The sequence below is a fragment of the Nuphar pumila genome, chromosome 16, assembly GCF_984573655.1.
Source record: "Nuphar pumila chromosome 16, dmNupPumi1.hap1.1, whole genome shotgun sequence".
Taxonomy (NCBI): Eukaryota; Viridiplantae; Streptophyta; class Magnoliopsida; order Nymphaeales; family Nymphaeaceae; genus Nuphar; species Nuphar pumila.
Genome location: NC_143264.1, coordinates 74640562 through 74693094, shown reverse-complemented (window position 1 = coordinate 74693094; position 52533 = coordinate 74640562). Strand labels below are relative to the sequence as shown.

Here is a 52533-nt window from a genome sequence, read left to right as displayed (position 1 = left end):
CAATTGTTTTGGGATGAAGGCGTAGTTGTTGTTGTTGTAAGAAAAAAAAGCCCTCACCGACCCAAATTGGCTGGCCTGGGGTAGGTAAAATTAGGGATGTTTGTGGACCGGGGCGGGAGACAAGGTCACCACCCTCGCCCCCATCTCAAAATTCGGACCTTCATCCTCGCCTTCATCCTGCACGAGTTTGGATTTTAACCTCCTTCCCTGGTTTTATAAATGGGACTAAGGCGAGGCAGGGCCTGTTTTCCCTCGGTCCATTGCCATTTTTTAAAGGATTGGGAATGGGTTGGGACATGGCGGAAGAAAGAGTATGTCCATCTCCGCCTCCATTCTGCATGGGTTTTGATTTTAACCTTCATCCCCACCTCCATTCCCGGTTCAAATGGGGGCGAGGTGGGGCAGGGCCCCGTTTTTCCCCTATCCACTGCCATCCTTAGGTAAAACCATTTAAGATCTTTCCTATACACCCGAAAGTGCACCGGGCTTTGATTAGCTAATCTAGGAGTTCTAAGAGTTGACAAAGTGAAAAGTATAGACCACCATATTGGTTTCTTTAGCATGTTTTTAAGATAATCATGATAATAATTATGTATTTTTTGTTGTAACCGGTAGGGGGTCTTTCCAACCCGAGCTTGCCAACTCACACACAAAAAAAAGGAGTGTGCTTCAACCCGTGAATAGGGATGACAGTTCTTCACCTCCGCCCCGTCTCAAAATTTTGCCCTCCATCTCGGGTTCATTCTTGTCCTGTCCAAATAACTCTATTATTTTAAGAGGAATAAGAGGAAAATAATAAAAAAAGAAAGGTTTAGGATTAAAATATATATATATAGAGAGAAAGATATATTTTATAATATAAAAATATATTAATAATTTTATTAACAGGTATCAGAGATGAGACATGTAAGTACAGCCCTGCCTTCTTCTCCGTACAAGTTTTTATTTTTACCTTCATCCCCAGTACATTCCCAGTTTTATGTTCTCGGTTTTAGGAGCAAATAAGGTAATTTGCCAAATCACTTTGAAAAAATGATTTGACATCATCAACGCTCATTGTGGTGATTTACTTATAATGATGACATCATCATTAACTTTTTGGTGAGCCCCACAACTTACACAAGGACCATGGGAGGAGGTGAAAATTGTTGGGGGGCTCACTTGAGCCAGCATGAACTTTTTTTGAGGTGCTTTCTGGGTGTTTGTTTCACCTATGGTTGGAAAGAAGTGTCCGCGTGGTACTTTCCCAAGAAAATTTGTCTAAAACAAACGGGCACTAATTCTCACATCTTAACATATGAGGTTGATATTCAACCAATTAAATGCAACAGGATGGCATGTTTGAAAAAAAAAAAGTGAACATTTTTATAGGAAATGAACAAAATCCAAGAACTCTGCTACAACTCAAAACATGTAAACTTCAAGTGCTTGTATAATTTTACTTGGCATTATACATAGAAAATTTTCCCAACTAAAGAGGTACAAAAGTAATGGTAAAATCTCCGTATACATGAAAAAATTTACCACTTCCAAATGTAGCCTAATTTTCCCTCCACGTATTTATGTTTTTATATTGAGAAATTTTTTATTATGTAAATATGGCTGCGAGCTCGATCGAGCTTGACGTATGGGTTGGAGTTCCGGTTGAACTTCTGTTCCCATGCAGTTCAAAGGAAATAGGCATAGTGACTCGCGAGATTTATGAAAATCTCACGATAATATAGTGAGAAATTAACTAAAAGTAAAAAACGGTAATTTCTCATGATATTTGCATGCTTTTTTTGACAAAACATAAATATCATGATATTCACATTTTAAACGGCTATTTATCGTGAAAAGTCATGTGGTTTTTATTTAAAAAATTTCTATTTATATTTCATTATAAAAAATAAATAAATTTTATGTTTTAAATTTATTTTTTATTGCCAAGATTTAAAAATCAAAATCAAAATCTACTGCTCAAAAAACCGTGTTTTAGACTTTTGTCACTATGGAAAGAGGATCTCTTGAAATATCAGAGACCTCACTACTCTACTTTAATGTAATATTGGTTTTTACCCTCCTTTTTGGAAAATCAGTATTGCTTGTTTTCTACACCTGTCTTTTGATATCTTTTTTTCCATAATTGGGGGAACTAGTGCCCCCTCCATTTTACATACAGCTTCTAGCCAACCCAAACAGGTCAGATGCCAGTTCATACTACCGGATAGGGCTGGTAAACTAACCAAGAGCTAGTGACTTGGTTCGGTTTAGCTCGTCATGAACTTGTTTGTGATCAGTTCATATAGCTGGCGACCCGAGCCATGAGTAACTCGTTTAGCTTAAACAAGTCAAGCCAGAACAGAGGGTGTTGTCTCGAAAGAGCTCATATGGATAAATACATATATTTTAAGTGTAATATATATATATATATATATTTAACTATAATATATAAATATAAACATATATATATATATATATTGCATGTATAAATAACATGAAATATTTTTACATAAGCCAGCTCATGTTCGACTCGTCTCATTAAGGGACGCGACAAGCTCAAGCTCAGCTCGACTAAAAATGAACATAAGCCTTCAGCTTGACACAGGACCCCGCTTACCACATGGGATACCACCTCGGTGGTTTTTTGACCCAACCTATCAGGCATGAATGTTTTTTTACATATTTACATAAAAAATTTATATTTTAAATACCCTCTAAATAATACATGGGATTTGGGATTATATTTTTCTCGATCCAAGATTACCCGAACACGAATGCATACTATTTGGGTGGGTTTGGATGGGATAACTTCAAAATGGTGCAAAACATCACCATATTCAATTATTTCATCCATTCTTTTCTAACAATTCCTCTTGTTTGTCAATATGTCCACCATTGTGTGGCACATGCTGGTCTCGTTGTCAGCTTCCAAAAGAAAATTATGGAGCAGCACCTGCCACTTGGGTGGGACCCACAATTCAAATGTGGTGTGAATGGATCTTCCCTTCAACCATAGAATAACCACATTTGAATCCAAAAAAAAACAATGAAAATGAGTGGATCCATTTTGGACAGCCTAAATTGCAGGTACACCACTAATTTTGCTTCCTAGTGTTTGGTCACCCAAATATCTCCCCAGATCCACCCGTCCTTTTGGGTTATGGATGTTGGAGATTCACCAGTTTACTGTGGAGCCCGACCTGACTTGGATTGGAGGTCCATTCATTCAATAAATGGATCTCAAGTCCATATGGAATTACAAGTTGATTTTAATCTTGATGCCTTATTTTGTGTTTTTATTTTCAGACGATGATGAACCATGGTTGTGAATTACTGGGCTCACCCTTTGTGAGGTAAACCCTAGATGGGTTCACTGACACTCAAGCCTTTACAGAGTCCAACAGTTAAAAGGCATCCGCACATCCGGCGAGAGTCGAACATGTGACAAAGGGGTCATCACCTTCTCCCCAGACTTGCTGCCTCTTGAGCTACTGGAGCGGGTGTTATTTTGATGTGGGTGTTGGAGAGCACTTTCAAATGCCCTACAATTCCTCACCGGCTTACCACCACAATGGAAAAGGTTTAAAACAGCTATTGTTTGGCTGTGATTTTGAAGTGGCATTTTCAATTCTTTTGTAATTTTCTCATGTTTTTATAAATAAAAAAATATTGGCAACATAAACATGTAATAAAATAAATACATGGGAAAATTATAGTTTTTTAAAGGAAATAGGAGGAAATTATTGTAAAAAATAAATAAATACATTAAAAGAAAAAGTGAAATAGCAATGACATTTTGAAAATTCATAATTCTATCACATATTTTTTCTAAAAAATGATAATATTGCAATGGGTTAATATTTTGTGTCTTTGAAAGCACCAAATGTATGTGGAACTATTGAGCGAAAAATCATATGTCTTATATTTTTTATAAATTTAATCTTATAGATGTGATCTACAGTATTTGTTTAGTGGAAAATGATTTTGAATCATATGATTGTGACACATAAGCAAGTTTTTAATGGGCTTACAAATAAACGATCCTCAATGCACTAAAATTTCATGAAAAATTATATTTGTAACACGATCCAAGGCTTGATCCTTATCAAACAAACCTTACTGAATACATCTACGTGGTCAATTGAGTTGATAAAACCTAAACCTATGATTTTTAGCTCAATAGTTCCATATAATTTGGTGCCTTCAAAGGCACCAAATATTAACCCTATTGCAGTATAGTCAATATATCACATGAATTTGATAATTAGTAATTTAATTTAGATAACTAGTCGCTAGCAATGTTGTCATGATTGATAAAATCATCCAAAATGATCTTACTCTACGGGTAGTTTGTCATGATTCCCTAAAAATCTTACAATTTTTTTTTATTCTCATGATGTCTAAAAGCATAAATATTTGATATCGTTATAGGACCCGACCCTTTTACCCTTTACAATTGTGAATTTAAGCATTTTTACGATAAAATTGCACCACCCGTTGAATATGCCCAACACCCACTTAAATCCAGAATCACAGTTTTTTTTATGCGAATTTAGACCTCACGAATTCGCATAAATTTATTTGCAAAATCTTGGTGAAACTAAAACCATCAAAATCACAAATATCATACTCTTTTTGCATATAATAAATATTTTTGCATAAAAATATTTGTGAAACATCTCTCGCAAATACCATACTTTCGTATATATCCTGAAATCACATAAATTTAAGTGCAAAACACTTACCACTAATTTCACAAATAGCTTACATTTTTGCATATATTGCACACTCTCACATTAAGTTACTTATAAATCTCCAAATATCGCAAATATTGTATTTAAATATTTACAAAACTATGACAAATATGCAATATTTTTTATTTTTTATGAATTTATTGAATCATATAGAAACCCGTTGTGGATCCCCAACTTGCTTATTTTCGCATAATCTAGGGCTTTTTTTTCTTTTCTTCCCAACCAAGGGTTCACAACCTACTTCCCTTCCATCTACTAATTTCGACCACTATTTTCAACTCATTTGCATATATTATACTTGTTTACAAATCTATTTTGAAATCTTGTGAAGTATATTTACAACAATTCTATTGACTAACAAAAATTGAACAATTTTGCAAAATTGTTTCTCTATTAACAATTATAAAAATCAGACAGTCAATATGATTAACATAGAACTAAATACAATTGGTTTGCACGAAATTAGATAACTTAAAGTTTAACAATTACAAAGTTTTATTTAATACATAGGCTTCATTACAAAATTATACTCAAAGTTTAACTTGATTTATTCAATTACAAAGTTTAACTTGATCCATCCTATTATAAATGTAAGTTTAACTTGATTTATTACAAATGTGCAAAATTATTCACAACTCAGCTAGCCAGACAAACTCTTCCAACACCTCTCTAATTGATGTCTCTACCTTTTTATTATCTTTCACACCCTTGGAAGCTCTTTTCTTTATGTGCTTGTAGAATTTTATCATACAATTTCTTATATCTCTGACATCTTACTAAAAATAACCCTTTATTAGCAAACAACTAACTATAATAAATACACCTACGTAAAGTTCAGTCTTCAGTTTCTGCCCAAGTACTGCATATACTGTATCACAAATATACCACAGTCATACCTGTAAAACAAAAAAATATAAAGTGAAAAACATGTACACGTATGAAATGAATTAATAAACAAATGCAAAGTAATTACTTGTTCTCTTGTTGAGGAATACCCTCATCCTTTACACTGTCCAATCTTTATAACAGTCGAACCCAAATTGCACTAAGAAAAATGAACTTGCAACACATATACACGAAAAAAAGATAACAAACATACAAAAAAATAAGTATATTATTGAGTAAGTTCTATTATTGTACTATTTGTTTGAGGTTTTTATCTGCTAAATATGTATTCGACATGAAATTGTACAACTTGAAGTTCTTTTTCTTCATGTCCATTTTTCAAAGAACCCAATGCTCGTTGCCCCAATGAAAAGGAATTAAATGTTGCAATATAAATATAGTGTAATGTCATTGTGCACATGAAATTTGATTTGTAAGTATGCAAAGTTGTGTAAAAACATACCTTGTGAGCATCAAGAAAATGATAATGCAAGTCATTACTCTCCAAGCATTCAGTTACCGTACCTCTCTACCCTTCACTTGTGATCATTTGCTGTGAAAAAACAAGGTTTACCAGTTGGTTTTCATTAATCAATAGTAAAATAATATAAACATCGCTTTTATAACTCAGACAAATATAAGTAAGGTAAAGGGTCTTCGACAAGTTGTCTATTTTCTTGTCCTCATTGTGAGCCACTTGGATTTTTTATATGAATCTTGCTAGATGCTAGATAGTAAATCCAGTGTGATAACAAAAGAACAAACAAAATTACGTGCAAACATAAAAAAAAAATAACGTGAAAACTAATACTTATGTCACTTGCCAAGAGAGTTTATTTGTCAAACTATACTCTTTTGACTTTGGGGTGTTCTCTTATATAGCTTTTTTTTCATTAACATGTTCTTAACAACAAAATAAATCATATATAATTAATATCAAATATACACACATGATTCAAGATATTTGTATACTTAATGTACAAACAGTTGTTTCTTGCTCTTCAAAACTTGGGGCTCTTTGAATCCCTTTATTTTGTAAGAACTTGTATGACCATACGTTTAAAACTACCTAGATATAAACATAAAGAAGTAACTAATTAAAAAATATTGAATATATACATAAAGAAGTAGTTAATTAAAAAACACTAGATATGCACACAAAAAAGCAATTAATTAAAAAACACTAGATATGCACACAAAGAAGCAATTCATTAAACAACACTGTATATATATATATATATACATACTATTATTCATGGTGGCACATGTTGTGGCCAACCTCACTACATACAGTGCACTTGTATGTCACACCATCCTTGTGTTCTGTTCTCCGTCTATTAACCTTAGGTCACCCTACTTTGCGAACCACTTTTGATGGATAGACAACTATAAGAGTAGGTGAAGCGATGTGTGAGACATTATATGCAGTTCCACGATTCAATTTTGAACCACTTGTTGCAGTAATTATCTGGTAGGTTACCCTCATACAAAATGTCTGTGATCACATATTCGCAAGGAATATTGCTAACCTATCACTCTTCATAAGAGCATAAGTTCCTATGAAGATCAACACTATAATCGTGTGATAGGTCGTAGGCTTCATACTATTCTGAGAGGCAATACGCTACTTACACATGTATTTGTTGTGCCTTTTTCTTCAATTTCTCTAGTTTTTCTTTGACCTTCAACACCACAATGTTTGTCATATGCTGCCCCCACACTCTTTATTTTCTCAAAAAAGTTTCATCAACATGAGACAAAGTTTTTCAATAAGTGAAATTAGGGGCTTGTCACGTATGGCAAGAATCCATGAATTAAAGCTCCTTCACTATATTAGATGTTAAGCAATTATATCTTTTCACTTGAAAGTGACAGTTAACCCAATGTTTTGGATGCACGTCAGTGGCAATATAATTGTATGTGTATGTGCTTTGTTCTTTAACTTTGTCGAAAAAATATTTGTATTATTGTTTCATAGTTGTTTGAGCTGCACTCCACCAAAGTGCATTAAGTGGTAAACCAAATTTCTTTAAAAAGTTATTCATTAAATGCTTCATGCAAAATCCAACATGACATGTAGGCCATGTGTGGAGGATAATATACTTTAAACCTATATTCCTATCTGAAATAATTATCAATACTCCTCTCTCTCTAAACTTTTCAAAGTGTATGAATTTGTGCTTTAATACCTCTAAAAACTATGGCCATAAATTTTTGGACTCCTTATGAATAACTGCAAATGCTATCGAAAATATATCACCATAATGATTAATATTATATGCCGACAATAATATACTCGTGTATTTTTCTTTTGAGAATGTGTCATATACCATAAGAACTAAATGACATCTTTTTAAAAACCCATCGATGTTTAGTCGAAAAGATAAAACATGTACTTAAATTGATTTTTTGACCAATCTTAATATACCTTAGTAATCCTCAGTTAGCATTCATCAGATTATCCAAATGTGCAGAAAGTATCTTGAAGGACTGTTTGAATGAACCATATAATTGAAACCTTCCTAAAAAAATCAACCTTTTTAAAACTTTTCTAAACCCAAAATAAATAAAAAATTGAAACTTTTTATTTATTATAAAAATTTACATGATTCTCGAAAGTAATATGCCAAAAAGTTCATCTATGACTACATTCCAATCGTTCTAAATACTAGACGACCCACCTAAGTGCAAGCGAGAATGTATATTAGCCTCTCAGTATTAGATCCAGTACGAAATCAACCATAAACACAACTCGATTGAGGTTATTATACTTTAAGGATTCTCACACGTGAAAAAATGCAAAAGACAAAATTTATTTAAAGTTTAAGAAAATTGAGGAGTTACGTAAAGATTTAAAGTTTTCAAACCATGAGCATAACCATTGCAGAAATGAAAGAAAGATTTTTGAAAATATTCTCATTCCAAAATATTATAATTCTTGAAACGTAAAGATCTAGACAAAAAGTTAAATTGTTACAAGTTTATAACTAAAAAAAATTACTTGGATCCTTCAAAAATCGTAATAGGTAAGAGTGGAGCATTCAGCTGCACAGCAACCCACACTTCACTTCAGTCCTCCATGAGGTTATCTATAATATTGTAGGGCATCAACTACTAGCCCGTATGAAACCCAAACTAAACTTGGAAAATACAAATTAAGTTATAATGGTGCCATCAAAGTATGATTCCCATCATTTTAAAATTAGAGTCAAGGGAATCCACAACAACACATGCACTTAACATTCAACCACAATTATCATCATCCATTGCATAGCATTCATAATTGCATAACTTGTAAGCATGAAACTCAAACTCACATTGATTCTCAATCATGATATTAAACATCACATTCATTCATATTCATGATAGGTGTTCGCAAAAATGAACAAGGATTCATAATTCATAGTATGCTTCGAAGTGAAGTAAAATACAACAATTCATGAAAATATAAACTCACTTCCTTTATCTTTAAAAGAGCATACTCATGTCCAACTCATGAGTATGATATGCATTATTTAAAATATTAATTTGAATGTTCATTCTCAGAACATTTATGCACTTTTGCACTCAGATATATATTTGAAACATGTCCTAATTTGACTTTTTTCGTGTGTCGCACACACACAAGCACCTCACATGCAACAATCAAGCTCGTAGCTTGCATCAACAGGTCAATCATATGACTAACATAAACATATCTTTTTTATTCACATGTAACAATTCATATACAAAAATCATGCAAACCATAGTAGTCTCTACATGTTCACATCTATATATTTATGCATATGATAGCAGTGATTATAAAAAAATATAATTCATTGTTTCTCTTGTTTATTCAGACTCATCTGATACAAAATAGGGTATAGACATCAAGAAATAACCATAGAAGTATTTATTATTCTATGTATTTTATTTGCTCTCCTATGACTTAACTGGTTCTTTCACGAGCGATTCAATCATGCAATGCAGCGGTTGGGAGAACAGACTCATGGTCACAGGTCTTAGCCTATGTCAAACTAAAATCGTCGGTAAAAAATTGGGCATGTGTCCCTAACTCTACAGAGCTATGGTACTACCAACTAGGACTCATTGATAGACATGTCTCCTAACCTCCGTGGGACGGGGACAAGAGGTGCCTTCAGCCCTCAAAAACTCAATATGTCTCATGAGGCTTGTATCGCCCTTCCCTCTCCCAGTAGGATAAGAGATCGGGACAGACCCATCAATCTCAGAGAGCCCAGCTTCACCAGCGCCTCAAATAACCCCATGGTCTAGGGTTATCTTTATTATTAAGTCATAGGTCACAACCAAGTATCATTATCTCACAGAATAACCCTCGTATACCCTCATGCATGATATTAATAATTCATGTCCTCTCGCATGACTAAAATAGTCAATGCCATATGCATGACTTAATCTTACATGCCCTCATGCATGTACATGTCGTAATCATATTTATTTTCATGCATGATTCTATCATGTCATGATTTATTCTACACATGTTCTCATGCATGATTCATTTCTAACATGCTTTCATGTATGATTCAATTACAACACGTCTTATGCATGATTCTTCCACATGTATTACTATGTATGAACATGTCATAGATGATTCAATTTTTCATGCATAATACATGTCACATTATAATTAGCACACAAATAGGATATGCACTAACACATATTTATATTCACATGCATGATACATTCATTCTAAGATATGCACTCATGATACATGCTTCACATACATAACATGCTTAACTCAGTTATTAATTCATACAAGCATTCAAGGTGATCAAGTCAAACACTCTAATTTATGCATGTATATTTCACACAATGCATGTTCAAAACATGTACCTACAACAAACACACTCCATATTTTGCTAACTACAACTATGAAATGCATGATCTCCAAATTACAAAAATAAGATCACTTCTATTCTCATACATTCAAATCATGCTCAGCATAATCTCTGAATTACAATCACAATAGTCCTAGATATCCACAACTAGGTGAGTGTGTGAACATATAATGGTGTGGCATACAAACACTTCTAACGTCATACATTCAAATCATACTCAGCATGACCTCCGAACTACAAAAATAAGATCATTTTTATTCTCATATATTCAAATCATGCTCTCCGAACTACAGTCACAACAGTCCTAGATATCTACAACTAAGTGAGTAGAAAAGTGTTGCATATAATAAAATAAATATAATGTGTGATGCATTTGCAGTATCTACTTACCACATGTATTTACCTGATTTGCATTCTTATGTATTGCATTCATTGCGTATGTCATTTCTAACCGAAAGCGATACTTAACAATAAGTATAATTTATCCTCTCTTTTTTTTACCTGCAAATCAATTATCACAATGCAATATACATGTAACTTTAAGCATTTATGTTATTACACTAAACAGATACTTACATCTAAGTATATTCCCTTTTGAGATCATAAATAATGCATATATATATGAAAAAACCCCACTAACGATATATGTGTTAACATAGTTAATTACACACTATCGCGCACTCTCAAGTGCATGTTTACGATGCAAACTACGAAGTTAAAAGTCTATCTATACATGTATCAATACATACTCAACTTCGATATTATACAACATGTTTAATAATGTTAATACACCACACTAATCATGCTAATGACAAGATAAGCAAAAATGCTAATTTAGTTCACGCCAAACCATATAATTAGACAAATCTAACTTAAGTTGCTGAATTTATATTACACTAGGATTTCTACTCAACATAGTACCTGAAATACATGAGATTAATATCAAACAACAAGAACTCATATTCCGCAAGTTTAGTTTAGGAATCTTACCTTTACGATGCAATGAAAATATATAGCGAAACTCAAAAACTAAAAAGTCTCACAAAAAACGCAAATGATTTGCCGTGTAGGCCAAGCAATGAACACTTGGTGCGTGACACGCAACACCAAGTGAAAAACACCAAAACAGGTCAGATAGCCATCCTCTCACAGCAAGAGAGTGCTATCGTACTACACACATAACAAAAAACTTATCAAAATCTACTCTCGGATATGAGTCACAAAATTTCTCTCTCTCTCTCTCTATATATATATATATATATATATTTATTTATTTAAAGAAAACCTTCTCATATATGTCGTGAGATACGGTTCCACAAAATAGGACGAATATTGATAATCATGTCAAGGAGTGGATGACTGAGGTGAGATTAGGCCACTCAGTCTCTCTCCGAAGGAGGTGGGAGATAACCAGTGATGCCATCGATGACGCCCATTGCAAGAACCCAGCCGACCCTACCAAACCCACTCAACATAAATCAATCCTCCAATTCTGCTGATTATGGCCGATTCAACCCCAAATCAGTCGATTTTAGAAGGGGGTCAAATTGGATGCCTTAAAAAAAATCAGCAGAGGTTTGATTCAGTCAACTCTAAACAACAATGCCCTTCGATGGAGCACTACCACCATGCCATTATTCATGCCAAATCCAACAGGGAGAAAGGTTGGTGACCGTGGAAGAGAGATCTCAGGCAAAGAGGGAGATCTCAGACAGAGATTCAATGTTTTATCTCCAGCGTGTAGGCGTGGGATAAAGTGTAGAGAGGGAGAGGGTTGTGCGACATGGAGAGAGAGTGAGACAAAGTCGATGGTGGGTGCCAGCAAACCCAAAAATAGAGAGAGATGGTTACCAGGCGGTGGTTGGGGCTCCCGCCGATGTGGCAGTGGTGCCCAACAAGAAGAAGACATGAGAGAATGATGGCGAGGGTGATCAGCGGCAACAAGAAACCGTGTCATTCGACGACTGGATCTCGGCTCTGACAATGCTTCTGAAGGGTAAAGAGAACGTGAGGGGGAGGAGGTAGTGAGACTCAATGAACAGGGAGAGGGAAACACAAGGGTTGGTAGCAGCCGAAAGGGTCGACCGGCGGACGGTCAGACGATCGCACGCACAAGAACAACTAGAAACAGGGAGAGGGAGTGAGCAACAGAGCATTAAAGGGGCGACCTGGGGTCTAGGGATGAGGGAGTCAGCTAAATGGGAAAAAAGGAGAAAGAGAGGGGAACAGGGTTTGCATAAACAAAATGAGAAAGAAAGAGGGAAAGAAAGGGTCAGGTGCCCCAGTAGGCCCCGCTCATAGAATGACTCCTTTTAGATTCTAATCAAATTGGGTCAGATTTGGATTCGATTTGGATCTAAATACACCTAGACTCTAAAAATGATATATATAATGGTTAAATTGTCCAAAATATTGTCTAAAGCTACATCGTATAATTAATTAAAATTTTACTATTTAAAACTCTACGTTTGGGTCAATCCATTTGGATCTAACCCGCATAAACTTTGGGTCCATTATAAAATCCACATATATATTTCCAAAATAAATTATTACAAATAGCTATACTAATACCAAATGGTTTATAGTTTTGGTACTTTCAGAAATCATGATTAATGATTAATGTGTTTCCCATAAATTATTTTATGACAAAAATACCTTCCATTAGAATTTCTTTTGAAACTACCAAAATACATCTAGTTAAGTTTAAAACACGTTGAAAACACCTAGATGAGGTTGTGTCTTCCTAAAACAATTAGTTTTCATGATAATTTAAATATTTTATTAATATTTTGTCTGGAAAAAATCTTGAAATGACTATTTTACTCTTACTGGTTAGAAAAATATAATTAAACGTATAAAATACCCAAAATTAGTATTTAAAAGATAGAAGCACATTATTAACTCGAAGGTAAGGCAAATTCTTTATTTATTTAATACCTCAAAAATTTACAGGTTTTACAATAATGCAGCCTTAGTGTATTCTTGTTCATGCCATGCGTGTTTATAAATAACGTCCACACCTTCCTCATCACTAACGTCCAATTACTCTCTCTCTCTTTCTCTCTCTCTCTCTCTCTCTCTCTATATATATATATATATATATATATATATATATATATGAGCAAATATGAGCTTCACTGGGTAGGTTTAGACTAGACTTCAAATCTTAATACTTTGAACTTTGAAGAAATATACTTTGTTTATAAATAAGACAACTCAAACTCAGACTCCCTTAGTTTGAGCTCGGCTTGACTCACTGCAAAAGTGAGAAGACCTTAACTACTCTACGTGGAACTCTCTTTCACATAAGATGGATGCACTAAAGGGGGTGTTTGACTGCACGGACAAGACTGTGTAGAATAATCTTATCTGGACACAGATAGCTGGGCGCAGAGGTGTCATGCCCAAGTAGAGTTTCTGTCTTAGGTGTTTATTCTTTTTTTATTTTATTTTTTTTTAAATTTGTGTCCAGTGTATTCCAAACACTGCTGCTCTTTGGGTCTGATGTTTGCATCAGGCACATGGGGCACAGACAACAGAAAACAAATTTTTTTAAATAAAAGTTGCCTCCAAAAACAACATCTAGCACTCGTGTTTGTGAATAACACTTAAAATCTACTTGAAAGATATTTTATCTACTAAAAGGTTGTCTAGTGATCTACCATATGTATGCTCGCTATCATACATCTACACTTGAAAGAAACCTGATCTGCGTACCTTTGTACAATGAATCTTCTATAGGCAATCAACTATCATATGAGCATTCTTTCTTGTGCATATGACAATGATTGTGTTATTGCAGCTCTTTAAGAATTTTGCTTTATAGTTATTTTTTTATCACATAATCTTTCAAAAACTCGCAGTAGTATTGGATATTATTAAACCTTTTGCCCAAAGCAATTTCTAAATCGTTTGAGTGTGTTGATAGCCATTACAATTATTTACAATCATTACGTCTTTCATTATGTAATTGTTGATACAAATCAAATGTCTCCACTTCAATGATTTTCAATTGCTCTTCATTGCATGAGAACTCATTAAACCAGAACCAGGGGTTTACATTCTCCAATGACATTGGTGCATCACTTTCACACTCTCCTATCGACATGGTATGTACTAATCATTATCGATATCATCTCATTTTGCATTTTCAACATGATCACTACTATCACTAACATCAAAATACATTGTATTTATTGCTTCATTTACTTACATGCATGCATCATTCTTGCATTTCCAACATTCAAGATTAACCATCAAAATATACATTCATCATCACACCTACATCTCAACCATAAATTACATCAAAATTATAACTTGTACTTAGCATTGTCATATGCCCCAAAAAGCATCTCAATCAAATTATTGCGATGAAGATCATTGGTACTGGACCTACTGGTTTTCTCATGTGGTTTCACTTCCTTTGCAGTGATCTATTGGTCAAATACAACATCAATATCATCCATTGTTTGAGATAGTTGGATAATCGACAAAAGACTTAGATTGATATATGGTGTTTGTGATAAAAAAACATTCACCACGAGATTCACATCATTCCACTGATCAACTGCTCCTTTATTAACTTTGCATACTTTCAAGTAAACATCGCCACTAAATGATATTGATTCTACATCATTAACCTCCTCAACATCTATCCACATTTCTTGGTTGTTTCGAGAATAAATGTACTATAAGGTCAAAACCACATATATGATTTTACGAGACATCAAAACCATAAATTCTTTAAAAGTAATATTTTTGGAGACCACTATAGATTTTCAATTAGTGTAATGAGACCTATAATAGTGTACTTTAGACCTTTAAGATGCCATCATTGATGGCCTACAACAACCATAATAGAGTACTTTAGCCCTTTTAATTCTTGTACACAATGAACCCTAGCCTCATTACACCAACACAAAAACAACAAATATTAACAAAATAAGATAACTTTAAGTATATCAATATATATTTCTATGAAAAAATCATAGACATAGTAAACCTTAAACGAAAGTTGATCGCAAGGATGATACCGCAACCTCTTAGGAAATACGCATGGGGATACACAGGTATGTATTGTAAGAAACTTACCTTTAGAAACTGTAGATGAGGAAGTCATTCGCAAGGATGATATCAAGACCACATCATAATGTGTGAATCGCTGCAAGGTTTAGAAGTTTTTTGCAGATACAAACAAGAAGAAGAAATCCTAGAACAAAAATGAGTATATATATGATTCGACAAAACCACAACTATTAAGAAAACTCTCACATAATAAAATTTTCACAAATATGTATGTAGCGTATTTATGATTTGTTGGTTCCCTTTAAGTAGAGTTTCACACATAAATTTATGCGATTTTAGGATATATGTGAAAGTATGTTATTTGCGAGAGATGTTTCACAAGTATTTTTATGCAAAAATATTTATTATATGTGAAAGAGTATGATATTTGTGATTTTGGTGATTTCAAATTTATCAAGATTTCAGAAATAAATTTATAAGAGTTCGTGAGGTCTAAATTCGTATAAAAAACCTGCGATTTTGTATTTAAGTGGGTGTTGAACATATTCAATTGGCGATACAATTTTATCGCAAAAATGCCTAAATTCGCAGTTGCGAAGGGTAAAAAAGTAATATTTGTGATTTTGAACATCTGGAGAATATAAAAAGTTGTAAGGTTTTTAGGGAATCACGATAATTTACCCATACAGTATGGTCATTTCCCATAAAATAATCATAATGAATCTCTTACCATGCTAGCAATCCAAGAAATTGTAACCAATGCAATAAAGAGGACAAAAATGCCCCTAAAAGGGCAAAGGAAATGCTTATGGTTGAACTTGGACAAGTTTTTAACAAACCCAAATTTAAAATGGATGGATCCGAAATACTGGTTATCTATATTGTTGTGCTCATGTCAACCTGAAGGGCATTGATTGTTCATGAATTCAGGCCATCAATAGCATCAAAATTCTAAAGTTTTACAGATATCTAATTTTGATTAACTTAAACCGGGATGTGAACGGGTTGGGTTCGGGTCAAATGTGGGTATTACCAAATCCGAGTGCGTCAGCTGGTTGAAAGGTGCCGTCTGCGACTCTGCCTAATGTCTTGAGTTCAAATCTTACAGTTGCCTTGTTTAATATCCAACCCAAACCCGTACCATTTACATCCCTATGTATAGATGGTCCTAGCGTCTTCATACCATACGGATTCATACTATCATAACAATAAGGGTCTCAGATCCAAATCTGACATATCTGGTCTTAAGCTTGGCTATTGGTAGGGATGTATTAGGATTTTGTGTTTTGTGGATGTTCCGGCCCCGATCCGGATGTATTTAGCTGTTTGGGATCCGATCGATTTACATCGCTAGCTATTGAGAAAAAAGAAACATCATGGCACATTTCACCTATAGGTAGGGATGTAAAATGCATGGGTATCGGGTTCAGTTTGGATGTCAGTTTTACTGAATCCAACCTGACTGGACATTGGCTAATCTGATCGGGAATCATATTTGGTTCTGAATGGATAAACTGCAGTATTATATCTGGATCTGACTATCATAAACCAGATACTCGTTACACTTCTACACATTATCGAATTTGGACATCCAACGAATCCAAAATCTAGTTTTGAATCTAGTTCTGATTTGGATATGAAATCCCAAACACTCCGAATTCAATTAATTAATAGTTGGATCCTCCTTTACCAGATCTAACTAAATGAATTTGAGTTTGGTCAGATATCCAGTCGATTTGATACAGCACATTGATTATGATGCCAACTGTACAAAAATAGTTTAAAAGCAGTAAGTTAATGGAAATTTAAGGCCCCCTTGGATGACATGAGAACCATCTCAAAAACCCGGTTTTCAACTAAAACCAAGTTACATTGGAGAAACCAAGTTTTGACATGCATTTGGATGTAGGGATGGCAGTGAACCGGGGCGGGGGACAAGGTGTCCACCCCTGCCCCGTCTCAAAAAGTTAACCTTCATCCCTGATCCATCCTAGGGGTGGCAATCGGATTGGGTTGGCAGGCCGACCCGGTGGGTCAGCATACCTCAACCCGACCCGTTTATTAAATGGGTAACCCGACCCGACCCGCCAACCCATTTAATAAATGGGTTGGGTCGGGTAAACGGGTTGGTCGGTTAGCGAGCGGGTTGGCGGGTTGACCCATTCGCCTAACCGGTTTATTAAACGGGTTAGCCGGGTTGGCATACCCTAACACGAACCCGACCCGTTTAATAAACGAGTTAGGTGGGTCGACCCATTTATTAAATGGGTTAGTTTAAGCCCAACCCGAACCCGCCTAAGAGGCGAATTGGCGGATCGTGTCAGGTTTTGCCAACCCTAATCCATCCTTGTGGCGGGGGGGGGGGGGTACTTTGGATCTCCACCCTCGCCCCGTCTCAAACTTATTATCTCCATCCCTGCCCCAGCCTTCGCCCCGGCCCCGCTCCTGCTCCACCGCAGCGCTGCCCAGTGATTTCAGGAATGATATCAGGCCTACTGTTATTATTTTCAAGTATCAGAAACACAAAAAATTATAAGAATAACATAAGTACAACAAAAATAATGAAAAAAAAATGGTAGTAAAGGTAGGAACGAGTTGCATTTATAAAGGGTAATAGGAAAGGTCAATACATGGATGAAAGAAGGGCAGTGTATGTGCATAAAAAGAGTGACAATGAGGAAAAAAAAGAAGACTGAAAGCACGAAGAAAAATACTTTGGTGGAAGGAAAGACAAATTTAGAAAGGAGAACATAGGATAAGAAAACAAGAGAAAGGTTTTTACCAAACGAGTTTATGCAGTCAGACCTTTGTAACCTTTACCCCCACTCTGATGTCATTAGAAGGTGATGGTGGCGGGGTAGGAAAAAGTTTAAGTTCATCCCCGCCTCCATCTTCATCCCCGCCTCCATCCCCGTTTCATGCCCTTCATCCCCGATCCATAACCCATTTTCCCCTGGTCTAGGATGTCATAAAATATGGTTTTTAGTAAGTTAAGGTATCATTTGGATGACACTCAAAACCAAATTGAAAACCTAGTTTTGGGTGTCCAACAAGGTTTTGCACTCAAAACTTGGTTTGAGAGCAAAACTGGATTTTCAATCCAATTTTGCAAAACAAGCCCCTTCCCCCTTGACCTGTTTTATAGCCGGGGGTCATGTTTCTTGTCCTCTTCCACCTTCTTGTTCCTCTTTCTATCGACTCAGCCAACCTTATTTATTTCTTTCGTCGAGATGGTATCCCACGTGGTAAGCGGGTTCCTATGTCAAGCTGAAGGCCCAGGATCGAATTCCTCTGTCATATTGAGGCGGCTGTTGTTTTGGTAGGAGTTCGCTTAACCCTAGCTTGCTTCTCAAGATTTTTTTTTTAAAATGACCAGAAAATTATATTTTTTTAATGTATAAGCGTTCAAACATTTTCCAGTCTGACCAATAAATGGCTGACATGATGTCACGTACACCCGATGACACTATCCCGACCAATTTTCAGCTGAAAATGGCCGGCGATTTATTATTTTATATTGGTCAACCATTTTGAAAAATGGCCGGCGAATTATTATTTTAATTCGGTCAACCATCATCCGGCCACCCACTGGCTGAAAAATGACTGGGCCGATGCTGCCTTGTCAGCCCGACCATTGGTTGGCCAGAAAATGGCTGACCATAATTTCTTTTTTTTTGTTTAGCATGGCCGGCCATTTTTCTGGCCAGCCATCAGCTAAGAAATGACTTAGCCGGTGTCATCAGGAAAGGGTGTCACCAACCTGAAAAAAATGTCGATCCTATTTTTTCTTTTTTCGTTTTGTTTTGGGGACCGAAAACCTGCCTGAAAACCAGTTTTTTCACAATATTGTGAGATTTTTCTCAAGAACGAGATTTGTGACATTGGTTAAAAATCGGGTAATGTTCAAAATACGGCACAAGCGGCGTAATGAGTTAATCTGAAAAAAAAAGAATTTAACGTGTTAATAACGTACGGTTAGGAATATAAAAGGACACCTCGGGTTACCCCCATTCGTGCTCGGGTGAAGGAGAGAGGAAGGAGGGAAGGGATAGAGAGAGAAGTTCGAGAGAAGAGGTAAACGGTTCCTCATTTATTTTATCATTGTTCAAGTTGCTGCTTCTCTCTCTCTCTCTCTCTCTCTCTCTCTCTTTTTGTGGTGATTGTTGTTATATGCTGGTGCTCTTTCGATAGCGTTGCTCTTTCTAGATGAATTTGGTGGTTGGTGTTCCTGAGAACCATTTGTTTATAGCTCTTGCATTCCTAGAAAAACACCATTATGCATAGATTGAGTAGGGGAAGAAGGGGCGTGGGGTTGGGGGAGAAGGCCGAGGAGAGTGTGAGTGTGGATGGGAGCCTTGACCTGGTTTAGATCACTTCACTTGTGTGGAACTATCCAAATGTCTCTCTGAATTCAGCTTGTTCTGAAACAATTTATCCTGCACAAGGTTTAGTGCTTGTTCTACAATCGTAAATTACCATGAAGTGCTGTTGTATTTACTTATAATTAATCTACTTAGGCTACTTTGTGTGGAGCGTTTTCTTGAATTATTTCCGCACTATCCTCGATTTCGTGTTTTGATACATTCATGAATATTTCAAGAATTTCAAGTAATGGTTGAGTGAACATGATGATCCTAGGTTCCCTCACCGCACTCCCGTTGCTACCTGTGAAATTTCTGTTCACTATTGAATGCCGAACTTTTCTGGATTTATGGTGGAAGTTGATATTCTCAACGTCGCGCCATATCTTTCTATGTATTTGCCTCTATATGTGTAGAGTTACTGTTTATCTAAGAAGTACATACCATCGCACATTAGATTACCAACAGGCAGGGCACGAATTATCCTTGTTATTATAAGGAATATGGATCACATACTGTAGCTCTGGCAATTGCCTTGAGTGGCAGAAGAAAAGAAGGATGTTGCGAAGGCCTACAAAAATCTATTTTGGAATGAAGGCACAACGAGGATGTCAATCGGTTCAAACTGCTTGAGGATAAAGAAGAAGGTGGTAGGTTGGATCTGTTGATATGCATCTGGAATGCTAAATGATAATTCCCATTAACATATTTTATTCATTCCAGAGAGGTGCCAGATTGTAGGGACCAACTGATTAATCCAGGAAGGACGATCTTAAGGAAGGTCCTACATCGGGTGATTTTCTTGAGGGAACTAGATTTAGCATGGAGATTACCTTTGAAGATATTAGGAATAATTTTTTCAACTTTATTCACCCTATTTAAGTGGAGATTAGCCTGTACATGAGAAATCTTTTGGGAAGGTCAATGATGGTATGAGGTCTAATTTCATACAAGGAGATTGATCCCTGAAAAGTGCACAATCCTCTTTCAACAGTACAGTGATTAAAAGGGATATTGGCAATGTTAAAGACTATTCTAACAAATCATGACATGTGGTAATGGAAAGAAATTTTTGCACTGCTGAGGCAATACAACATATACATGTAGGACAAAGGATATTCTTAATCAGAGGCATATTTTGCCATTGCTTTCAGAAAATGAGTGCTAAATGTGATAATGAGCAAGTTGCCTAGAGGCTGGACTCTTTAGAAGATGAGAAAGGCAAATATTAGTGGCTGGGAATATAGGTTTTCAACTTTTCATGAGAACCATGTATCTGAAGACATAGTTCTTGGATGTTTTCTATAAAATATTCCATGGTTAAGATTCTGTGGGAAAAATATTATGCTGTGCAAGTATTCTTTCAATAAAGTAAATAGCAGATACTGCCCCAAGAGTTGATCCCAGCATACCTTGGAAATGATAATAATGATATAACTTGTATCAAACAAATATTCACATTGCCATCTGCATCTGAAGAGGTTGATGTAATTGACAATGGTGAGTGCCTCTTCAGTTTTTCAGAATTGCTGCATTTGACAGTTCTTGCGCTGAATTATTCTAGGACTCAGATGTTGCTGATCTAGGTACATTTAGCATTCCAATTATATGGTTTTTCAGACTTCGGGTTGCTGAGTGAATGGTCCAGGGCAAACTTCCAGGTGTCTGTCTAGAGCATCCAAGTATGAGCTTCTTCTAGTTTTCTTTCAAACTCTAACATAAGGTTCTAATAAACTGGTATTGCTCTTTGCCTAATCTAGTTTTCCCAACAAAAAGAGGAAAAAACCAAGATGGTGACAATTGATGTGAAAAAAATTCTTTTGATCATAGCCTTCTTAACAAGTTACCCGAACTTTCTTTCCTTTGAAGAATTGTTTGTCTGCATAATGTTAAATGTTTCTCATTTTCAGACTTTCTGGTGTCCATTTTTTGCACATGACTTTCTCCATTGCTAAAATTTTAGGCATTTTTCAATCCTGGACCCATACATTTTTATCCCTTTTGGATCTTTTATTTGGGCTAATAAGTTTAGAGGTCTAGTTTGAGTCTTTCTTGTCCAGAGTTCTTGGACTCTATTCTCCTATTTTTGTTATTTGTTCATTGAAGTTTGTAGTCCTTTCTGTATTATGCCTATTGCTAGTTTCCCATAATATTTATTATAGGTATCACAAGGTACCCCATCTTTTCTAGATGTTCCATTGACAATGTTGAATGCTGGGAGTCCGCTGTATAGATATTGCTTTATAGATGCATATTGAATGCATACTAAGTTACTAACTACATGCAGGACCTCAAACTAGAAAGCATGTCCAGTGCTTTTGGCTTCATGGCATCCTTCCGGCCTGTGTCCACCATATTTTCAATACCTAGAGAGGCTAGAATTCAGCAAAAACCAGTTAAAACTGTTTCAGCAAGATATAAAAAGCCACTAGAAGAGCTCTATAATGTTCAGGTCGAAAGGAAGGTGTCTGCTGAAAGACTAGAAGAGTTGGGAGTTTCGCGATGGTCAATATGGAAAACTGGCAAGTGTAAGTTGCCATGGGACTGGCATGTGGACCAGCAGGTTTACATTACTAAAGGGAGCGTGAAAGTCTTTCCTGATGGATGCAAGGAGTGCATGGTCTTCAATGTGGGTGACTTGGTGAGATATCCTAAATGGTTTGAAGCTGACCTTCACTTTGATGGACCACATGAGGAGCATTATCGGTTCCGAGCTTATGGTGATGATTAAGGAACAATTTTCTGAGGGCCTGAGGCATGGTTTTTTGTGTCCATTCTTACCCTTTGCAAATTACTCTTTCTTTGCTCAATATCCAATAGAACGTTTACTTCTATTTTATGGTTGTACTATTTATTTCTGGTTCTAGATAATGAAGGCGACTTGCAAGATTCTTTTTGAACTTGGTATTTGGGTGGCTGTGCTAATAGAGAACCTGGCTGAAAGGATGCTGAGTTGCGCCAATTTTTGGGCTATCAAAGTCTGGGTGAATGGGCTGCTGCCACACATAATTGGTCAAGCTCTTGCAACTGTGTTGGGGAAGTTTAGATTAATATATTTATATTCAAATTTTGAGAGGTTTTTTTTATTCAAATAGCTTCCAGGGATATGAAATGAGAATTTGAGTGTTTTCTTGATGTGAAGTTCTTATCAGGATGTTAGGGTAATGTCATTTCATGATCTAGAGGAGTATTAGTTTTGTCTACCTTGATAATAATTTGTATGTATAGAGAACATCACAGCACTTCACAGTTGAATAGAGTTTCTACAAGACGACCAAGGAAGAAAATCACTTTCACCTTAGGTATTTTTATTAGATTATTGTCATACAGGAATCTGAAATTTTGGAAGCACAGTTATTTGGTCAGAGAATCCATTGCAGATTGTTTTAGGATGCAACACCACACTAATTCTTTGGGGTTATTCATTGAACTGGATCTCTGTTGTTCAAAGGCTTAGGCAAGGCTGGGCTGGCTGTCGATGGAACTTGCTGATGCTATAGTCAGTTTTGCTTTCCCGGCCCTTTGCTGGGCCGATTTGTCTATGCCACTGCCTGTCCATTTTATGAGCCTGGTTGGCCTTTGTTCAGCACTAGCAGAAACCACCCAATTTCAAGGGGAGTTGCAATGAACTTCTCAGACGATATCTGGAATTGTCAATTTTTTGGAATTTGCAAGTGGCTGTGGCCTTGCGCAATTCTGAGTGCTAATAACTGCTAAAACTATTCTCTTGGAAGTCCTTGTTGCTGCTGTCCAAACATTATGATGTCTTGAGAAAATGGTTCCCTGACTTGTGGGGCTTGAAAATTGAAGCCTTGACCACCTAATGTCTCACGTAGGATTTTATCAACCAGAGGCCTGCCAATATGGGGTCGGTGAAAAAAAGATTGTGTTTCCTTTGCTCTTCAAAGCTAAACAAGGCTTGAATTTTGATGATGGTTCTGCATTTGAATGTATCAGCTACAGATCATATATTACAGAGAGGAAGGTCCAAGTCTTGAATTGCGTGGATCAACGTGTGATTAACCAATATTACCATACCAGCTAAACAAATAGCAGAAATGAAGACTTCTTTTTCTTTCTTTTCATTGAGGCCCCTAAGAAATTTGGCGCACACAGGCCAAATTTGGAACTATAAGAATAGCTGCCATACGAAAACCATCCCAAGGACATGAAAGGAATGCTTTTCCATAGGAACGATGAAAAAACATTCACCTTCTCCATGTGAATAAATGTATGGGCAAGAGTCTACCATTGCTCAGCATTGGATATGCTTGCTGGATAAGCGTCGCACTACCCCTACCCTTGGGCCCACAACACACAAAAAGAAAAGAGAGACTTCCAGTGTTCTGTTCAGCCAAATACAGATAATCCATCATAAGAACCATTTTCATAGGTATAGTAGAAAGTCCTTATTTTTTAGACAATTTTCGTAGTTTTTTTCTTTTTCACATGGCTTCAATGAAACTTCAGGATTCCAAACAAAAATGCAAATAGAGCCAATTATTGCTGCCAATTAGCCAATAAAAAGTACATAATTAGTTCAAGAATATAAGCCCCCAGAATTGAACTGTTTTACAATCAACAAATTGGCCACCCTGCATGATAGGTGGTTTGGGATATCAAATTTGGGGACCTCCCAATGACACAACAGCCATGTTTACACTGTTAACCATTATGAAATATGGCACCTTTCATCTCATCCTCGCCAGAGACTGAAAAAAAGGAACCTTCTAACATGCAACCATTCTGTTTGCACAAGCTTCTATTGTGTTTTCGCCAAACGATTCATGGTAATGGAAAGAAATAAAAATAATCAGCAGGCGGTGTGTCGTTCATGAAACCATTTCACCTGATACAGGAGCAATCAAGCAGTTAGAATGAAACGTATGAGAAAGGTACTGCACATGCTCTCCCACTAGATGAAATCACTGTGGGATAATCACAAAAAGGTAACAACAATTCTAGGTCAGATACAGCGTGATTCAAAAAAATGCTGACAATCACCTTCAAAATGAAAAACTTCTGCACTAGAGACTGTAAGGTCCACGAGGTTTTGGATCAAACTGGACACCATGCTATAATTGAAAGCATTATTCCCACTAACATACAGAAAATTTAAAGAAGCTATCTGAAATTACATTACCTGAGAATTTGGAAATCAGAATGTAGAGGTGCCAAATGAGGTGGAATAGCAGCCTGATTGCAATTCCTTCAGGGTTCCTGCTAGTCAGTCCAGGCCCTCATAAAGGCCGTCTCCTTTGATAGCACAACTGCCCTGGACATGCCATCTTCTGTTCTTCAGATCATAAAGACCAAGTCCTTCACAAACCTCCCTTGGGGTCATGGTCCCCCTCTACATAATAGACGGGCATATAACATTATCAAAGCAAAGACAAGCATGTGAAGATAAACATTTTAGTCTACCTAAACATGCATTGTCATGCATGACAAGCTAAAGAACATGCATGCATAGAAACAGGTTGACAACAGCATCCATATCTAAATATCTGAATAAGCATGGCCTTAAAAAAATGCAAAGGCAGGTATCTGATGAAAACATTTTCATTCATTGATGCATATGACATGATTTATTCTTCAAGTACTATACATGTAAGGAGGATGCTTTATGCACTTGATTGGGAGAGACATTTGACATACCATGTCTTGTTTGTTTGCAAAGACCAAGATGACACTGTTCAGCATGAAGGGTTCACTAATTATAGCCTGAAAAGGGATTATCAAATTAGAAGCCATACCATTGACAATTACTATTCACCTACATGTCATTATGAGGCCATCACTTAAGATAGAGATACGAAACAAAGAAGCCAGACAACCTGAAACTCTGCTTTCGCTTTACCAATGCGCTCTCTGTCCAATGGATCAACGACGTAAATCTGCAGGGTGCAAACAATGTTACTTGAAAGCTTTATATCCTTTTCAAGATCTTTCTACCCATTACTTGTGAAACAATAGTCTACAAATAGGGCATGTTTGAAACCTGTGAGGCACTTTCCCACCAGGGACAGTCGCCTATAGAATTTCTTGAAGATGTGGGGAAAACTTTCACAAGAAAAACTCTCATCTGTCCAAAAAACTGTACTCTTCTCACGAGAATGATTTATTCATTTGCAAACTCTATGAAACATTTTCTCACCCTGGCAAACAGATTATTCTAATTCCCAAGATGAGAAAATGTTTCATAAGTTTGCAAATATGCCCTTAAGTGTAAAAGGATAAGGTACTTTACTGTGATCTACTATACAAAAGCTACTTTTAGATACCGTTGATCTCCTATCCTCCATATTTTTTCAAAAACCCAATAATGGCAAAAGATTGACAATGTGAATCCAACAACTTTTGAGAGCAGCAAGTACCACCCAACAGTAGTTTTCTGAAGAAACAAAGAAGGGATTGGAAGAAATTCTTCTTTTAAGGCAAATGTGATTTGTATCACTAGAAGATATAAATGTAGTTTGTCCCACCAGAAAATATATACTATCTTCCACTGACAGAGATATAAATGTAGTTTGTCCCACCAGAAAATATATACTATCTTCCACTGGCGGATGTGAATTTTCCCATCAGAAAAATTAAATTATCTTCCACCAAGAGTTCAAGGTTCTTTAGAATAGGCATCCATTGAGTGTGCTTGCCTTTCTGATGAGTACTGTTAAATTTTCTATACAAATAAAATCTTAAGCCAAGAAAGAAACTATGCAGCTTTACCAATGACAAGTACTAATATTTTATATTCTTATACAAAAAAAAAATACTATGCAGCTCTAGCAATGGTATGTACTATCAATTGCACATATAAAAGGCTTAGGCATTACCAATTCTGACAAAATTCTCAAAGCCTTCATATTTAAAAAGAGAACAGGACACAACCAAGCAAAGATATATAACAACGGTGATTCTCTTACCAATCCATCAGTATTATTGAAGTAATGCCTCCACAGAGGCCAAAGCTTTTCCTGGCCGCCAACATCCCATACAGTGAACTGTACATTTTTATATTGAACTTTCTCTACGTTGAAACCTATATTAGACCAAAAGGTAAGACTACAAGTTGGTCATCATGTATATAATAACATAAGATTGAGGGCAAACATTTAACTGAGAGATGTTTCCAACACCAGTGCCACAAACAACTCAACTGACAGCCAGTAACAGATGTGAATTCAATAAAATTCACAGAAGTTCATCCATTTTCCTCTTTCTCAATGGACAATGCTGGTGTTTTCATTTAATTGCAGTCTTAAATCAAAGATGCCCCGACAAGCATTTAAATGGATAATGTGTCTGTAAATGCAAAATCAAGAGGCAGAGCCGCAGAGATGCTAGTGGGGATTGACCCACCTATGGTTGGAACAGTAGATAGAACCCCTCCAATATGTAGCTTGTACAAAATAGTTGTTTTTCCAGCTGCATCCAGCCCAAGCATCACAACCTGAGCCAAGTAAATGACACCCAAATCAATGGAAGCTTTGGCAAACGCAAAAAAATGGTTTGAATGGAACAAACATATTGAAAAAGTGCATACTTCAATGTCAAACTTGCCTGAAAGATAGATTTCATTACCTTGTGTTTGGACTTGGGCTTTTTTTTATCACAGAAAAACCTATGTCACAGGGACACGGCATTTTGGTGGTGTGTCCTTGGTGACATGAGTGTCACCAACACACAGCAAATATTTTACTATTAATTTAATATTTTAATGGGTTTTTATTTTGTTTCAATAAAAATGCATTTTTAATATTAACATACAAAAAATTAGTTTTTATTGATTAAAAATTTAAATAAATCCGTGTATTATTTACCAAAAAAAATTGAACTTTTGAGTCGAATCAGCATCACACATGTCCACGTGTCTTTGTGACATGGAGAAAAACATAAACAATTTTGACAACATTCCAACTAATTTGCCTGGTCATAGGGTCTTGATCTTCAAATCAAAATGCACATATTCATATTCCTAAAAGTCCAAATTGTAGAAAAATTAGCCCCTAAAAAGTACATAAAAAACACCGAAACTATTCCAAAGGAGATTGCAGAAACATACCCAAAACTAAGCAATAACACAATACAACAAAACTCAGGCCAGGATCAGTAAACTGGCATAAAATCCAACAGCGATGCCCTTGGCATACCAAATAATAGCATCCGCTCCCAAATACAACCTGGAAAACAGTCTATAACAAATATCTTAGACGTTTCAAGGATATTCATGAACTTACATCATGTTTCCTTTTTTTTGTTTTTGTGGAATCTGCATTCCATGTTTCAGGTAATTTATGTGGAGTTGCCCTTAAGGAAAGGTACACGAACCGAAGATGATATTGCAAACTTTCAATCATTTCTTGTGAGTGAATTCAACCATTAAGCACTGTAACATGTACTGCTCTCTATCTTTCCATGATTCTCCAAGAAAAAAACTGGCTCGACTAAATCTATTGGAAGTCATTTACTATAAGGAATAATCTCAAAATTCAACCCATAATTTTTAAGGATTATTAATAAATAAAGAACTCATTTTTTTATCTTCAAATTAGAAATGTCTTTCCAACTTTTGAATTTTATTTATTTATTTATTACATATTTATTTGTTCAATCAAGCCAATGAGGGTATAATTTGCATTTATAGAACTATTTGGGGCTATAAATCACTATTGTGTTATTTGGTTCTTGGTAATGATTTATAAGGTAATTTGTTATTTTTGGCTAATCTTGTTATAATTGATATTTTTTGAGTTTTTGACATTTGCGATCGCACACGAAGGGTTCGTTGTATTGCTTGTGTAGCGGTCTTTGCGGACTTCGAAACTCTTCGATCTTTTGAGTTTTGATTCATTGTTCTTCACATTATTAAGGCAAGATACCTTAACTGAACTTGTAGAGAGCATGTTTAGGCACTAATTGTATAAGCATGATATCGTTGCAGTGAATATTTAAATGAATTGCAAATATAAGTTATGCTCACACACTTCACTTAGTTATGGATATCTAGGACTCTTGTGATTATAATTCAGAGATCATGCTTGTCATGATTGTAGTTAGCGGAATATGGAGTGTGTTTGCTGCAGGTACACCTGTGTGTAGGTTTGAATGCCCGTGTACTTATGAATGTATAATATATATGCAATGTGTGTCATCATACTTTGGTTTGCGCATACTATGTTGCTTTGTGTGTTTGTATAAATTTGATACATGGTGCACATATAACTACTATGGATATGTATAAGTCGTGTTCGATGCATAATGTGAATATGATATATATTGTCTTGTCATATGATGAACTTATTTATTCTTGTATGGAAGAATGCATGCGAATGTTATAAATTGTTTTGAACTTGTATGTCTTGTTTGCTTGAGAAATATATGCGTATGATGTACGGTAGGATGGTCAATGAGATTTTGACCAACCCTTACACAATTATATCTAAGGTAATATATTGATTCATGTGGTAAAAAATGCATGACTTTTATCGTGTGTGCAAATCTCGAACTACGTAAGAGTTATGTATGTTGAGGTTTAGTTGCTTCATATTATGAAATATACATATTCACGTATGCATGTATAAAACTCATGTTTTATTTATGCATACTTTGATGTTCAATTTATGAAGTGCAATGTTCTTTGTGGTGGTGATATGATGCGTAGGATAATATGCTTCTGTATGATATGATTCAAATGCCACGTGAAATTAAATTATGAATGCATGCGATAAATGTTTAAATTCAATAGTGAACTTTGGTTCATGAAGCCTTATTGGTTAAATGTGTGATTTTATAATTCTAATGCCATATGAAGTGATGTATGATGTGATGCTTTGATTGTATACATGCTTATGCCCGTGTTGATAACTATCGACCCTGAGAGTGATCAATTGTATTGATGTATGTATCACAATAGTTTTCACTGGATATGGTACCCATTGAGGAACTGTTCTCAAAGGATTATCTGCAAGGGTGTGCATGACCAGATCAGGTAATCCGGCTAGAGCAGTAAGTCTCTGTGAGGAAGTGCATTGTTCAAGAGTGGGTAGCCTGCGAAGATGGTATATTCCTGTGACGAAGTGCATTGTCCAAGACCAGATATCCGTCTAGGGCGGTAACTCCTTGTGAGGTCATACATTTTTCAGACCAGGTGATCCGGCGTGGATTTTGTAAATCTTTATTATGAATAAATGAAATGTTATGATAAATTATGATGATCTTCTGAGTCGATTGAGATAGCCAGTTATGAATCTATAGCTTTGGCTTTTCTATTATAGCATGATTATGTATTAAACTTAGATATGATAATCAGATCCTTATTGATTTTAGATCTTGATATGAGGTTATGATTGTGACGCTTATGTTAGCGTATAGGTGAATGACATATCACGCCTACAAATGACTAGTCTTGATTTATTAGGTGAATGATACATCATGCCTACATAGTTTCATTGCAAATGATTGCATTATGACTGTCTAAGTAAATATATCACACCTATGTATCATGATTGATGTATATCATGAATATTTAACTAAATTACTTATAAGGTATGTGCGTATGTTTCACGTTGGAATGGTCAAATGTGATTTGACTTATTGTTTATAAGAATTATGAATGCATATGAAAATAATGCAATGATTTGAATATCTTAGATGCATATATATATATATATATATATATATATATATATATATATATATATATATATATATATATATATATATATATATATATATATGCGATGACATGTATGACTTGAATGCATATAGATTATGCTTTATTACGTGAGTTAAGGTTGAATAAAATATTAATTAATGAAATGCTTTATGTTCGAATGCTTGAAATGAATGACTCATAGGATGTTGTTCCCTTATCTATCACTTGATGATGGATGAATAATATATCTTTACCTTTAAATGCTTGATATATTTTCTTTAAGTTTGAGTTTGGGTTGCTTTACCAGACTTTAGCGAGTTTGACTCTGTTTTATGGGAGACAGGTAATGCAGGTAAAGTATGATGAGTAGTTGGAGCGAAGGGCTGGTCGAGCTGCATCCTCGAGGGTCCACTCTTACCTTGTGATCTTGGTATTCATGGTCTTTTCATTTTAAGTACTTGATCATGTAGAGACTGAAGTATTTTTTCATACTCTGATTTGAAATGAAATTAAAACTCTTCATATTTCAGTCTTATATTATACGTGGTTTGAAATGTGTATATTTCATACATTTTGATTTGATTGTTATCTTTAGTGTAATCGCGCCCAAAGTGTTAACCATTTTTAAAAATTGTTTCTGCATTATAAGATCTGATTTACTTATACTTATCAAAAAAAATTGGTCTCAAAATTTCAATATTTGAACTATAATTAAGGTTACAAATTTTGGGGCATTACACACAGGCTCAAACCAAACACAGGTTTCCCTAATATTTGTTCGTTACAAAAGGAAAACAACAACACAAAGCAAATATATCTAAATCCCCACTTTAATCTAATAAAGCATGAAAGGAGTTGAACCAATTAACTATTTAAAACCATTAAAAATCATCTTTTTCACGTAGGATTCGACTATTGCAGCAATAAAAAAAAGGATACCACATTTGGGTTAGAACCCAAAGATGTAAAAGATGGCTCAATTTGTTAATATATACGCAACCAAAAACACCAAAAAACAAAGAGAAAATCGTCTAAGAAATAATGATCCATCTCAAAGGAATAGCAAGAGAGCGGGAAATGGAGAAGAAAAGGAATACCCTCATCTCTTTGTTGCCGAAGAAGGTATCAAAGAGCTTCCGGAAGGCTTGACCCATGTTTGGTTTGTTGGGCAGACCGACAAACCACAAGGTCATATGCAGAGTAGCATTGCAAAAGATGTCGATGAGACCAAAGAGGAGATCACCATCTGCCTATGTGGTGTTAAAGGAATTCATTAGAAAGGCAGCCAATTCTCTTTCTCTCTCTCTCTCTTCTTCTTTGGTCCTCAGTGGGCGTTGCAGAGAGTTCCTCACCTCAAAAGTCTATAGATCGGTGTTCCCCCCGGGGGCTGATTGGCTGCCCGAGAATGTGCTTTGGGCGAAGGGACCTTCTTTCCGTTCTTGTGTCCTCGCTTAGTTAATTTTGCACAATAGGATATAGACCCACAGCAATTTAAAGAAGTTGGGCATTCAGCTCCCGAGTTGGTGCATGCTTTGTCAAGCTGTAGAAGAATCTACGTTTCACTTCTGGTCTTGCCTAATATTTGTGAAACTCTTCAGCAGGACCTGGAGGCATCCGAAAGTGTTTGTTAAGGAGGAGTCCTTTGCTCTAGATCTGATCTTGGGCTCGATTTGTATTAGGCGTAGCACGAGGTGGAGGTTGATTTGGCGGACGTGGTTGCTTACCTCTTGGTGGTTTGTTTGGATGGCACAAAATGATGCTCATTTTCTTCAAATTTTAATTAACATTCATAACCTGGTGCATAAAATCTTGGTGGATGTTTATGCGATCTTGTCTATGCATCTTAGTGATCTTTCGCTCCCTCTCTTTTGCCGCCCTTTAGGCCAGCGGCTCCTGCGTGAGCCCGTTTTGTCTGTTGTTCTTTTTCTCTTCTACTTTCTTTATTTGTTTTGGCTTTTGCTCTTATTCGGTTCATGAGTTCAACATTTTGTTGATCTTCATGAGTGGTGGTAATGTTGAATTTATTTGGGCTCTCTCTTCCTTTGTCCTTATTTCTCTCTCTCTCTCTCAGCCAGACTTGACCTATCTCACATGGTGGATTCATTTTACCAGAATGGTCCGGATGCTGGTCCTACTTTAAACTCCCTCATGCAGATCCATTTTAGATGGATTTGGACAAAGCATCACCCAGGTTTGACCCAATATCACAAATCTGAGCGTCCAGATTTTTTCAACAAGGAAAATTTCCCAATAAATTTTCACAAAAGGGTTAATATTTGGTGCTATTGAAGGCACAAAATTATATGAAACTATTGAGCTCAAAATTATATGAAACTATTGAAGGCAATTTCTGTCTAATCCTAGACATTTTGGGTCCGGATCAGTTCCATTCCGAATCTGACCTGTTATTTGTTTGTCTTACCGTGATACTTTCAGAAGTTGACCATATCCCAAGAATATCACGGCATTTTCAAAATAGGCATCACAACATCAATGTGATCAAAAAACACTTTTTTTTTATTTAAAAAAAATTGTATTGTCCTTTATATGATTATATATTTTCTGTTTTTTTACATTTTGTCAATGTTTTCACACGATTTCCTTAATTTTTGTTAATCTATACAAGATTTGCCTAGGGATGTAAATGGGTCAGATTTAGTTCGGATCTAGGCATTATACTGAATCCAACCTAATTGTATCTCGCTTCATTGGATTTTGAAAAACCCAATCTGGATTTGATTGGCTAATCAAAAACATTTTAAATGTAATTGGGTTGGATTATCCATTGATTTCAATGCAAAACTGCACACTGATTATTAACATCGCTTGCTTTACAGAAATTGACTATTCGAACTTTGATACAGTCAGATATCAGATCCAAATCCGGTTCATTGACATCGGTAGATTTTCTTTTTTTTATAGGCAAGCTGGGTTAGGCAGACCCCCTAGCTACCAGATAACTCTTAAGCCCCATGTGGCAGAGGGATTTGAACCTGGGCCTTCAGCTTGGCACAGGACCCCGATTACCACATGGGATACCACCTCGGTGGTGACATCGGTAGATTTTCCTTGCCAAGAAAATCCCAATATCGAGATTTGTGACATTTTTCTGAAACAAACACACGATCTGATATTCTAAGTTTCTAACTCATGAAACTAGGAAGATGGGTATGGTCTCTTCTGAGGGCAATCGAGCATATGATCCACTTCTGTTGTTTATGTAACTATCAATTCACAACATGAATGTGGAACTATAAAACATTAGGCTGAACGCTATCTTATATAAATCTCTAGAAGATAATCGAAAGAGGATGAGATCATCAATGGATACAGATCAATTGCCAGCACAATATTAACTGTGCTTGGTCCCATGCATACATATTGCTGAGTACATCTGGACTAAAACCTATAACATATATATGTTCTGAACTCAGTGATATTCCTTGCTTGAATTCACTTAATTCTAATCTTATAGTCACAGTATAAGCTTTAATCTCTGAAGTGAACAAAATGCAGCAGCTATGGTGTTCAACATGGAGATCTCTGTCTGCAGCGAAGCGCGCCCGCATTTCTGGTTATCGAAGAAACTGCATGTCCATTAATGGCCGTGAAGGCCTCCTGTCGACTGTATTGTGGCTCTGCAGCTCCTTTACCACTCTGGATGAAGTAAGCTCCATTAGCTAAAACATCATTCACTGATCTCCAATCCCATGACTGTTCATTTCCACCATTGCTCATTCGCGAAGTTACCTGCATTTTTTTTATGTTAAATCTAGTTTTTCAATATGCACATATCCAAATTAAAACGACAAATGTTCAAAACATCTTCATATTATTATTTTAATAATTTTTTCGTGATATTTACATTTATTTCAGCTAAATTAATCTTGTTAAAAAATGGGTTATTTTATTTTTTCATGCTTTTGTTCTTAATTTTTTTTATTATTTATTTTACAGATAACAATACGAGAAAAACAAAAAAATTCAAAATTTTCACAAGAATTTGTCTGCCTTTATTATCTTGCATTAAAGTTTTATCACCATGCACATATAAAAAAACTCGAGTATTAGCCAAATACCTCTTTGCTTCCTGATCTCGGTGCAATGAAGAGATTGCCTTCACTTCTGATTGTTGGTCCTGCACTTCCTCCAATTGCATATTGCACCCAGCCTTGGTAGAAGTTGTTCACAACATGGGCATATCCATGGCGAACCCTGCGTTAATCCGCACAATTGTCATTATCATCATAATTATCATCCTTATCATCATTACCATTCCAATTAGTTTAGTTCAGTAAAGAGTTTCAGAAAGTAATTTGAATGAAAGTTGTGAAAATAACCTTGGCATCCTCTGATAGCATTTTGGGCCAAAGCGGTTGAAAGCAACAGTGACTTTCATATTATTGTCCTGATTGAAACCATCTTCATGGCCTAACAGTATCACCTTAACATGGTTTCTGATCCAATTGTTCGAGATCGTTATGGCCGTCGATCCTCGCGTTGCATCAATTAGTCCATCCTGGCATCTGTACAAAGTGTTATGATCAATCCAGATCTTGGAACAACCGGACATTGCTATTGCATCACCATCTGATCTGCTCATGTCAAATATCTTCCTAGCAGGCCCCATAACCTGACCTGGGACTGATGCTACACAATGGTGGATCCTCAATCCATGTATTATGATATCGCTCACTTCTCGCAGCAGTATACAAGATCCGTAAGCGATTTGCACATTGGCGCCGCGCCCGTCGATCGTGGTAAAGCTGCTCACAAGCAATGGCATCTGCAGTTTGATTACCATGTCACTCTTGAAGGTTATCCACCTATGCCCAAGTATTGCACCATATCTCAAGCTCCCGGGCAGTGGGTTGATTGGATCATCCACTGGAGTAGTCACTATGTAAGTCTTGATTCTTCGTCCAGTATTGCCGGTCATCTTTCCGGCGAACCCGACCGAGCATGTGGCTAGCTTCATTCGGTTCCGTGTCCAATTTGGGTCACTCCTCCAGCACCTGTCTATTACATTCATGCTAGACTTTGTTCTTGTAGCATGGACTCGAAATGAAAGCCTAGGAAGTAGTAGACACAACAAGAACAACAGAAAAGCAGAAAGCCTAGAGCAAGCATTAGGTGATCCCATAGAGAGAGAGAGAGTAATTTCTTTGATACACTAGATATTTTGATAGAAGTATTTATAGGAGAGATCTGCTGCTTTTATTTTTTTTATTTTTTTTTGAGACAGTTGTTTTTTTGTGAAAGTTGGTTGCTGGGAGTTGATGAAAAGAAGAAGAAATTAGAGTGTCGTTTGTGTTGGTTGAAGGGGGGAGTTCCTGTATGTAACGTCCAGCTTATTTTGTATCACTTTTAGAGTTTTTCCTTCCTACTTTTCCTCTTGATAAAATGGATTTGTTTCTAAATTACAAGCTATTATGACACGTGTTGGGTTCGGATATCTGGTAGGTGTTACTGGATATCTTACATATTTGGATATGGACTAATGGGATATATCTATACAAATGGGAAAAGCCTCTAGGCCTGAGCCCACTTTGTTGTTGCTGTTGGGATTCAGATAGTAACTGGACCACGACTCTTTTCTGGTTGGAATTGGAGAAGCTGATACTATATCCCACTGTTTAGCTAATGGGATGTGGAAGGGCTTATAGGGTACAGATGAACACTAATCGGGCATTAATTAGTTGGATTTCGGTGCCCAACCCGCTCGCTCAAGATCCATATTAGCTACTGGTACTTTGAGCACTAGACTCCACGAGTAATATCTGAATATATACAAAGATCCACAAGAAACCTGAAAGTTGAATGTGCTAAGACGAGAGCGGTAGTACGTGGGTCCCACCACATATTTCTCATTAAAATTTTTGCTTCTCTCCTCTTGGGAAAGAGCATGAAACAAACATTCCATTAAAACTTGCAAGTTGTGTAGGAAGTGTGTGTCCCTCTTCAACTGATTCGAGAAACTCGTTTTCCCTGCCGGGTTGTATGCATTTGGGACTGCATGGTTTAGGTGTGTATTGCTATCACTTGGAGCCAACCAATTTGGAGTTACAAACCCAAAGGAAAGTGAGGGACTTCTTTAATCAGTTTTACATTTTTTTTTTTAAATTTATAACCCGAAGAAACCAGACCGGGCCAGAAGGCCTAGTCGCACTGGCTCGGCCTGCCATACCTGCAACGTAAGACCCTTGCCCCGGGGCTTATGTTATTTAGGCATTCTCAAGTTCCTGTTCCTGAGTTTTATCATTTGAAATATCAGCCCCACAACTTCTAGAGGTGTCCCATTCATTACTGTCCCTGGCAATCATCAAGTGTCATGCACTTCAATAATGGGACACACTAATTAAAGTTTCGTTAATGATGCTTTTTATGATGATGAACTCTAAAGAAGAGGCAAGTGTATCTCTCTGGAATGTGGAAAACATGATGAACGCCTTTAAGGCAGCCCCTATCCCTATCGAAGCAGGTTATATGTTACCCCAGGCATCTCAAGATTGGGGGTCCCAAAAAGCACCACATATTTAAGCATGTTTGTCTTGTATCCCCGTGTTTGTCAGCATTAATTAGCATTGGGGTTTGATGCGATTGCAAATACTTAAGTACCCTCTCCTCCGTTGGTGCCAAAAAAAATGACGATTCTAGAAAATGAGTGGTTGTAAAGACTTAAGTGCCCCGAAGATGATTATTTAAGACACAGTCTCTGCACTGCAGGATTATCCGAGAAAAAAATCTCCCCTTGAGGAGGCCATGAACATCAACCCTCTCACTCTCTCTCTCCCTTCTTTTTCTGCTTCTGTGTACATCCAGCAGAAGATCCTACATTGCTTTATCAAGCACCGACTGACCTGCACATTGACTGTTGTGGAGCCTGATTCAGAGTTTTTACCCTTACAGGAGAAGGGTTTGGGGGCTCCTCCCAGCGTGGGTAGCATCATTCAACTAAATGAGTTGTGGATCCTGATTCAGAGTTTTTACCCTTACAAGAGAGGGGTCTGGGGGCTCCTCCCAGCATGGGTAGTATCATTCAACTTGATGAGTTGTAGAGCCTGATTTAGAGTTTTTGCCCTTACAAGAGGGGGGTCCGGGGGCTCCCCCCTGGTGCAGGTCCCGCTGCGCGGTCAGTGGGCGGGGGTCCAGGGGGGACGCCCCTGGCGAGGGGCTCGGTTGTATCTTGCTAAAGGTTTTCGTAACACCCTTTCCCATGATTTTTCTATTTTTTTTTCTGGTTTGAAGATGGTGACTTCTGAAAGTTACCATTCAATTTTAGAAAATGAACCTGTTACAGAGATCAGATTTCAAATCTGTAAAAAGCGGTGTCTTTCTTATTGAGTCTAGTTTATTTATGATAATTTTTAGCAATTTTTATGGTCATTTTATTCCCCATTTTGATTAAAAACCAGACCTCTATTATTCTGCATTATTTGAGTTGCATAGGTTTTTAGATCATTTTGCAAGAGTCATATCTCTCTAATGGGAGATCATTTTCCAAATTTGTAAAAATATTTTTTTTGTCTAGTTTATATCTGAAAATTTTTATAACTTTTTATACATATTTGGTATTTTAAATTTGTTAAAATTCAGCACTGGTTACAGATTAATCTTATTTAACCATGATTAAACAAAACAATTCTAGTTTTTTACATATTTAAAATATCAAATAAATATATGCAGTTATAAAAATTTCCATATATAAACTAGACAAATAAAGAAAGAAAACCATTTTTACAGATTTGGAAAATGATCTTCCGTTGGAAAGATATGACTCTTGCAAAATGAACTAAAAACCTAAGTAACTCAAACGATATAGAGTGTGACAGGGTCTTGGTTTTTGACCAAAAACATGTATGAAATTACCATAAAAATTTCTAAAAATTGACAAAATAAACTAGACTCAATAAGGAAGATGTCCTTTTTTACGGATCGGAAATTCGATCTCCGGTTAGGGAGATACGCCCCCAACAAGTTGGTCTTGATTTATGAAATTACCATGGTTCTTACGTGAATAACAAGCACACACGATAAACAAATTTTTACGTGGTTCGACAGGCTGCCTACATCCATGGTTCTTCTTTCAACTAAACACGCAGAGATGGAGTTGTCCTTAATATATCATTATTTATAAGTCAATACGGATTTACCTTTATCTATTAATCTCCAAGGATCAAGCCATGATATTAGGTAGAAAGCATTACAAGTAGAAGGTGGTTTTGTTTCTTTATCGAGCTTGCTAAATGAGAGTCTGACCTTCTTTTCTTTCTTATCTTCAACCTTTTTAAAATTATCTTCTTCCTTTATGACCGATCCTATCTTCTTGGCTGTGGCTGAGTATCTTGATCTTGAGATAGATCAATTGGTCTCTGTTACAGGTCCAGAGCACACCTACTATGAATATGGATCATATCTAGATTTGGGGCTGACTCGACTGGACCAATTCCTTCAACACACCCCCTTAAGCTAATGTCTTTAAGATTCATCTTGTCTCTCAGGTACTTAAATCTTGGCCCTGCTAGTGGCTTGGTGAGAACGTTGGCAACTTGTTCTTGGGATGGAACAAACTTAACTTTAACCTTTTGGCTTGCCACATTTTCTCTAACAAAGTGAAAGGCTACTTCTATATGCTTAGTTCGAGCATGAAACATAGGATTTGCAGACAAATAGGTTGCACCAAGATTATCACACCATATGACTGGAGATTTGGCTTCTTGAACTCCAAGTTTAAATAACAATTATTGTAACTATAAAATTTTAAGGCTCATCTGGCTAAGGCTTTATATTATGCTTTTGTGCTGAACTTAACAACAATTTGTTGCTTAGAAGATTTCCAGGATAAAAGATTTAATCCAAGATAGGATAGATACCCATTTGTTGATTGTCAATCATTTGGACATCTGGCCCAATCTGCATCAGTGTATGCAACCAAGATGCTACAGTTGGACTTGGATATTTGAAACCTTAAATTGATCGTACCTTTGAGATATCTTAATATTCTTTTCACTAACAACCAATGAATATCTGTAGGATCGTGCATGAACTGACAAGGGCTTATTCACTGCATACGATATATCTGGCTTTGTAAAAGTAGTATATTGAAGCACCCCTACTATGTTGTGATATCCGGTTGGATTCTTTAGCTTTTTACTTTCATATCTTGATATTTGGATATTTGCTGCAGTAAGTCTAGCAAGGGGTTTGCTACTTTCCATCCTTGTTCTGACAAGAAGTTCATAGATGTATATTCTTTAGGTGAGAGTAATTCATGAATTATTTTTTATAACTTCGATACCCAAGAAAAAATGTAGAACTCCTAAGTCTTTATTGGAGAATTCTATACCAAAATATTTAATAAGCTTCTGAATAACTTTCTGAGAGTTTTTTGTAACTATTATATCATCAACATAAACCCACACATATAAGACCATTTCATGATATTTCTTGAAAAATAAAGAAGTGTTAGCTTTTGATTCAATAAAACCCAAATTTTCCAAATATAACACGAGTCTCTCAAACTAGGCTCTTGAAGTCTGCTTTAATCCATAAAGAGCTTGATTTAATTTGCAAATATGATGAGGAAACATTTTATTCTCAAATTCAGGCGATTGCAACGTATATACCTCTTCCTTCAAAAGATCATGGAGAAGTGCATTATTTACATCAAGTTGATGTATAGGCCAATTCTGACTTATATCAATTGAAAGTACCATGTTGATCGTGGTTGATTTGATAACAGGGCTATAGGTCTCAAAATAGTCTATGCCCTCTTGTTGACTAAATCTTTTAGCCACCAAACAGGCCTTGTATCTAACTATAGATCTATCAACATGTTTCTTGATCTTATATACTCATTTGCAGCCAACAATATTAGACATTTTGTTAACCAAAACCAGGGCCCATGTATCATTTCTAATCAAAGCCCCATATTCCTCCTCTATGGCCTGACACCACTTTGGATCCTTATGAGCCGGATTGAAATCAATGGGCTCCTCTTTTTAAACAAGTTGACTAATCAAGCCATATCCAAACCGGTAAGGAGAAGAGTCAATGTTTTTAGATTATTTTCACCATAGAGTGAGCCCTAAATAGTCCCTGGCGCCCGTTTGCAGTGTTGCACAATAACGTGAACTTGGTCGCGCTTTAGTCTGCATGAAAACCCCTAATCGAGTAAAACTAACTGGCCAATGACGCATCCCGGCCTATAAAAGCCGGGAAGAACTCGGAGTGTTCAAAGGCTCGCTCGGGGTGAGGGTAAAATGTTGCAGAGATGGTGGAGGCTCCGATCGCCCGTAGTTTCTGCGTTCCGTTCGGCTGATTGTCTTCCTCAACGGAGCTTCTTCCACTCTCAGACTAGGCTTCATGAGCGATTCCTTCCCGGCGAGGGATCGATCGTCCTATCGCCTATCGGCGTTCTTCCTCCGGAGCGTCTACCGTCGGAATTAGGGTTTAGGGCTCCGTTTTTTTCTTTCATGGTATGTTTTAGCCGTGCGCTCTTCTTCATCTGCATTTTTTTTCTTGTTTCTCTTTGCGTTTCTTGTTTTGATAATGTGCTACATTGAATCGGATGCCTCTGATTTTGTTTCCTTTTGATGCGAGCGTTTTCACGGTTTCTTTTCGTTTCGTGTTTGTTGTTAGCACACGAAAACTTTGAGTGCTTGGTTTTTTCTTTTTGGATTTCTACTGCACTTTAGTTTGTTTTCATCAAATGCAGGTCGATTTTAGTTTCTTTGGCCCGTTAATTTGTGTTCCAGCTAAATTTTGTACGTTTTTTTTTACCCTCCTTCATTTCGAATTCATTATAGTAGTTAAAATAGATGAATGTTTTTGCGCTTTGCATTGTTATGTTCTTGGTTTTGCATCTGGGTTTCTGATGTGTAGATATGTGATCTCTTGACAACCTTCTTAGGAGATAAGAATCCAAGTTCTTTTTGAACCTTAACTATTGCCTTGTTAGAGTTGTAGATACTAACGGACAGTCCATGAATTCTGTTTCTTTAATTGTTCTTCAATCCCATCCTCTCAATTTCGCCATAAGTTCATATGCCTTCTGAAATCTATCTTTAGTTGAGAAGGGTGCTCGTTTCATCTTTCATTAGTCACCACAGTACTCTGACTATCCGCCATACCCCTCCCCTTGAAAAAGGCACTTTGTTAGTGGGATGTTGTCTTAATGCAAATCCTTAATTTTATCACATTGAATCTTTGAGATTTTCTTGTGAAGTTCGAACACTAAAAACATGTGGAAAGGCTTTCAAATTTGTGCGGCTCATCCAAGCTTGATGATGAGATCATGAATATGCTAATTGCAATCCTTGAGAAACACTCTAATAGAGTAAACGAAAGTATTAGGTCTTGTCTCAAACAGCCATGTTTAATGCAAGGAAGAAGAGCAATCTTCTAACCTCCTCCCTAAATGATTTACCAACTCATCCTAACATTCCCAGGAAAAACTGAAATTTCCATCCTTATCCAGTCTCACCTATTCTGCTTGAATAAGCCCACTTTGTAGAAATTGTTGCCTTTCTATCTCACTGCCTGCTAAGCATACCTCTGGGCTGGTGGTTAGGGCTGCCTATGGGTGGGATTCAGATCGTATCAGGATTGGTCCTGATCATGTATTGATTGAGCTCAATTTCAGTTCAGATCATGTGTCATCAATCATATTAGTATATATAAGTCCTATCTGAAGAGAATTCAGATATTTTTTGTTTAGAAAAGATGACCACTTGGCTCATGTTAGCATAGGGTGCACTACCTAGTCTTCTGTTCAAATCCCATTCTTCTTGATTTTCCAATTGTATCAGGTCGAATGAAATTTGACTTGAATCAGACCCATTGTGTGATCAGTTTGGTATTTTTTTATAACTGTATCAAGTCGAACTTGATCTTGATCGGTTATGTGCCTAACTTGGTTTAGATCTGGTAACAACTCTCTTATGGTAGATCAGTCCTAATTGATGAGGCTAGTGGTTCTCTTAATGGATTTGGTTTCCTTTTCTCACTTGTGGCTTTCTTTTGAGTCGTGTGAGTTGTGTCAACAAATGGATAGAGGAATACCATGTAAAATTTTAGATGAAATCACATTTTTCCAATTCTATACATATAATTGGTTATTTCTGCCCTTGTCCAAAACAGATGGGCTAGAATTGTCACTGTTCAACTTTAGTACATAAATAACTTCGTTAGAGATTTGAACATAAAAGTTCACCTTATTTTACAAACTTTATAGCAACCAATGTTGTAACTTGTAAGTATCGTAACTATGGCTTAACACGATACAATGTATCGTATCCGTATCAACTGGATCATACGATACAATCCTGTATTGTATCGTATCATACGATACATGAGTGACACTTTAAAAAGGGCCAAAAATTAATTTTTTCATTTGGGGTATTAAAGACCTCTTAAGGGCCGATTCTCTCATTTATGTAGAGGCCTTTAGAGGAAAACCCACGCACCCTAAGACACGTGAGAGCGATTTTGGTGCCAATTTGTGCACAAGAGACATGGCTTTTGTAGATTTCTCACGTAAGAGTGCATTTTCATTCTTTTTTCACTTAAGAAAGTGGGCTAAGGTAAAAAATCCATATTCTCTGCTTTCCATTGTTTTTTTTTTTTTGGGGGGGGGGGGGGGAATGGCATCGGATGATCCGACATGACAATGGGGCACTCAAGTAGTGAGTAGAAACCGATTAAAAATCAAGTGCAATTGTTGCCATCATATTTCTTCAGGTGGTATCTTTTCGTTGAAGCATCATTTAGCCATGACACATTGCAATGTTGTTGCCTTCATGTCAAGGTATTTGCCGGATGCCGTGAAATGACAATGCTAGCAATTACTCATTGGTCTGAGAGAAAAATATAAAAAAAAGAGATAAGAGATATAAATGGGGTATGCGCAGTCCTGGGAGGATGAAGATGAGCTCCCTACTTTTGATCCTACAACCCCTAGCATAACCTTAGAAGTAGGAAGTTCTGCAGCGAAGGTGAAAGGTTTGACTGATGCTAGTAGTAGTAGTGTTGCGAGTACAAAAAGAAGAGGAGGATAAAGTTATTGAAAATCACTATACCTTTAGTGAAGGTGCTTTGATTGGTTGACAGTGAAGACATACCAACTATGAGTTATCTTTATGAGGCCATGAATAAGGCAAAAAAGGCCATTAGAAATAATTTGAATGGATAAAAAAAATTGTACATCATTGATCATAGGTTTACTGGCAACTTCATCAACCTCTTCGTGTTGCAACATATTATTTAAATCCTGCATTTAGATACTCCCCTACGTTTAAAATGGACAGGGAAGTCAACAATGGTCTTTTGAATTGCATCGAAAGGTTGATCCCTGATTATGACATTCAAAATCAAATTCATAAAGAAATGAAAATTTATGATAATGCATTGAATGGCATGGGGAGTCCTGCAACAGTGTGAAACCGTGCCATGATACATCTAGGTAATTTATTTTATCTATCTCAATTTTAATTTCATATTGTTATTTAGTTATGATATTGTGTATGATTGTATTTGTTATTGTCTTATTGATTTATCATTTTCTTGTTTTTTTTAGATATGTGGTGGACCAAGTTTGTAAGTGATGTTCCAAATTTGAGAGTTTTTGTCATTCACATTCATATCTAAACATGTAGTGCCAATAGCTGTGAGAGAAACTAAAGCGTATTTGAGCAAATACATACAAAAAGAATAAATACATTGTAACATAAAAGGCTCAATGACCTCGTTTACGTTCACTACAACTTACATCTAAGGCATAAATATCTAGAATTTTAAAGTTTATTTGTCATTTTCATATGTTTATTTGAATTTTTTTTATATCATATAAAACTCATATAATTTTATTTTTTTCATATCATCTTTTTAGGCAAATAAAAAAGTTATCATCAAAGAGTTACAAAGAGCAATTTGATTCCATCAGTTTGGAACATTTTGATGTATTGGATGCATGAGTTGAAGATGAAGCAAAATTTTTAAATGGAGAGGACATTCAGTGCATCAACGTGGAAGGAGCACAGGAGGTAGATGATGAAGAACCCACGTATATTAAAGACAATGCGGATGTCGAAGAAGAACAAGATAATGATGATGATTTAAGAAAACTTGGTTATTTAACACTTAAGTGTTCATAAACTTGATTTTTTTTATTTATAACCTGAAGAAACTGCACCTGACACGAAGATGTGGTTGCGTTAGCTCAACCTGCCATACCTACGGTCTTCGTGCTGGTAGTATAAAACTCCGAGGTTAGGACTCCTGTCATAAACTTTGGTTATTTTGTTTTTGTTTATGTAATATGAGAGTATGAGTCTTGTGACATGTTCTTAATTGCAAGACAGTTAATAATTTGCATTGTTCTTGTGAGATATGCATGCAATATTATCTATATTAGTTGATGTTTTATGCGGCCCATAGAGACATAACTGCTTCATATGTGATTTTATGGTTGTATTTTGTGCAATTCATCATTGTTTCATGTGTTATGATTTTTTTAGAAGTTTTGCAATTTTTTCTGATTTTCTTGAATTTTTTGGAATTTTGATTTTTTTTAAGTTATGATTTTTTATGATACGCTATGATACATATCTTACTTTGGGTCTGACCGATACAGGTAACGATACACTACTTACAACCTTGGTTTATACATTGTAAAATATCCATTTATGTGACATTATACATCAAACTTTATATGTATTTTACTAGTGAATTAGTGCTAACCCAAGTCATGTTGCGCCTCGAGTTTGGCTTTTTATTTACAAACTGCATAGTTCATGCTTGAGCTAAGGTCACTAATCACTATCCTGAATCCAAGCTTGAAGTAAGCTGGTAAAGGAGCCATATTTTTGCTCAAGTTTTAGGGTGAAGTTTGGATTTAGTGTCTAATTGGCCATGGTGTCAATATTCATGTGCTTGTTGACATGAAATTTAGTCAATTGAGCAATTTTTCTTGCACTCAGTTGTCTTTATGGCCCAATCTTGAGGGGAAAACTGTGTCCAATTACAGTATGACGTGAATCAAAGCATGTTAGATTTGAGTTAAGAATAGAGTGGGCATGGACACAGTGCACCATCAGATTTATTCTTCCTGAGAAGCACCATGCCAGCATAGGATGTTTGGCATAGCTACAATCTTTTTCTAATCCACTTTCTTTCGCTTAGAAGGGAAGGCTTCTTACCAGCAGTTTTCACCTTGCATGTCTTCTTTGCTGTTCATCTTTTTAGTGTGACATTCTTCTAGTTGAGGAAAAACATGAACAAATAAGAAAGATAGGTTTGAACATGCAGCAGCAGTCATGATGTCTTATGTGGTATATCTAGTAATGATACAAACGTCATGAAGATCAATCTTATTTGCTATGATTTTGTTAAATTAGGTTATATGTTTTTTAAACAGTTTGCACATTCATTTCATCTCCCATTGTTGCTGTCCTTTTTTTAGTCATTAGTAGGCAAATTTTTTTTTTGTTTTTTGCTTGACAATGGTCGGCTAATCTCGATATTTCTTGATTAAGAGGCTAATTTTCTACCATATGTTTGCTGCGTTCAGCCTGTTAATTTGATGTATCAAAGTGCAGGTCTTTGTTTGAATCTGGGTAAATTAAGCATCATGACAGTTTACATCTTTTTTCCTTGACATTTTGGTACATTGTATCAGAGTTACTGGAAGCTTCATAGATAGGTGGGAAGCATGCTTCGAAAGCTCGAAACTCTTCGCTTCGGAAACTTGATAGGAATATCGCTTCTCCTATGTTTCCCATACGTTTCTTGCATGTTTTCCTACATAATTCCCATGCGCTTCTCTCACGCTTTTTGTGTTTTCCATATGCTTCCTTTCATGCTTCTCATATACCTTCTTTAAATTGAAAACTATCATTTTTAGATTTTGAAAAGAATTTAATTCTTACACTACAAAATCACAAAATTTAAGAACAGTCATTTTTATTTTAGTTTTTATTCCCTTCTCCTTTTATTAGTATTTTGCTTCCCACTCGATCCCATATCACTTCTTTTTTATTGCTATTTTGCTTTTAAATTGGTTCCTCACTTCCCGCTTCTTATAAATCTCAAAATATCTCGCTTCTTGTTTCGTTTCCTGCTTCTGCCTCCTAATCTGGTAACCTTGCATTGCATCCATATTCTTGTTTAAATTGGATCATCATTTTGAGCCACTTCATTTTTTCCTTCATGTTACTGTGATCCAGATATTTGCTTAAATCAGGCATGGCTACTTATTACTTTTAGATTTGTTAAAGAAATTTGTTGACCCTTTTTAGCCAAATTTTAGTTGGGATTTCTACAGATTTTGATGTTAAGAAAATTTCTCCTTTCCTAATATTGACCTTTCAGACAAATCAAGTGAGGGATTTCTCATCTAAAGAAAGGAAGAGGACAAAGGTCACTCCTGTTACATCCAAGCTGAAGAAAATCAAGATGAAAGCCTACTCGTATGTATACTGTGTCTTAGTTGAATTACCCTTTTTTTGTGATAGAAAATTAATGTTAGATTTGGTGCTGATGTTTTACCTTGTTTTTCCTTTTCAAGGTCTTTTAAATTCAGATTTAGAACAATGAATGATGGAAAAATTCGTCGGTGGAGGGCGGGGAAAAGGCATAATGCTCACCTAAAGGTAATTATGTCTTCTACTCATTATCTTGATGTTCTTTGGCTAGTGATTTTGAGCAATGTTGTTGCTCCACTGAAAAAAAGGATAAACTTTTCAATATGTCCAACTGCTCGGAAGAAGCAAAGGATAGAAGTGAAAGACTGTTGAGGTGAATTTCCAAATTTTTGGGATTTACCTGCCACGCAAGAATTCTTAATCTGTAACTTTATTATTTATGCATGAATTATATATCACTGGATAAACATTGGCTGGTTATTATATGACTAGGCTATAAACAAATTCATGTTTATGCTGGAATGTCTTTAAATTTTCACTTGGCGTAAACAGTTGCCAAGTCTTAATCACTCATTCAATTTTGAGAATGTTCCAATTTTGTTATCACCACCGTTGTGTAATCTGACCTAAGTCACACGGACTCGGCTATAAGGTCGACGCACCCGCGTCGACCCAGACACGGGTGCGGACACGGACACGGGGCAGACACGGTCAACCAAGTGTCGGACTTGGTCAACACACCGGGGCCGAGTCCGTCCACATTTTGGACTTGGTCAACTTTGATTGAGTCTATTTTGTCCATTTTTAGGGCAAAAGACGTATAAAAACTAAAAAAATGATCTTTATATATATATATATATATATATATATATATATATATATATATATATATATATATATATATATATATATATAACCGTGTCCCCTAATGGGCACAATTTTGACCGAGTCTTATTATTGTTATATATATATTTTTAAAAATATATATACATATATATAGCCATGCCCCCCTGTCCAAAAATTTTGAAATTGGTCCACACCCGTACCCACACCCATGTGAGTCAGTGTTCAATTTTTCTTGCCTGAAAAGAATTATACACAACAATAAAGGATGGACACGTAAGATTCGGAACAAGGAGTTATGTAAGAAGGTAGGCGTTGCACCCATTGAAAATAAGACGAGAGAGAATCGTTTACGGTGGTTTGGACATATTCGGCAAAGGCCTAATGATGCTCCAGTTAGAAGGATGGAGAAATGAGAAAATATATTAGTTAAAAGAGGTCGGGGTAGGCCTAGGAAGACTTGGATGGAGATGATAGGAAAGGATATGAATGCTTTGAACCTCACCGAGGACATGGCATTGGATAGAAATGATTGGAGGAGAAGGATTCATGTGGAAGACCCAGAATGATTTTCTTTTTTGGTTCATATCGCCGACCCCAATTGTTTTGGGATGTAGGCGTAGTTGTTGTTGTTGTTGTTGTAATAAAGGATGGACACAATTACATACGTGTAATTATGCGTGTTTAAACACATACAAAAATTCTTCATGAGAGCTGCACTGGAATTCAATGCAGATGGTGCTACTAAAGCATGTTTGATGTCTTTACCCATCCTCTTATGAAATAATGGAGCAATTTCTACTATTTAGGTGACTTGTTTCTTAAACCCTATCTTGAGGAAAGATGTGGCATATTAATTTCAAAGTAAGAAATTGAAATTCTATGTCACATAGGTACGGGTGCAAATGTGAGTGCAGGTATGTAGGGTACAGCATGGGTTTTTTTAATTACAGCTACACACACAATAGAAGAGTGGATGAAAGTGACCCTTTATGCACCTTAAAAATGTATGAAAATGGCCCCACATGTTTGAGACCAAACATTGATAGCTTACAAAACAGAAAAATGGGTCTGGTCCATGTTCAAAATTGGTCTGAGCTGTACCCAGACGTGCCAGTACCCATTCTTGCATTGACACAGATATGGGAGCCCTCTGGAGGTGCCCATGTTACATAGGAAACGACTGAAGTCCAGAATTTTGGTTAAGCATGATAATTTTTTTTGCCAATGGCATGCAATATTAATTACAGTGGCATCTGTGTTTGGAATAAATTGTCAATTTAACAGTTTTGTCTATAAAACTTGAGTACTATTTGGATGGATTTTATGGATTGCTATAAGATGGTGTCAAGGACTGAAAGGGCTGAAGCTATTTGATGTAGTTTTAAAGATGGTCATGTTAAAGTGGATAGCATTTTCAATCCACCTGTTTTAAGATGGTATGTGACATGAAAAGTTCTAGTAGTCTTGTTACTTGTACAAGCCTGGGCCCATGTATCATACTAAAAAATATTAGTGTTTATTTCTTATTCTTTTGACACGAAGGAGAAATGGTAACAGTTATGTACTATGGGGAAGAGATTGAAATGGATTCTTTCCCCAGGGTTAAGAGGAGTTCTCCTACTTCAAAGAATCGAGAAAATGAGGGGAATAGGCTGACATGGTATCAACTATCAACAATGCCATGAGAGGAGGCCTTGCAAAAATGGCAAACTGAGTGTGCTGCTGGAGAGGGCACCACAGTCTACAATGGGAATAAAGAGAACTTAGATGATTATAAATATTTCTTTCCTAGTTGATCTAGTTTCTCATGGATCCACCTTAGAGACAAACTCAGAGTGGGTAATCATTTGAAAATGTGCATATGATGTGCTTTCCGTGTTTATAAGAACTCATCTAAGAGCTGTCATAATCTTCAAATTGTCTCTTATGGCTAGATATTCAGCGATGGAAGAAGAAAAAGTTAAATATCTCAGCGATATATTCAGAATTTTGCTAGAAAGAATAAATCTTATTACAAACCAATCTCCATTATGAGGTGCTGATTGCATGTGCCCCAGGAAAGTTTTAGAAGTAAATTTCTCTTGATTTGTTCATGTAAATTTGTGATGGCATAGAAGATCAACAAGTTTACTGACCTTTTTTTCCCTTGAAAATTATCAATTCTGTGATGATGCCATATATTAGTTGACCCCACTAAAGATGTCTATAAATTTATAATACTTTATGTACTTATCCAAGGCCAGGGAGCCTTGTTTGACAAGGCAATTGTGCTTCTAATGAGCATAAAAAACATCTTTCATTATGAGAACCAAGATAAGGTAGTAGACCTTAATTTTGAAGTATGTTGGGGGTTGAGGGTGATGCAAGTTGTTGATGGCTACAACTTTTAGTGTACAAGTTCTTTCCGCTTCTTTTCTTCCTTATTTTTGTTGACCCTAAGAAACTGTAGATATGATGTTGCTTTATGTTGCAACCAAGGTTGTAAGTATCATACCGTAACCCGTATGGGTTGGGCCCAAAATAAGATATGTATCGTATTGTAAAAAATAATAAATTAAAAAAAAAAAGTTCAAATTTTTTAAAAAATTCAGGAAAATAAGAGAAAATGACAAAAATTCTAAAAAATCATAACACACGAAACAATGATGAAATGCACAAAATGCAACTGTAAAATCACATATGAAGCATTTATGTCTCTATGAGCTACATGATATCATCAATCATCAACTGTCTCACAAGAACAATGCAAAATATTAATATCTTGCAACGAAGAACATGCCGTGAGATTCATACTTTCATATTACATAAAGAAAAAACAAAACAACCAAGTTTATGAATACCTAAGGAGCTTATCTTCGTCCTCTCAAGGCTGTACATTCCCTATTACTGCCTCATTTTTTTTCCTTGTCTTTTTCTCTCAGACCAGTTAGTAATTGCTGGCATTGTCATTTCACGGTATTCGGCAAATTCCTTGACATGCACATTTTCTGGCTAAATGAGGCTTCAACCGATAGATACCATCCAAAAAAACAGTACGACAATAGTTGCAATCAATTTTTAATCAGTTTTCACTCATTACTTGAGTGCCCCATTGCCATGCAAGATCATTTGATGCCATCTTGTTCTAAAAAAACTCAATAAGAAGCAAAAAATAGGGTTTTTTACCTTAACTCACTTCCTTGAGTGAAAAAATTGTGGAAATGCACTCTTAATGAAATCACAAAAACCCTCTTTCTTGCGCACAAATCAACTCCCAAATCACTCTCACGGCTCTTAGGGTGCGTGAATACTTTTCTAATGACCTCTACACAAATGAGGGAGTCAACCCTCAAGAGGTGTTTAAACCCAAAAAAGCAAAATTATTTTTTGACCCTTTTTAAAGTGCACCAACATTGTATGGTACGATACGATATGGTACAATACAGATACGAGATATGAGTGTGTATCGTATCGTTTTTCTAAAAAGTAACCATACATATCGTTGGACAACATTGGTTGCAACAGCAAAGTTGTAATAACTAATCATTTAATATTCAGTATAACACAAGACACTCCATGGTACTTTGGAACTATTTAGAATTTTATGCTGTTTTTGGTGAAGTTGCTAATGTCAGTTTCAGCTTAGAAACTTGCTTTGACACAGTATGAAATATTTTTGGTGTCTGTTTTGATTTACAATTGGCGTTTTGCTTGATCATTTGTTTGTGTATATTACGAGTCCTTGTTAGTGTTTTTCTGTCTATGAACATTAAATTGCACATTGCTTTTAACCATATGCGATTTTTCAATACAGTCCAAGAAAGCTAAACGCAGACTCAGAAGACCTGCCATCGTTCATGCTGCCTATGCAAAGGTGATGAAGAAGCTCAACTTCTGCGGCTAATTCAGTTGCATGTTTCTAATCTGGCCTTCAGTTTTGTTCCTACTACGGTCTCTACTTTCAAGATCAATCATAAAAGAAAGCTTCCCTGCCATGTATTTTGTGATCTCCTCCCATTTGAAGTTGCCAATGGTGTCTTATGTAATTTGGTTAGTTAGAAAAACTTTCTTCCTTTTTCTTTTTTCATGGTCATCTGTATAAGTGAATTAGTTCTGTTTCCTTCAAGATCTGATATGTGCTGCAGACTACAAACTAAGAGGTAATAAAGCGTTAGGGTCCAGTAGGCAGGTACTTGATGCTCTTCATGCAATACTAATTCATTGAATCTCTGGGGTTTAGATGATGCACTGATCATGTGAGGCCATTGATCAATGATCAGTGGAAACATGATTGGTCTCAGGCATTTGGATTTTGGAATACATTGCTCGTTTTATTTCCATGAGAACCGTGGAAACAGAATCTGGGCTAACATACTTCTGCTGATTAGAATGATTATGATATGGATCAGAAACTGATGCAGAGACTTTCAAGATGATGTCTTTATCTTTTAACGCAACGACATCCAAGTTTTAGCGAAGGTTTGCAATTAGTATGACTAAGTGGGGGATATTTGCTTGTCCGAATGCCCAAATTTTGAGATATGATGATCACCTGCTGTTATTGTGACCACTCTTTTAGTGATGATATGCGGTCTGAGGGCTACTCATATGTTTGTTGGATCTGTTCATGACTTGGATTGTTGATTTGAAATTTGAAAGTCATTGTTTCACGAGCCATGTTTTAGCAGCTAAGCTCATCATAGATATACGAAGTAGCTGCCTTTTGGTAAATGTATGGCTCGACGGGCGTCTTATTCTAAAGCA

The 52533-nt window shown here is 36.2% G+C and overlaps 3 protein-coding genes and 1 pseudogene across 3 annotated transcripts; 2 read left to right on the top strand and 2 right to left on the bottom strand.

Annotated features, from left to right (window-relative positions):
* Nucleotides 1-19524: 19524 nt before the first annotated feature.
* LOC149813620 (uncharacterized) lies at nt 19525-22766 on the top strand. The gene is made up of 2 exons (XM_089991569.1): nt 19525-19579; nt 22154-22766. The coding sequence occupies exon 2, from the start codon at nt 22172-22174 to the stop codon at nt 22595-22597; it is 426 nt and encodes a 141-aa protein (XP_089847695.1). The 5' UTR covers nt 19525-19579; nt 22154-22171; the 3' UTR covers nt 22598-22766.
* Nucleotides 22767-25024: 2258 nt separating this feature from the next.
* Nucleotides 25025-31677, bottom strand: LOC149813619 (uncharacterized; annotated as a pseudogene).
* A 2374-nt stretch (nt 31678-34051) lies between these two features.
* On the bottom strand, nt 34052-35575 carry LOC149813618 (putative pectate lyase 16). The gene is made up of 3 exons (XM_089992206.1): nt 34864-35575; nt 34603-34738; nt 34052-34273 (listed from the first exon to the last, which is right to left on the bottom strand). Exons 1-3 carry the CDS (start codon nt 35553-35555, stop codon nt 34052-34054), a joined length of 1050 nt encoding a protein of 349 aa, XP_089848332.1. The 5' UTR covers nt 35556-35575.
* Nucleotides 35576-40639: 5064 nt separating this feature from the next.
* LOC149813617 (Ribosomal protein L35) lies at nt 40640-51961 on the top strand. Its single transcript, XM_089991703.1, has 4 exons — nt 40640-41001; nt 46892-46989; nt 47088-47172; nt 51584-51961. Exons 1-4 carry the CDS (start codon nt 40786-40788, stop codon nt 51671-51673), a joined length of 489 nt encoding a protein of 162 aa, XP_089847829.1. The 5' UTR covers nt 40640-40785; the 3' UTR covers nt 51674-51961.
* Nucleotides 51962-52533: the final 572 nt, after the last annotated feature.

Coding starts and splice junctions, on each gene's coding strand:
- LOC149813618 (XM_089992206.1), bottom strand. CDS start 35,555: ATGAATGTAATAGACAGGTGCTGGAGGAGTGACCCAAATTGGACACGG. Junction 34,739..34,863: donor TGCTATCAGAGGATGCCAAG/GTTATTTTCACA, acceptor GGATTAACGCAG/GGTTCGCCATGGATATGCCC. Junction 34,274..34,602: donor CGAGATCAGGAAGCAAAGAG/GTATTTGGCTAA, acceptor AAAAAAATGCAG/GTAACTTCGCGAATGAGCAA.
- LOC149813617 (XM_089991703.1), top strand. CDS start 40,786: ATGTTGCAGAGATGGTGGAGGCTCCGATCGCCCGTAGTTTCTGCGTTC. Junction 41,002..46,891: donor CTCCGTTTTTTTCTTTCATG/GTATGTTTTAGC, acceptor TTGACCTTTCAG/ACAAATCAAGTGAGGGATTT. Junction 47,173..51,583: donor GGCATAATGCTCACCTAAAG/GTAATTATGTCT, acceptor TTTTCAATACAG/TCCAAGAAAGCTAAACGCAG.
- LOC149813620 (XM_089991569.1), top strand. CDS start 22,172: ATGTCCAGTGCTTTTGGCTTCATGGCATCCTTCCGGCCTGTGTCCACC.